The 54,000-nt window shown below is 56.3% G+C and overlaps 2 protein-coding genes across 2 annotated transcripts; both read right to left on the reverse strand.

The window, feature by feature from the left end:
- Positions 1 to 3,081: 3,081 nt before the first annotated feature.
- Positions 3,082 to 9,615, reverse strand: LOC142077458 (maestro heat-like repeat-containing protein family member 2B). Its single transcript, XM_075139437.1, has 10 exons — positions 9,607 to 9,615; positions 8,700 to 8,808; positions 7,672 to 7,769; positions 7,081 to 7,233; positions 5,504 to 5,649; positions 5,096 to 5,258; positions 4,610 to 4,803; positions 3,863 to 4,000; positions 3,549 to 3,660; positions 3,082 to 3,404 (listed from the first exon to the last, which is right to left on the reverse strand). Exons 1-10 carry the CDS (start codon positions 9,613 to 9,615, stop codon positions 3,315 to 3,317), a joined length of 1,212 nt encoding a protein of 403 aa, XP_074995538.1. The 3' UTR covers positions 3,082 to 3,314.
- A 1,344-nt stretch (positions 9,616 to 10,959) lies between these two features.
- Positions 10,960 to 20,796, reverse strand: LOC142077459 (maestro heat-like repeat-containing protein family member 2B). Its single transcript, XM_075139438.1, has 20 exons — positions 20,626 to 20,796; positions 19,907 to 20,072; positions 19,418 to 19,516; positions 18,731 to 18,882; positions 18,274 to 18,417; positions 17,619 to 17,711; positions 17,061 to 17,130; positions 16,836 to 16,949; positions 16,283 to 16,356; positions 15,822 to 15,941; positions 15,257 to 15,364; positions 14,903 to 15,062; positions 14,463 to 14,503; positions 14,024 to 14,165; positions 13,248 to 13,300; positions 12,738 to 12,845; positions 12,365 to 12,484; positions 12,047 to 12,169; positions 11,055 to 11,216; positions 10,960 to 10,995 (listed from the first exon to the last, which is right to left on the reverse strand). The coding sequence occupies exons 1-20, from the start codon at positions 20,794 to 20,796 to the stop codon at positions 10,960 to 10,962; spliced, it is 2,256 nt and encodes a 751-aa protein (XP_074995539.1).
- Between the last annotated feature and the right edge of the window lie 33,204 nt (positions 20,797 to 54,000).

Genomic DNA, 54,000 nt, shown 5'->3' on the forward strand with positions numbered 1-54,000 from the left:
CACTGGGACCCCCCACTCACTACACTCGCTGCACTGGGACCCCCCACTCCCTCCACTCGCTGCACTGGGAACCCCCACTCCCTCCACTCGCTGCACTGGGACCCCCACTCACTGCACTAGCTGCACTGGGACCCCCCACTCACTCCACTAGCTGCACTGGGACCCCCACTCACTCCACTCGCTGCACTGGGACCCCCCACTCACTCCATTAGCTGCACTGGGACCCCCCACTCACTCCACTCGCTGCACTGAGACCCCCCACTCACTCCACTGGCTGCACTGAGACCCCCCACTCACTCCACTGGCTGCACTGGAAGCCCCCACTCGCTCCACGCGCTGCACTGGGACCCCCCACTCACTCCATTAGCTGCACTGGGACCCCCCACTCACTCCACTCGCTGCACTGAGACCCCCCACTCACTCCACTGGCTGCACTGGGACCCCCCACTCACTCCACTGGCTGCACTGGGACCCCCCACTCACTCCACGCACTGCACTGGGACCCCCACTCACTCCACTCGCTGCACTGAGACCCCCCACTCACTCCACACGCTGCACTGGGACCCCCACTCACTCCACTCGCTGTACTGGGACCCCCCCCTCACTCCACTAGCTGCACTGGGACCCCCCACTCACTCCACTAGCTGCACTGGGACCCCCCACTCACTCCACGCGCTGCACTGGGACCCCCCACTCACTCCCCTAGCTGCACTGGGACCCCCCACTCACTCCACTCGCTGCACTGGGACCCCCACTCAGTCCAGTGGCTGCACTGGGACCCCCCACTCACTCCACTCGCTGCACTGGGACCCCCACTCAGTCCAGTGGCTGCACTGGGACCACCCACTCACTCCACTAGCTGCAGTGGGACCCCCCACTCCCTCCCCTAGCTGCACTGGGACCCCCCACTCACTCCACTACCTGCACTGGGACCCCCCACTCACTCCACTCGCTGCACTGGGACCCCCCACTCACTCCACTAGCTGCACTGGGACCCCCCACTCACTCCACTCGCTGCACTGGGACCCCCACTCAGTCCAGTGGCTGCACTGGGACCCCCCACTCACTCCACTGGCTGCACTGGGACCCCCCACTCACTCCACTAGCTGCACTGGGACCCCCCACTCACTCCACTGGCTGCACTGGGACCCCCCACTCACTCCACTCGCTGCACTGGGACCCCCACTCAGTCCAGTGGCTGCACTGGGACCCCCCACTCACTCCACTGGCTGCACTGGGACCCCCCACTCACTCCACTAGCTGCACTGGGACCCCCCACTCACTCCACTGGCTGCACTGGGACCCCCCCCTCACTCCACCGGCTGCACTGAGACCCCCCCCTCACTCCACTCGCTGCACTGGGACCCCCACTCACTCCACTAGCTGCACTGGGACCCCCCACTCACTCTACTTTCTGCACTGGGACCCCCCACTCACTCCACTCGCTGCACTGGGACCCCCCACTCACTCCACTCGCTGCACTGGGACCCCCACTCACTCTACTTTCTGCACTGGGACCCCCCACTCATTCCACTGGCTGCACTGGGACCCCCCCCTCACTCCACCGGCTGCACTGAGACCCCCCCCTCACTCCACTCGCTGCACTGGGACCCCCACTCACTCCACTAGCTGCACTGGGACCCCCCACTCACTCCACTCGCTGCACTGGGACCCCCCAGTCACTGCACTCGCTGCACAGGGACCCCCACTCAGTCCAGTGGCTGCACTGGGACCACCCACTCACTCCACTAGCTGCACTGGGACCCCCCACTCCCTCCCCTAGCTGCACTGGGACCCCCCACTCACTCCACTACCTGCACTGGGACCCCCCACTCACTCCACTCGCTGCACTGGGACCCCCCACTCACTCCACTGGCTGCACTGAGACCCCCCACTCACTCCACTCACTGCACTGGGACCCCCCACTCACTCCACTCGCTGCACTGGGACCCCCACTCAGTCCAGTGGCTGCACTGGGACCCCCCACTCACTCCACTGGCTGCACTGGGACCCCCCACTCACTCCACTAGCTGCACTGGGACCCCCCACTCACTCCACTGGCTGCACTGGAACCCCCCCCTCACTCCACCGGCTGCACTGAGACCCCCCCCTCACTCCACTCGCTGCACTGGGACCCCCACTCACTCCACTAGCTGCACTGGGACCCCCCACTCACTCCACTAGCTGCACTGGGACCCCCCACTCACTGCACTCGCTGCACTGGGACCCCCACTCACTCTACTTTCTGCACTGGGACCCCCCACTCACTCCACTCGCTGCACTGGGACCCCCCACTCACTCCACTCGCTGCACTGGGACCCCCACTCACTCTACTTTCTGCACTGGGACCCCCCACTCACTCCACTGGCTGCACTGGGACCCCCCCCTCACTCCACCGGCTGCACTGAGACCCCCCCCTCACTCCACTCGCTGCACTGGGACCCCCACTCACTCCACTAGCTGCACTGGGACCCCCCACTCACTCCACTCGCTGCACTGGGACCCCCCAGTCACTGCATTCGCTGCACAGGGACCCCCCACTCACTCCACTAGCTGCACTGGGACCCCCCACTCACTCCACTGGCTGCACTGGGACCCCCCACTCACTCCACTAGCTTCACTGGGACCCCCCACTCACTCCAGTAGCTGCACTGGGACCCACACCAGTAGCTGGCACCACAAATCAGGGGTGCGTGGTGCCTACACCCACTGGCTGGCTCCAGTAGCTGGCACCCAGTCCACCCACACCAGCCCCCCAGTAGCTGGCACCCAGTCCACCCACACCAGTCCCCCAGTAGCTGGCACCCAGTCCTCCCACACCAGCCCCCCAGTAGCTGGCACCCAGTCCACCCACACCAGCCCCCCAGTAGCTGGCACCCAGTCCACCCACACCAGCCCCCCAGTAGCTGGCACCCAGTCCACCCACAGCAGCCCCCCAGTAGCTGGCTCCCAGTCCTCCCACACCAGCCCCCCAGTAGCTGGCACCCAGTCCTCCCACACCAGCCCCCCAGTAGCTGGCACCCAGTCCTTTCAGTTCTCATACACCCAGGAGAGAGAGCGAGACTACGCAGAGAGATCGTTAACAAAAGATTTAATGAGAAGATCCAGGAAGACAGGGCAGACATCAGCTGTGTCCTGCTGCCAATCACTTGTCTCTGGAGAGACTCCGGTGTCACCAGGTCAACCCTCATCTGAAAGTCCTTCAACAAGGTCAGAGGGGACGAATCCACAGTTGCGGGGTTTCTTCCTGCTCCCTGTGTACTTCTGCCTGAGCCCTCTGCCAACAGCCGCCTTCCCCTCTTTCCTCTGGAGCATTAACTTCGTCTCCTCATGTTCCTTCTCCAGCTGTTGACTTCTGCTGCCGTTTCTTTCATGGCTTTCAGTTCGCGCTCCGCCCTTTCCAGCTGGGTTTGAAGACAGACGCTCGTTTGGATGGCAGAATCTCGCTCCTCTGCCACTCGTGCTAGTGAGTCTAGTGAGCTAGACGTCCCAAGCGGCAGCATCTCAGTAAAACCCCTCGAACCCCTCCTTCCCCACCCCCACCTTACCTCAGCAAAGAAAGCTGCAGCCGTCACCCGCAGCTTAACCGAGCAGGAATCCAGCCACGGCAAGAGGTTCTTCACCAGGCAGGGGGAGACGAGCCCAGCACGGAGCAGGACGCTGCGCAGGGGACACAAGTCAGGGACACACAGTTGGTTACCCAGGAAGGCCACAGGCCAGGTCTCCAAAATGCCCTTGCTCCGATGCAGACACTATTCTTTAGCTCAGGACGGCTTCCCAGGAACGCCGGAAGGGTCCCAGCAGCCTTTTCCCTGGGCACAGCTCCACAGGAGGCAGCCAGATGCATCCCTGCGGCTCTTACCCGCTCAGCAGACACACCCCCTCAGGGTGAGCCAGGGGGTCTTCCAGGCGAGCCCACACCGCCCGATTCAAGAGCAGCTGCATCCATTTCTGCGCCACGCATTTCCCTAGCACCAACTCTATAGCTGAAAGGAAAATCCTGGCAGAAGAAACAGAACACAACATAAACAAACACAAACAAAACAAATCCAAGTAACAACACCACCACAAACCCAAAGAAATCTCAAATCGCAGCACCTTAGGGAAGACTTATCTTTAGCAGAGCTAAATACCCCTGAAATGATGCTTCACAGCCTTCAAGGCTGCAGATAGCAACACTGGCGTTTTCGTCATGCCCCAAACCCGCTGAAGCAGAAGAAAACCCACGCCCCTAGACTGACTCCATGCTAGATGGCAACCAAGGCAACACCTAATACCTCTTCCCACCAGCATTTTGCAAAGAACGACACCAGTGCCCACGAGAGCCACTGCTCCCAGCGGGGGTCCACTGAGGGAGCGCAATGCTATTGTGCATGCAAGGGTATGCAGGAGGCAAGATGACAGCCGCCCGCAGTACGAGCTGCGTAAGACCTTCCCGCCCGGGAGCTGGAGTTTCTCCAGGAACGAACAGAAGTAAAACCAACCATGATGACCGGTTTCCGCATCTAGGAAGCAGGGCAGGTGAAGCACTCCCTCAGCCCCACAAAGCCACGTGCCTTGGCGAGGGGAAATGAAGCCAGCCCCTTCATCCGGCCCTTCGGCTCCTTACCTGCACGGCTTCTCCTCAAGCACCCAGCCCTCGAGGAACAGTTGTCTCCAGCTGCTCGTGGGGGACAGCAGCCTCTCCTCGCCCAGCGTTTCACTGGCCCACCTCAGGAGGCTGGGAAGGAGGTGGGGAAGCAGTTGCCTGAGCTCCTCCGTGCTCCCCAGGGAAAGCACCACCTCCGAGATGGCACGGGTGATCTGCAGAGAAACACGACCAAGAACCACCTGTTCAGGCAAGGCCGCTTCCCACCGCCTGGTTCCCCCACCTGCCTGGGGCGGGGGGTGACTGTCTGCAGTTGTCACTTCTGCGACAGCCTTGTGGCTCAGGAGCACAAAACCGTCCTGGCTCCCCACACTCCTTGAGGCCGGCCCAGCACAGCGCCCTGGGAGTCTCCACGGGCATCCGCAAAGGGCACCCGATTCCCTCGCGACAAAGCATGGGTTAGAAAGCAGATGAAAGCTGCAGAAACGTGTCTGCTGTTCCACGTACCGTCAGAGTCTCCAGAGCAGTCTGACGGTTGTGCTGCTCACAAGCGGAGGAGTCAGTTCCCCGGCGGTTGTTTCCTGCTCTGTTTAGTTTCTCCACTAAGCACCTCAGGACCTGAATCCCAAGGATGCTTCTCCCCAGGCTCCTCCACAGCTCCACCGTGTCACTGCAAGGGAACAGACGTTCACCCCCGAGCCCGTATCCCCGCAGCCCTGCACTGCCCTCAAACCTCCTCATCTGCAGCGGGGCTTACAACGCCCCACGCACAGCAGAGACACGAGCACGCAGTCTTGCAACGCTCAAGACTGTTCAGGCAGAAGAAAAAGACCTGCTTCTCAACTGGACCCCCCAGTACGAGCAAGCTGTGGGGTCTCTGTTCGACTGCGGTGGGGGCGTGGGCAGTGCACGTACCTGTCCATGAGCAGGCCTTTCTGGAGGAGACTGCTGATCACGGGCTCCCGGTGAAAGCGGGCAAGGAGAAACACCGCATGGAGCAGGAAGGGCCTGTGGGTGCTCTGCTGCATGTAGGCGCAAAGGGTGTTCAGGATTTTTGGCACCTGAATGGAAGAAGAGGAGAAAGAAGGGCTCGGTGCATCCTTTACCCCTCCTGCAGGTTCCACCCTGCCTGACCCTGGCTCACGGCTGGAGCCGAGTGTGCTCTTGGCAATTGTGTGCACGAACGCACGCACGCACACGCACACACGCACACGCACGCGGAGCCTCAGTCCCTGCATGTGCCTGGCCCAGCCGTATGAGCAGCTGCGCGCCCTGTGTGCACACAGAAAACACGGACACCTTTCACACCCAGCACTTTCACACCCAGCTCTCCCCACGTGTCTGTAGCGATGCAGGAGCAAGACCAAACACGCTCTTCGAGACCCTGAAGATGCCTTGCAGGGCCTGTGCAAGGGCACGTGACTCCTTCCAGAGGAACCCACTTCTCCGGGGACACTTTTCCTTGCCTCTACCCTCCTTTCCCAAAGCGCCAACCCCTTCCTCACACAGAGGGCCTTCCCTCGAAGCTACAAGCCGTGGCCACGATAAGGACAAGGAGGCAGCCAGGTCCCTCGGCCCGTGGGAGATCCCAGCTTCTCCCACGGCTGCCTACCTCTGGCCCCTGGTGCAGCCACAACCTGCTCTGCGCCTGGGGAAGCAGCAAGGGGTGACCCCGCAGCCCACGGATGCGGCGCTCCCGCGGCCCGGAGCGGCCATGGGCTCTGCAGGGACGGCACAGGGACGCCCTGCCCTGGCCCTAACAGCAGCAGCCTAACAGCTGGGTGAGCTTTAGCTCAGCCGGGTGCGATCCTGTGGGCTGCCACCCGTGGTTGCCATCACTGTGACCGACCTCTGCCAGCGGCGGACAGCCACGGGGTTGGTCTGGGCCGAGCGAGCTGCTGGTGGCCCTAGAGCCCAAGTGGAGCGCAGCAGAGCGCGAGCGGAGGAGAAGAGGAGCCTTGAAAGGGCAGGCAGAGCATGAGGCCAGAGGCTCCCAGGCTACAAACGGGCAGCAACTGGTGGCTAAAGGAAGGGCACCTCGCAGGCTGGGTAACACCACAGTCGGGGAAAGCAAGGAGAGCAATGAACAAGTATCCAACCTGTGGAAAACCTCGCGTGCCCAGCAAATCTCAGAGTAGAGGGAATTGGGGACCAGTGAAGAAAGAGCAGGGCGAAGCGGGTCCCAGGGCAGGGAGGACTGACAGTGACCCACGGAGGAAGGGGAGGAACGGCGAGGTTGGTGCCTGCCAGTGCCTTGTTCGTGGGAAGGACCTGGACCAACGCGAGACTTTGGACAAGAAGTGCCCATATCCTTGTCACCAGCTGGAGCAGAAGCCGGCAGCAGGTGCTAACGCATGACTCAGACCAGCAGTAGCCCCTCGGCTCGGCACACAGGCTGAGCATTTCTTGAGCCCATGCCAACTGCACACGGTGTAGTGCAACAGCCAACAGGAGAAAAGGCAAAGTCAAATGGAAAAAAAGGTCTCCTTTACCTCCTGGAGTATTTCCTTTCTGCATTCCACCAGGAAGACGAACACCCACTTCCACACTGCTCTTGCACGACTGGGTGTGACACGCAGCAAGCTGTCCAGGACGGCAGTCAGAAAGTCCGTAGCCTGTGCTGGAGGGATGCATTTGCAAACAGCCTGGAGAGAAGTCAGGAACAGGAGAGACCGCGTCACAGCTCTGCTCCAGCAATTCAGAAAGGAAAGGAAACTTGACGGGACTGTTAGTTTGGCAGTCAGGGAGGGGGCAATCACTTGTCCCTCCTGCTGTGCATGCAGTGGTGTTTACATCTGATGCAGCTAAGCGATTTGGAAGTGCCTCCCCCATGCTGTTTGCTCACCTACCAAATCTGTATTCTGACAAGAGCACTCACACACACACACGCGCACAAACGCACACACCATGGTATCTGCTCCAGCGTGCCTAAACGACAGCCTTGTCTCAAAGCCTCCTGCTACTTGCTAACAACAGCCGTCCTGGACAGCTTGCGTTGGAGACAGCGAGAGACTGGAGGGGAGCAGGGAGGCGTGCAGGAGCCCAGGAGCTGGGCCCCACCCTGCTGTTTTGGGGCCAGTTACCTTTCCTATTTTGGTACAGGTCTCCATCTGAGTCTTCGTGCCTGGGTTGTTCAGCTCCTCACAAAGGCACCTGCTCTCATCTGCCTTCACGGTCTTGTCTGGAACAAACACCAGGAGAAAAGAGGAGTCACGTCTACAGAAACCCAACCTCTGGCCCCAGATACCAGTAAAGGAGAACCCAAGTGGTGGCAGTGAAGGCCACAGGGAAAGCCGGGGCCCTCCGGAGCTCGGTGCAGCAGGACTTCCCGAGCCCGATAAATGGCTGACAAATGACGGGCTGGAAAGAGCCCTCTTCCTTCCTGAACCGTTTGCTGGGGCTTCAGGGTTTCAGCAGCCTCTGCTCCCAGCAGCTGCGTCCGCTATTCCCGCACAGGCCACCCTCATCTCTGGGAGGCAGGAAGCCTCCCCGTGACTTCCTCAGCACAGGCAGACCCTGCTGCCTGAAGAGGAGAGGGTTTGAACACAACCCTTTGCAGCACGCTCCGGGCCTGCAGCTCAGATCTCTCCTCCCTGCCCAGTTTGCTCTGGGCAGCGGATTGGTTTCCTCTCTTGTGCTCGGCAGGAGATGTCTTCCCTGGCAGGGATGAGTTCGGAGACTGCCTGGGTAGCTGCCCCTCTCTCCAGGCTCAAGGCAGGGAGCGAGGGAAAGGCACCCTCCGAAATGTCAGGGACCTCATCCAAGCGAGTTGTCTGACCACCCTCTATCTCTCTAACGTGGAGGGGGACAGACGTGGAGTGGAACAGCCCCCAGCATTGGTGACAACGCGCTGCTCTCAGACAGCAGTGGGGGATGGCCCTGACCACTCAGCCTCACACATGCCCCAGGGAGGTGGGACTCAGCGACCCTCTCCCAGGGATCCTTCCTGAGATGGCCAGGGAGGCAGAGGGTTAACAGGGTGGGGGCACAAAACCAGCCGAGCACGTTGCCTCCCCCCTCCCTCCCGGGGACCTGGGACCCCGCTGGCGCCAGGCCAGGAAGGGAAGGAGGATCAGGCTGAGCAAGGCTGGGAAGCGCCCGCGCTCCTCACCTTGCATTTGGAGAAGGTAGTCGAGGCAGACCCATGCCTCCTGGCGGTCGCTGCTCAGAGTCCCCAGCAGTCCCACCAGGCAGCCAAACTGCTTGCAAGGACGTCCTCTCTGCAGGGGAGAGCAGCAGGAAAAGGGTCGCAGGCAGCCACAGCACCCGCTCGCCTCTACTGCCCATCCTGCTCCCTGAGCAGCGACCAGGCAGAGGGGCAGGCAGAAGGGCTGCCCCATAATCCCAGGAGCCCCGAAACCCAGCACCCAGTTGGGCAGGGCTCCCTTCCGGGGCCATGAATGGTGGGAAGGGGGCACCAGGGCATGCGGCGGGTCCCTACTCACCATGAGCTCAGATCGCTCTTTGCAAGCTCCCAGCACATGGGCGCAAACCCGCAGGGCTCTCTCCTGCTTCCATTCTTCGGCTGAGGTGAGCCAGCCCTTCAGGACCTGAGGCAGGGTGCATCTCTCTCGCAACAGGTATCTTTCTCTCCCCGAGATCCCTCTCCCTCTCCCTCCTTCTCTGGCCCCTCCCGGCACGGCCCCCGGCCCTACCGAGCACTGGCCCTGCTGCCTCCGCCGCCTCACTCTCTCCAACCGCCTCTGCCCTGAGCCAGGTGTTGCTTCCCTGCCGGCGTCTCCCCACTCCAGCCTTCCCCCAGGCTGCTCTCGCCCAGCTCGGGGCTGGCTCCTGGCTTTCCCTCCGGCAGGGCCCACTTCTCTGCCTGTCCTGAGGCTGCAGTGGCTGGGTGCTCCTGTTCCCCAGCTCAGCCCCTGGCCCCAGCCAGAAGCACAGACTCGGAGCGAGCAGCCAAAGCCCCACTTTCCCACAGGAAAGGTATCCACCTGCTATTCACCCGCTAAGGCCTCGATTCTCTGCCCCCGCCACACTTTCCCTGTTGCCCCATGCCTACTCACATGGACCATGTCGTCAAAGCAGGCAGAGGTCTTCTCTGCCTCCAGAAGCGTTGCTATCAGACGGCCCAGGTCTTCCATGCCTCTCCTGTGCAGAAGCTGAAAGCAGGAAAGGAGAGATGCGGTTCTGCATCATGGGGGCTGCCAGGGTGCACGAGGTGGGATCCTGACCCAGAGGCGGGCAGGCACTGCCGGTGGGTACCTGCATGTTCACAGTTGCCCTCACTGTCTTCCTTCCCTTGTCCATCCGCTCCTTGGACGGATAGGACAAGACACTCTGGCAGCACACCGCCAGCAGGTTGCGATGTTCCTCCCTGCTCAGAGGTGGCCTCAGCTTGCTGGCCAGAGGACAAAGAAGAGAAAACAGAAAGGGCATTTACTAGCCCTCTCCAGAGTGGCTCAAACCACAGCTGGGTTCCTCCTAATCGAGGGCCCCAAATGCAACACCCCCAGCCCATGCCAGTGAGCACTGCCTTCAGCTCCAGCAATTCCTGCCTCCTCCCAGGCAGCGGCAACCCCCCACCCCCAGGTTAAGGAACCCCTGGGGCTCCCTTCCCTTTGGGAGACACCCGAAATGGGGAACACCCTCCCACTCCACAGCCCCAGCAGCTCCCGGCCCCGTGCTCGAGGCCACTGGGGCTGCCCCAACCAGCTGGGATGGGGCACACCGGGAGTCCCCAGCGCCCGGGGAACAGACCTCACCTCAACTCCTCCAGGACCTGAAACACTCCGTACACCACGGAGTCCCAGGGCTCCCCCTTTATCCAGTCCTGCAAGTCCCAGAGAGACAAGCGCAGAGTTGGCAGAGGGCAGGGACACGGGACAGGCCTCCCACCTCCCCCGGGGACAGGCTCTGCTGCCAGGCCTGGGCAGACACTGCCCTGTCACCCCCACAGATCCCCAAAGGCACCGCAGGGTTCCTCACCCTGCTCCCCAGCCACAGCCACCCAGCACCAGCACCCGTGGGCCCCACCCACGCGGGGGACAGCTCCAGGAGCTCGCATGAAGCTGCGAGACCGTCGTGCCTCTGGGGAAACCCGTCTGATGGCGCAGCCCAAAACTCCCCTGTGCAACTGCCCCGGCTACGGGCACTCACCAGCAGGGTCCACGTCGCCTCCTGCTTTAACGACAGCTCAAAGCTGCCGCAGTCGCCCACAGCCTGGATGGCACAGCTGACCTCGGTGATGCTCTGCACCAGGGCGAGCTTGAGCTGCAAGTTCTGAGGCCAGAGAGCCAGAGAGAGCAAAGCACCCCGTGAACTCTTTGGAGGGCTGAGAGGTGGAAGAGGAGCATGGGCAGGGGGAACCCATGGGCGGTTGGGTCTGGACATTGAGGACAACCCCTCCTTGGGGATCTTTAGAAAGAGACCGTCCATCTCGGGACACCCCAGCCCTGAGAGGCTGGAGCTGGGGCACCCAGGCATCCCTGCCCTGTGCGCCCCGTGCTCTTACCCTCTCTTGGGTTCTGAAGAGCTGCAGGATGTTGCCCACGATTTCTTTGTCCACGCGGGTGAGCAGCTGCTCCTTGGGGGCACGCAGCGCAATGCCGCTGTAGGTGCGCATGAGAGCAGCGCAAACAGCCTGGGCTCTCTCCATCTTCCGCTGCCGCTGTACCTGTGTCGACAGAGATGCCCCGAGACGTCAGCCCCAGGGCTCCTGCGGGCTCCTGTGGCAGGCCCTGCCCCCACCCTCACCAGCTCCTTGTTTCCCTGGGCACCTTCCAGCAGCTCCCCAAGCCGCTCCTCGAGCTGCGAGCTCCGGGGACGGGAGCTGTTTCCATCCCGCAGCTTGGGTTCTCACGTGGGGATGGGGAGGAGGTGCAGCCAGCATCGCACACGCTGCTGGCGGTTTTACCACTGATTTGAGAGGTCGGGGAGCTGTCTGGAACCTTTCTGTGGAAAGGTATCTGACATAGCCTGCCATGGTGCTGCTCAAAGTCGCGCAGCCTGCGCGGGTCAGCGGTGCAGAGGAGCCCAGCCTGCTCACCTCCCCAGGCCAGGCTGCACCGCTCTCTCTGCAGGGCCCGGCCCTGCCCAGAAAGGCTTCCCCACAGCCCCCGGGGGGGAGCAGAGCCAGCGAGACCTCACCAGGCTCCTGCTCCCGGCCCCCAGCTTTCAGGAAGGGGCAGAGTGTTGCACCGTGCCCACCCCACCTTGTCGCCAGCTCCTGCTGAAGTTAAGTCAGGAGCAACGTGGCTGCAAGCAAGCAACCGCTGCAGCTGCCCCGGCTGGGTGGCTCTCATCCACAAGGTGTCAAACCCTGTCCTTTCCAAAGACACCTCAGGGGCCCCAGTGCCAGGATGTCCCCTCTGACACACAGGCTTCACGTAACTCTTACAAGAGGGTTAATCTAAAGACGGCTGCCACGGTTTGGCTGCCGCAGGTGTAGCAGTGGAAATAAGGCCAAAAAAGGAAAGCCAGACAGCAAAACCCTGGATCCTTTACCTTCCGGCCCGTGGAAGTCTGACGGAACCAGGCTCTGGTGAAAGCGTCAGAGAACATAGTCGCCGCGTCCAAGACCAGGTGGAAGTGGTTCTCGGCAGCGTGGGACACAACAGAAATCATCCCCTGCAACCACAGAGAAACGGGGAGTCAGCTCCAGCCCAGGCACTCAGACGTGGCCAGCAACAACAGCCAGGCAGGACGTTGCAGAAAGGGGGAAACGGCAGCAAGGGGGAAATCAAGGAAGTCTGGAGCAGGGCCAGCAGCCCTCCCTCTCCCCAGGAACAGCAGGGGATGCCCAGGACGTGAGCGTCACTTCACCTGGGCCTCAGACAGCTCCACAGGGTTGGTCTCCTGGAGGAACCTCAGCACCTGCCCTTGGACGTGCCTGAGGTCCCGACAAGCTGCCAGCACCGTCCCAAGAGCCTTGTACAGGAAAAGCTGAAAGAGAAGAGGCCGAGCCCGAGATGCGGTCACAGCCCGACCTGTCAGGAGAGGGCTGGCCCCAGGCGGACCCGACTGCCCCTGGGAGCGGGCAAGGCCGGCCGTGGTGCCAGGCTGTAGCCAGTCGCTGGGGCAACCCCAAGCGAAGCTCCTTTTGGGGGAGCCTGAGGGAAGGGGAAGCAATGAAAACCGCCTGCGTGGGCAGAGCACCGGCGCCGGTCCCAGCCCCAGCGCAGGGCAGGAGACACACCTTCTCCCAGGAGCCGGGGGCAGAGCTGCCCAGCTGCTGGCTCAGCTCCCGGCTCAGGCCCACGGTCCAGGCCTTGTCCTCAATGGGCTCCAGCGACGCTCGCAGGAACTGGGGTGAACAGGAGAGGAAGCGAGTGTTGCCCTGCCCTCGGCCAGGCCCCTTTCCAGGAGCTGCTGGGAACGGCGGTCTCTTCCCCCGCCCCACCCAACCCTCTTTCACCAGCCTCCCTCTTCTCCTAACACCTCCGGCGAGACCCCCTGGCACGGCGGACGTAGAGGAGGCAGCAGCGCTAAGGTGCGTGCCACAGCGTTAGAGGGCATTAGCCATCAGCCGTGCAGACAGCAGCTCCTCTGAGCGGGCAGGCACCTACTCCGGGGGGATGTACGGGGTGCTCAGGAGGTGCCCCCACCTCCTGGTGCCTGCACAGGCAGCCCCGAGCTTCCTCCCACAACTTTGTCTGCTCCCTCTTCTCCCCCTTTATTTGTGAACCCCCCCGCAAGGATGCTGTACCTTAAGCACGCGGTGCTCCCACTCTGCAGAGTCCAGGGAGCTCTCGGTTCTTCCTAGAAAGCAAGAGGAAGCAAAAGCTCTCGCTGCTGTTTAACCTCACACCAAAGAAGAGCCCAGTGGTCTCCTCTGCAGTCAGACCTCCCAAAAGTCCCAGGCCATCAGCCTAGAAAAGGCCTACAAGCACCCACGCCAAAGCCCTCGCGAGGCCAAAGACACGGGAGGGATCCCAGGGGCATTTCTCAGAGCCACTGATTCAAGCTGGGGAAGGACGCACTGACCGCAGCTGATCCCCACCGCTTGACTGCAGCTCCCAGCACAACTCTGACCACTGAGTCACAGCACGCACCAGCAACACACATTTTCTCCTTAATGACCCACCGCATTCTGCCCGTTTGCAGCCCTTCCCCCTGGCTATTGCCAAGGACGGCTGCTGCAAACCTGGCCTGGCCTGGGGACTTGGTCCTCCAAAGCCAGGGGCTGCACCCGCTCCAGGAGCACCAGTCCTGTCCCTCCCCCAAACACCGTCCGGGCAGGACATGGGGGTGCCACCAAGGCCTGCCATCCAAGGGGACATCAACGGCCCCGTCCATCCCCTGGGCCGAATTGATGCCAGGGGACGGCTGCCCCAGCCTCAGTGCTGGCTCCCTGGAAGGGGAAAGGCAGCAGAGCAAGTGCTGGGCAACTGGGGACAATTCTTCCTCTCTCACGCTGGGAAGCTGCATTTTCCTGCCCCCCCTCCCTCCCCGCCAGCCCCTCCCTCCCCACTTGCTCTTTACCTTCCAGGTACTGCAGCACGAGGGGGATCTCGGTCGCCCACGCCGCCCCCAAGGCTCTGTGGATCCTGCCATGGAGCGCCTGCAGCAGCTGCAAGGCAGCGGCTGCGCGTTCGCTGCTCGCGTTAGGAGCCGCCGCCACCACCTAGGCAAGGGCAGGAGAGAAGGGTCGCTCCTGCTGCCAGAGCCACAGCTTCTCCCGGGAGGGACAGAGGGAGGGAGGGAGCTCGGTGCCACTCGGCCAGCAGCAGGCAGCCGATGGCTTCACCCGGGGAGCTGCCAGCCCCGAGAAAGGAGTGGGATCCCCGATAGGCTCGGGCAGGCTCGGGCATGCCGCCTCCTCCTCAGGGGCTCCCGGCGCTGGCCTCAGCAGCATCTCTGCCCTGGGCTCTCCCACCACCCCTGGCCAGAAAAGCCCTTTCCCCAGGGCCCCACTACTCACCAGCAGTCGAACAAACAGGACCTGGGGCGCCGGCAGCTGGGCTGCGGGGAGGAAGGAAGGCTGGGTGAGCCAACGAGCCCCCGCCATGCCCTGCCCTTTGCACCTCCGATGCCCCGCACAAGGCTGAGGGCTGAGGGCAGCTGTGCTGCCACAGCGCTGGCCCGGTGGGGCTCCCCAGGGCTGCCCAGCATGAGATGAAGGCAGCTCCAGCATGGCCAGGAATGAGCCCTGGCTCACCAGGAGAGTGCTGCGAGCAGGAGAGCTGTGCCCCTGCACCGGGCAAGGGGCAATGCAGGGCAGAGCCTCCCATATCCAGCAGCAGAGCCTGACTCTGCCCTTTGGTTTTCCTTTTGGCTCCTGCTCAGGTCTGGTGGGGCGCAGGGAGACATGGACTGGCCCGACGCCCGGCCAAACCCAGCAGCACTCACTGGGGCTCCTACCTCGCTCCTGGGAGTCCATGGCATCCGGCTCCTCCTCTTCTTCCTTGCACCCTGCTCTCTCCCGTCTCTCAACTAGGGCTCGGAGGCAGCGGGAGAGCGGGATCAGCATGCCACTGTACTGGGCTGGCACCACATACTGCAGCAGCCTCGGCCACAGGAGCTGCAGAGAAGAACCGGGCAATTCGCCACATTGGCATTTCCACTCAGCTCAAAGACAAAAAGCATGGTCTGCGTTTCCCTGAGCCTCGGGTGCTTCAGCACACGTAATGGAGAGGTTCAGGGCATGGGGGAGCATGAGGAAAAATGTCCTGAAGGCAAGAAGTAGCCACAGTAGCAGGGCAGAGGGCAACTCACTTTGGTCATCCCTCTCAGAGAGACATCCAGCGAGCCCAGGATGTCCATGCACAGGGCTCGAAGAGCTCCATCCTCCTGCGTTTCCCAGGCAAAAAGGCCTCCTGCCACCTGTAAGACAGAGTTGGCAAAACCCCCGTTACTCTCAGCTCCTGACCGACGAGGCTCAGGCACGACTCACCAGTGCTCCTGTGCCAGCCTCCCGGCAGCACTGACCTCCTGAAGGAGGACAAGGACAGTCGGACCCAGCTTGAGGACCAGGTCCCGGACCCTGGGAAGGACTGGGAAGCCTGGGAGCAGAGAGCGCCGCTGCCTGTCTGCACAGTACCCCAGGGCCCAAATGCTGCTGTCATGACACCAAAGCAGAGGTGAGGAACTTGCCCTTCAGCAGGGCTGTGCGCGGTGCCAAGGAACCCACAAGGAAGAGCCATTTGGAGGCCGCTCCAATGGCAGTGCCAGCGCTGATGGCCCTGCAGCGTGGAGCTCTCCATGGCCAAGGACACCTGCAGGAGCTCTCAGCACAGTCCAGGCACTGGTCAAAGCCCTGGGTGTCCTGCTCTGCCCTTACCAGTCTGCCCGAGGTCCGGCTGAACTCGATGAAGATGTGCCCCACCACATCCCATGCCCAGCAGCTCTGGGAGCCGGAGCTGAGCAGCTCCCTGATGAACTCCAGAACCGCCCTCCGCACCTGCCAGGGGAGAGTGCGGTTACGTTCCTCCTGTTCAAGGCCCAAAGGGAAGCTGCCTTTGCTTGGGGGCAGCCTTTGTGGCTCGTGGAGAGATGACAAGGGCACCGCAAAAGCTTTTGCTCCCGGCGTCAGGGCTGGGCTTTAGCACCAGGCTGGACAGGCACTTGCCCCACAGAGCACAGCGACCTCCCTGCTCCACTCTGCCAGCTCTCCCCGGGGAGGAGCCATCACCCACTGCCTGGGCAACGCGCCGGCGCTTCCCCAGGCACCCCAGCTCTGCCCCAGGGGAAAGGGTTTCTCTGCCTCTCCTGGCAGCACTGTCCCTTCCCAAACCAGCTCACCTGGGCACTCGGGTGGTTGCACACCGACTGCACGGCCTCCACCACCTGGGGCAGCTTCTCTCTCGTCTCAGGTGCTGGAAGAGATATGGAGAGGTGTGCGTTGAGGCAAAGCCCTGATGGCAGAAGGGATCCCTTGAAGCTTCCAAGTTTTTCGCACACCAACGGGACAGAAAAGTGGGGCCTGACTCTGACTTCACAGGAGGCAGTGGCGTAGCCACAGAGGCGCAGCTATTTTACAGGGACTGAAAGCCATGGTAATGTGGTAACACAGAGGATGACACAAACAGCATGGGTACAAGCAGCTCCTGTGCAAACCAGCCCACCCGCCCGCCCACCAGCCTGTCTGTGTTACTGAGCTTGGATCATCGTCCCTGGGGTGCCGCCATTTCTAACTGCCGGGGGAGAGCTCAATCCCTGTTGTGGGGTGTCAGCTCAGCTGGGGGACCTGCTCTTTGCAGCTCCTTTTGGGTGCAGGTGCACCACTTTCAGCCCGTTCCTGCTCTCAGCCCAGCAGCCCCAACCCCTGCCTCGTGTCCCTGGTCCGGGCACTGACCGTCAGAGTGGGCCAGCGCTCCCAGCAGGCCCAGGGCTGCCACGCGACCGGCCTCGCTCCCACTGCTCAGCTGGGAGCGCAGAAACACGACCGTCTCCGCGGGGCACATTCGTGCTGTGGGGAAGAAATCGCATTCTGCGTTAGCAGGCAGCTGCTCCTGACCACCAAGGACAGGGAGAGAGCTGCCACGGCACGGCGGGGCATCGCCCAGTCTCCTCTCCTTACCCTGCAGCACGATGCAGCGGGACAGCACTGCCCTATGGGCCGGGCCAGGCTCCTTGGTCGCATCGGAGAGCTGTGGGAACAAGGTGCGTTTTAGAGAAAGCTACATCAGCGTTGAGAGGGACTGAAAAGAAACGGTGCTCTCTGCTCCCCTCTCCCTGAGCTCTCTGGGCACGGGACCCACAGCCAAAACCCAGCCCACCCAACGATGGCCCTGGGCACACACAGAGGTTTGCAGCAGCCCAGGCTGCCCAGGAGCTGAGGCTGACAGTGTCAAAAGGCTGCCCTTAGGGTGCCAGCACGCCAGAGTCCTCCTGCGACTTGGCCGAGAGGGAAATTGCTGTGGGAACAGGGCTGCCCCTCGGGCCCGTTCCAAACAGCCCGGATCAGGCTTCCTGCAGCCTTTAGGTGGCACCTGGATCACAAATCCTGGTGTGCTCCTGGCCTGCAGGAAGGTCCCGGCGGAGGGACGCCCTGCCCTGCCCTGCCCTGCCCTGCCAGCTGGCAGGTCTTTCCCCTCCATGGCAATTAGGCTGGCAGCAGGGCGCAGGCTCCCCTTACCTGGCGATGCACAGCGGTGCTGATGGCAAGAGCCGTGCCCTGTGGGATTGGGGTCTGAACTCCCTCCAGCACGTCCAAGACATAACTTAGGCTCTACAAGAGAACGGGGGAGGAAGAAGAGGCTAAAGGCACCTAAAGGCACTTGGGAAAGGAAAATCCAGCACATCTGGGATAAGGGGAGTCCCTAACACCAGCTCCCAGGGAAAACCCTAAACCCTCCTGCATGGGACTCCTTGATTGCCCTCCCCTCAGAGCAACATCAGGAGGGTCTCCTTCCTCTGAACAGAGCCCGCGGTTGACAACTCAGTTTCCCGGCACTTCCCACTCATCAGACCTCGCCCCTCATGGACGGGGCTGGACACGGCCCTGGGCATTAGGGCAAAGCTCTTCCCGCACACAGAGCCCCAGGGAGGGGGCAATGCCTGCCTTCCTGAGAAGATGAGCCCCAGGGACTCTTGCCTCCCTCCTGCCCCGCCCCGCGTTTCTCTTTTCTTGCCCGAAGAGCCTGGGAAGCTTCAGGCCTCCTCTGCTCTCCCTGTTCTCCTCTAAGGGCTTCCCAGCTCCTCCTGGCACCCCACAGCTCCCCAGCTCCCCCTGGCACTCGCACAGACCCACCCCAGCAGCCATGCCAGGCCCTGCGCCTTGGTGACCTCACCTTGGTGACCCGGGAGGTGTCTCGGACCTCCTGATATTGGTGCAGGAGCCAGAAGACCTGCTCCCAGGCATGCTCTCGGTGCTGCTCCTCATGCAGAAGGACCTCCATCATGGCAGCCACTGCCCCGAGGACAGCCTGCTTGTCCTGAAGAGGGAAGGGAGAGGCGCTGCTTGGAGGGCCGAAGGTCTGCCTAGCGCTCAGCACCCCCTGGACACCAGTCTGCCCTTCCCACTGGGAGGGGTTTCCCTCTCCCTTCTGCCCTGCAGGAGAAGGGCTCACTCCAGAGGAGAGCGAGCGTTTCCCCAAGCTGGTACCCCAGCCCTCCCTGCAGAAAGGCCCCAGGACTCGGCTGTTTCCCGTCACGGAGACCCCTCCCCTCACCCCTCTGCTCGCACCCCACTGGGCACAGACGGAGATCTCTGCTGCAGCCCCAGGTGTGGAAAGCAGCACTTCTCACCTCTTCCTCCTTGCAGTCCAGCCAATTTGCCACCGCATAGCAGAAGACCGGGTAAATGGCTTCACAGATCTGTGCTACCCCCTTGCGAGGGAAGGGGCATTGCTCCTGGTTGCCAAAGTAGGTATTGACTCCTTTGGACCATTGCTCCAGAACTGCACCAGGAGAAAGGAAAAGGCAGCATGTGAGAGTCTGCAGCAGGGACGCCCTGCCCAAGCCCGCTTTGAGGACAGTCCCCGGCTTGGCAGGGCTCAGCCCAGGACCAGATCTGGATCTGAGGGCAATGTGTGCTCTTGAGGCGTCTGGATTCAAACACCTCGCTGTTTCTCTCCTCCTCCCCATCACACCTTCTCCTCCTCAATGGCCTGTTCCCCTCCAGCATTTCTCACTGCAGCCCCTCCCCTCCCCACCCCTTCCCTTCCCACACACACGCCCTTTCAGAGCAGGCATTTCAAGCCCAGAGGAAAGCAGGGGAACAGAAGCCGTGGGAAGGGACCCGGGAATTCCTCGCCGCGCGGAAACCTCCCGGGCTTCCCCCTCTCTTCTACACACTCACAGCAGTTTGGGATCATCGAGGCCTGACCTCACTGCGGGCTGACACCCACCACGTTCCCTCTGAGATCACATGGAGGCATCGACGGCCCCCACAGCCCCAGCCCCTGGGACCCCGGCCAAGGAGCCGACACTCACCGCTGCAGACGGCGCGCAGGATCTGGCCACTCCCCACCCGGCTCAGCACGGTGCGCAGGGCGAGCAGCGTCATTCCCACAAAGGGGATGCACCGCAGAGCTGCAGAGCAGGCAGGGACAGAGGGACCGAGAGGGTCAGTGAGAGACGTGGGAGACTGGGGTCCGTCCCTGGCAGGGCTGGGGCTGCTGGGCCATGCACGACATGCCAGAGGGCGTGGGGAGGGCTGCCCTCCCCAAGGGGGACACAGGAAGCCCTCTGGAGAAATGGGGAGGACAGTGGGGGGCAGAGACCCCACGGCTTTGTCTCCAACGGGTTCCCACCCTTCAGAAACTGGGATCGGGCTGGTAAGGCAGAGCTGCCAGCCGGCCCTGGCACGGAGCAAGGAGGCACAGCAACTCCATAGCCCCCCCGTTCAACACAGAGCACTTAGGGAGGGGGAGCATCCCCTCTCCCCATTAGCACAGACCCATACCCAAACCAGTACCGTACCATAGCTGCGGGCCATTTTGCCCACGGTGAGGAGCACAATCTCATCAGGGACCTTCCCCATGGCCTTCAGGTGGCTCTGGAGCTCGGACATGACGAAGTGGAAGTGGGAGCGGGCCAGCGCCACCAGGACGTCGCTAGCGGCCGTCTTCACATCACCTGTCACACCCTGCAAAAGCGTCACAGGTTAAACACTCCCAAGAAAAACGGTTGAGGCACTCGGACAGGCTGAATGACCCCGTCTCCTCTGCGAGACCCCTCGGGACAGCTGTGCTCGGGGCCGGGCAGCTGCCACCTCTTGTACCCTGGGGTAGGCGAGCAGCTCCCCGGCGAGACGAGGGAGGCTTTTCCCCGGCACAACCCTGTGCTGCTGGTCCCTCTCCATGGAGATGCCAGGAACAAACTGTCGCAGGCTCGACACCCCCCTGGGACCTCTCCGTGGGGCTGGTGGGTTCCCATGGCTCCTCCTCAAGGCAGGAGAAATAACCTTGAGCTTGAACCCAGCTCTCGTTCAGTTAGAAACAGCCCTGAGTCCGCTTCTCTGCAGAGCTCTCTGCGTCCCCTCTCCAAATTCCCTGTAATGACGAGTCCCCAGAGCCTCTCCCTTAGGACCTCCGCTGGGTCTGAATAACCGAGGAACATCTCTGCGCCACTCTCTATTTCCCCAAAAACCAGGGCCGGAGGCAGGCTGCTTTGGTGGCCTTGAAAGAGAACAAGCTCACCTGGGCTGCTCGCATGTCCCTGGACGCCTCCGCTATCAGGCGGTTCACGACACCGCTCGTCAAGCAGCCGTCGTCTCCCTGCAAGACGCTCTCCAGCTCCCGGTATGTCTCCACTCGGTCGCCCTGGGGACAGACCACGAAGGGGAGTGATGGGACTTGCTCTGCCCTCATTCCCAGGGAGCCACGAGAGAGACCTGCTGCCCCCCAAATCATCTGTGTGACACGGGCACGAGGTACGAGCTGCAGGCATCGGTCAGGACAGCCACGGGGAACAGCAAGATCTTCCGCGGCGCCTCTGACATCAGCAGAGAGCCAGACAGGGAGATCGACTCCGCCAGGGTAAAAGGCCACGCGGGAGCCTCGGAAGTCACTCCCGAGGACGGGAGACGGCGGAGGTCAGAGGGAAAGTGCCAGGCGAGGAAGGGTGTGACTGTTCACTCAACTCCTGCCTAGATTTTGGCTAACCCAGCTCATGCGAAGGCCTGATGTGTGCTGGGAGCAGTGCCATTAGGTCAAAGCAAGAGCCCCACGTAGGCAGGGCAGGTGGCCAGAAAGAGCTGCAGGGCCATGATGCAGCCATTATCACTGCAGATTGCTGTCTGCGGCAGCATCATCTTTTGTCTGGCAGTTTCCTCAGAAACCTTAGGATCCACTAACTTATGGAAATGGTAGAGACCAAACCTCCAAGCTGGAGGGTTTAAAACATCAGCTTACTCAGAAAACTTTTGAAGCGGATCCAACAGCAGCTGAACTGCTGAGGCTTTCGTGCTTCCCGGTGTGATACAGGGGACGCCCGCACCGTGACGGAGGAGGCAGGATGGGCCCTCCCCCCATCAGCTAGCTAACTAATTCTTTTTTTGCTCATAGGTGCACGATATTAAGAGCTACGGGTTGTAAGTTACGAAACCTTATGACTTGACTGGCAAAGAAGTGAATTCACGTCACAGACTAGTCTGGGCAAAAGGCGATTGAACCCCTGTTTGTCGTGTTTGTTTATTGTATTTCTTAATGAGCTCATGAAATAAAGTTTCAATTACAATTACAGAGTACGTTGTCCTGTAAATTTGAGAGATCCAAATGGACCGTGACAAAGGGGAAGGTGTGGGAACAAGACCAGGCCCTGAGGAGGGGAAGCCACGAGCACCCTGCACCTTGGGGCACAGGCAGGAGCCCCGGTGATGGGACAGTTCCCAAACCAAAGCTAAGGAGGGGCCTCGGGCACTTGGGCAAAGGCGCTGGGAGATGCTGGGATTTATGCCAGAGGCTTTGCCTTGCCCAGGAGAGTGCTGCGAGCTCCTGGGGAAAGGAGCGGGGAGCGGTGGCATTAGTCCAGCTTGAGCGGCAGGATCGGCGCTGGGGGACAAAGCGCCTGCAGGAGGGCAGAGGTGCCGTTCTGCCGCAGCACCCAGGGAAGCCAGCGGCATGGAGGGGAGCCCTCACCCCCCCGCCTCACCTCATTGTCTTGCAGCCGCTTTAGCAGAGAAGTCCCGACAGCCGCAAAGGTAGTGACGGCTGCAGGGACAGTCCCCGTTGCCCTGGCTCTGTCCTCAGAACGCGCGGGTCTGGACTGGGAACCCAGGCATGGGCAGAGAGCTGGAAGAAAAGAAATAAACGGTTTTGCTGGCTGCGGGGCTTCGCACCAGGGAGGGGTGAGGATCTCCCCAGCCTCCCCCAGCACTAACAGCCTGTGCTGGACTGCACTGGCAAGAGGGCAGTCAGTGGGATGAGGGGAGGGAGTCTTCCCCTCACTGCAGCAGTGGGAAGACCACTTTGGGGGACTGGGCCCATTCTGGGCTCCCCAGTGACAGAAGGGCAGCAACGCGCTGCAGCGAGTCCAGCGCGGGGGCCCTGAGCTGGGCAGGGGATGGACATGGGGCTCTGCGAGGAGAGGCCAGGGGGGCTGCGGCTGGGCAGCCCCAACAAGAGCCGGCCGGGCCAGGTTGTCTCTGAGCGGTCCCCAGCTGCCCCGCGGAGGGCAGGGAGAGGATGGAGCCAGAGCCCTCTCAGAGGTGCCTGGCAGCAGGATGAGAGGTGATGGGGACGCAGCCCCCAGCACCCGGCTGGGGTGGACACTGCCTCCAGCAGGCATCAGCCCCCAACCTCCCGCCAGCCCCTCACCTCTGAGCGCTCTCATCCTCCTCATGGCCGCAGGATCTCCCGGATCGATGCACTGCTCTCTCCGGGCAAAAACCGCGAGAAACTGGGGCAGCACCAGCCCCAGGAGCAAGATATAGAGCCCGGCCATTGTGACGCCCCTGTGGGGCGTGGCACCCCACAGAGGGCTACTGTGACACGGGGACACGGGGACACATGCTGGGGACACACCATGGGGCGGGGACTGGACATGGCAGCACCCTGGGGACCGCCACAGGCCCAGAAATGCAGGATTTCCCCATTCTCCATCTTGAATTTGCTCGTGGTCCTCAAACAGTTTTAGCAAAGACTTTCTCCAGACAGCCCTTCCCAGCTCTGTCCCCGATCCATGTCCCCCTCCAGGGACCCATCCCTGGAAACATCCAAGGTCAGGTGTGACGGGGCTCTGAGCAACCTGATCTAGTTGAAGATGTCCCTGCTCATTGCAGGGGACTGGACTAGGTGACCTTTAAAGGTCCCTTCCAACCCAAACTATTCTATGATTCTATGATTCTACAACGCGAGGCAACGTGGTCTCGAGGGGACTGACCTGGCCTTTGCCCTCTGCATTTTCTTGCCCTCGTTTTCTCCAAAGAGAAGGCTCCTGCCTGTGTCTGTGTGTGCCCACCCCTACGTCTCCTCCAAGAACATTTGCTCCCATTCTCCAGCCAGGACCGAGCTGGGCAGAAACTGGAGACCTCCAACCCTTCAGACCCAACTGCGTCACGAAAAGACAAAGGGGACTCATATTCAAATGAAATACCCTTTTGCTGTTTGCTGGACTGTGGATGAGCTTGGGAAAGCTGACCTTCCTAGAAGGTTTCTCAGCTCAAATCCAGATGATGAAAGGATGACCAGAACTCTGGTTCCTACTCTGCCATCTCTACCACAGTAGGAAATGCACACATAGCCAAGCCCTTCATGCTACTAGGCAGGCATAGGATTGCCTGTGGGTTCGGAAAGAAATTTCCATACGGTCCTCCGGTCTTTATGAAAGGCTGGATATGTGCTCATCTCTTGGTTTTTTGGGTGTGGGGCTGTTACCGCTTCAGTCAGGACGCAGGCGAATTGAGACAACTTTGTTATTTGGTCGTAGTTTTCCATGCTGGTTTGTCTGACTGCCTAAAGAATAAGGGAGGTGCTGCACCCTGCAAGAGAGGTTGGTCTGCAGATGACAGCTTTGGAGCTTGTGAGTAACAGGAGGAGAAACTGGCCCGTCATTTGATACTGTGTGGGCCACAGCTTGTCCGGTGTTTTCTGTGTTTAGACTGGCCTTTTAGGCAAGCTGTGGTTTGCCTTCGGGGCAGCACGATCCAGGTGACATTTCTGTGCAGCGTATTCAGCTTTTTGGAGATGGCCCCCGAGGGCACGTGAAACAACTGCTTCTTTGCAGGACTATTGGTTTAGAGTATTTTCATCAGTCTGTTTTGGTGTGTGCATCTGGGGAGAGCAGCAGTCTCTGTAACAGACCTTTCCCCCTACATGGAGAAACACCACCCCACGATCACAGCATGCGATACGTCACAACACCCACACCGTGCTGCGGATGCTAGCGGCTTTGGGCACAGACTGACCCTGATCAGGAGGGTGACCAGTGAACTTGGCACCGGATCCAAAAGGCATGCGATTCTCAGACTACACAAGGGGGTTTCTTGTCTTGCTGCAGGCTGCACGGAGCAGGTACAGGGCTTCTGACTGGCACCCCGGGCATCCCCAGCTCATTAACAGCTGCACCTTCTATTCCCTCCTTCACCCTTTTACCCTGACGCTCTGCTTCCGTGTCTTTTGTCTGGCAGTTTTTCCCTTTATTGTCTCACTAGTTTAACTTAACTAGGCCAACCAGTTTTCTCCTTTCATGGTCTGCCATCTCCAACAGTTTCTCACTTTGTCACACAGTTAGTTTAACCTCGAGCCAGGCTTGGTGAATGAGAGCTTCTATAAGCAATGAGACACCATCAAAAAAAAGTCTATCCTCCCCACTGCCCACCTTAGAAATCTCTAGAAATCTCTAACGGCACAAATAAGGAGCAGCTTAGGTGCTCTTCAACTCAGTCAACCTCGGTTGGGGCACCAATGAGATCCATATGTTTAGAGAAGACCTGTCTGAACGACACTTCAAGCTCAAGTGATATGTCCTGCACCTGGGGAGGAACAACCCCCTGCACCAATATATGCTGGGGGCCACCCGGCTGGAAAGCAGCTCGACAGAATAGGCCCTGAGGGACCTGGGGGACACCAGCAATGTGTCCTTCCTGCAAAACCGGTGAATGGGCTGCATTAGGTGAAGTCTTGCCAGCAGGTGGAGGGAGGTGATCCTTCCCCTCTCTCTCCTCAGCACTGGTGAGGCCACACCTGGCGCGCTGTGTCCAGTTCTGGGCTCCCCAGTACAAGAGACATGGACGTACTGGAGACAATCCAACGAAGGACCACGGAGGAGAAGGAGGAGACAAGAGGTGGAAGAAGAGCAATAAAAGGAGTAGTAACTTGAGGAACCAGTGGAAAAACAGTGGGAAAGCACAGAAGAAGGAAAAGGAGGCGGAAGAACAGAAGGAACAGGGGGAACGGGAAAAGAAGGCAAAAGAGGAGGAGGAGAAGGATAAAGAGGAAGATGAGGAGGAGACGGAAAAACAAAAGGAACAGGAAGAACGAGGTGAGAAGGAGGAGGAAAAAAGAGGAAGAGGAGAAGGAGGTAGAACAGAAGTACTAGGAAGAACAAGACAAGGAGGATGAAGAGGAAGAAGACCATGAGGAAGACAAGGAAAAAAAAGGCGGAGGAGTAAGAAGAACAGAAGGAGGAGAAGGAACACAAGGAGGAGGACAAAGAACAAGAGGGACAAAAAAAAGAGGAAGAGGAAGAACAAGAAGAGGAGGAGGAAAAAGGAGAGGAGGAGGAGCAGGCTGAACAAGAGGAGGAAGGAAAGGAACAGGAGGAGGAGTTGGAGGAAGAAAAAGGAGGAGGAGGAATAAAAAGACAAGGAGGAGGAGAAGGAGAAGTAAGAGCATGAGGAAGAAAAGAAGGTGGAGAATGAGGAAAAATAGGAGGAAGAGGAGGAAGAACAGGAAGAACAGAAGCAACGGGACAAGGCAGAGGAGCAGGAGGAAGAGGAAAAGAAAGAGATAGAGGAGAAAGAGGAAGGGAGGAGGAAGAATAGGGAGAACAGGAGGAGGAGGAACAGGAGGACAAGGAGAAAACTGAGGAGGAAGAGGAGGAAGAAGAACAGGAGAAGGAGGCAGAAGAACAGCAGGAACAGGTGGAGAAGGAGGAAGAACAGCAGGAGAATGTGGAAGAACAGGATGAAGTACCAAAGAAGGAAGAACAGGCAGAAGAGAGTGAGGAGGTGGAAAAGGAAAAACAGGAGGAAGAAGAAGAGGAAGACGACAGCAATAGAGAATTAATAGACTCATAGAATCATAGAATCATTTAGGTGGGAAAAGACCCTTAAGATCATCGAATCCCACCGTTAGTTAACACTGCCAAGTCCACCGCTAAACCATGTCCCAAAGCGCCACGTCTACACGTCTTTGAAACACCTCCAAGGATGGTGACTCAACCACTTCCTGTAGTGAGGGGCCCAAAACTGAACACAGTATTCGGGGTGCGGCCTCACCAGTGCCCAGTACAAGGGGTTATGACCCAGGTGCAGGACCCGGCACTTAGCCTTGTTGAACCTCATGCAATTGGCAAGGAGAAAGTGCAAGAGAAGGATGAGGAGAAACAAAAGGAAATGGATGAGGAGAAGTTGGAGGAAAAAGTGAAGGAGGAGGAGGAGGAGAAGGAGGAACACAGGAAGGAAGATGAGGAGAAGGAGGAGGAAAAAAACAGGACGAGGATGAAAAGGAACAGGACGAGGAGGAGGAGAAAGATGAGAAATGAGCAAGAGGAGGAAGAAGAGGAGGTAGGAGGAGGAGAAACAGGAAAAGGAACAGGAATAAGAAGAGGAAGAGGAGGAGGAGACAGAAATATATAAGGAAGAAATTTTTTATGATGAGGGTGGTGCAATACTGGCATAGGTTGCCCAGACAGGTGGTAGATGCCCCATCCCTGGAAACACTCAAGGTCACATTGGATGGGGCTCTGAGCAACCTGATCTTGTTGAAGAGGTCCCTGCTCACTGCAGGGGGTTGGACTAGGTGACCTTTAAAGGTCCCTTCCAACCCAAACCATTCTATGATTCTTTCAAAAAAAAGGAGGAGGGGGGACAGGAGGGTGAGGGGGAAGAGAAAGAAGAAGAGGAGGAGGAGGAATAGCAGGAAGAAAATTAGGAAGGAGAGGAGGAGGAGGAAGAACAGGAGGAAAAACAGGATGAGGAGGAGGAGAAAGAAAAAGAGGAATATGAGGTAGGAGAAGAGGAGGAGGAGGAGAAAGAGGGTGAAGAACAGGAGGAGGAGGAGAAGGAAGGAGAAGGAGGAGGAAGAGGAGGAAGTAGAAGAAGAGGAGAAGGTGGAAAAAGAACAGAAGGAACAGGAGGATGAGGATAAAGAACAGGGGGGTAAGCAGAACAGCAGAGTAACAGGAAGAGGAAGAAGAAAAACAGAAGGAAATAGGAGAAGGATGAGTTGGAGGAGGAGGAGAAGGAGGGATATAAGGAGAAGGCCTACGAAGAACAAGAAGAACACAAGGAGGATGAACATGCAGAGGATAAAACATACAGAGGCGGAGGAGAAGGACGAGGAGAAAGAGAAGGAGAAAGAGGAAGAGGAAAAAGAGGTGAAGGAAGAACTGGGTGAAGACAAAAAGGAGGAGAAATGAAAAGAACAGGAAGAGGAGGAAGAACCGAGGAAGAACAGGATGAAGAACACAAGAAAGAACAAGAAGAACTGGAAGAACAAGAGCAGGAGAACAGGAGGAGGAAGAGGAAGAACAGGAGGAGGCAGAAAAAGAGGTGGAAAAACAGGAGGCAGAGGAAGAACAGGAGGAGGAGGAGAAAGAACAGCGGGAGGAGGAGAAGGAAGAGCAGGAGGAGGGAGGAGGAGGAACAGGAGGAAGAACAGGAGGAAGAGGAACGGGAGGAGGAGGAGGAACAAGATGAAGAAGAACAGGAGAAGGAGGAGGAAGAACAGGAAGAGTAAGAGGAAGAAGAACAGAAGGAGGAAGAACAGGAGGAGGATGACCATGACAAAGAACCAGAGGACGAGGAGCAGGAGGAGGAAGAACAAGAGGAGGACGAACAAGAGGAGGAGGAGGAGGAAAGGAGGAGGAAGAGCAGAGAGGAGAAGGAAGAGGAACAGGAAGAGGAGGAGGAAACGCCTCCAAATTCACTCTAGAGTGTCAGCACATCAAAATTCGGGGGTGGAGCACCTGCTACATCTGTTTGTCCATGGGGGTTCACTAAATCCAAGCCTACTGGTGAAGCCATTACTCACATTAGTCGTTCCCCGTCGTGGCCATCACTCCTCTTGGGAACAGACGGGAAAGCTCTGGATGACAAAGGCTGTCAGGACACGCTCCAGAAACAGAAGACCAGTGCAAGAAGACCTCCATCACCTAATCACATAGAAAAAAGTCTAGCTCAATGAAATGATTCTTGAAAATGAAACACACAGAACAGCATCCGCCATCAAAACTCTTTCAGTGGCAGTTTTCACTGCTGCAGAGCTGCAGGCTGACGACCTTACCATCCTGTCACAGGATCCCAAAAGAAATAATAACCGGCAAACAGTAACTCTAGCCATAGCCCATATCTATCTAGCCTTTAGAGGTAGAATAGCTCAGCCTACAGCTCTGGAGGTATAGACACCATGTCCTGGGCCTATCTACTCGATGATCTGTCCACAAAGTCAAATCAAAATTACCTTTGAAAGAGGGTGGAACTGAGGGGGGCAAGAGGGGAGAAAGAAAGAAATTGCTGGAAAAAAGGGAAAGTGTAGGCACACAATTAAAAAAGAAAGGAGCCGACTTATCCCGAAGGCCAGCTCAGCCCAACTCACTTTTGCTGGTGAAAAGCTGTGCAGCTTGGAGGAAAAAAACCTGACTTTGGTTGTGGGATGCACACAAATGTCTGAGTTCAGATCTGAAACAGCAGAAAAACCTTGACAGGACTCCTTTTCACTGTCCTCATACCTGGGTGCATGCTGTGACTTCCTCGTTTCCTTGAAGTCCTCCCAGACTAACAGGGAAGTGGCCTCTGTCCAGCCCATGTGCCATGAAGAGAAACAGTTTTGACCATTAAGGGGGGTAGCAAATAACGACGTATGCAGAAGCAAAGGGGCAGCCGCACCTCGGCTTCGGAGATGCCCGAAGCTGCCCTGAGCCTGTGACGGCTGCACTCAACCCCTTCACCAGACCGGCGGTGGTTTGGTACAGGTCCGGAAGACGCAAAGGCCTGAGCTGTAGCCGGGCCGTGAACTCCTCTAGTTTCAATCTGTTCTCTGAGAAGCCACAAAGGAGCCGAGTGGAACGGTGAGCATCGATACGTATGAGCTTGCAACACCCATCACGAGACTGGCACATGAATAGCCATGAAATATGACAGCCTAAGCGAGCCTTCTTTGAGCTCTCCCTGCTAGGCAGCGTGGTTGCCTGGTGGTGATCTCCCCTTGAGCTGGGACACCTCTCAAGGTTGCTCCTTGAGGCAGAGAGACCTTTTACCAATGGCGGATCTTTGGTAAGCGACCGATATCGCGCACAATCTTGTAGTGTGGTAACTTTGATTTTGTCTTGGTAACTTTGATTGAATGCTGAATTGATGTTAATGAAACATTACGTTAATTTTGCATATATAATCCCTTAGACATAAACCGTTGACCAAGTCTGAGTCCAGTTTGGACTTAGCCGCACTCAAGCTCCACCAGGAGTTTGGAAAGCAAGGGGGTCCACTCTGAACCTCGTGACTCAACGGGACGGCCCTCCCCATCCTTTTGCGTCCTTGGTCTCGCTGTGAATCATTCCAACGCCAGTGTAACTCAATTTTCCTTTGTGTGTTTCTTCCAAGCAGTAATTAATAGAGTGAACCTTGCCATCGGACTTTGTCAAGTCACACTTTTACAGCATCATATTGAAACCACTCTTGCTAATACCTTTGTTGATGATTCTTTAAGCGATCTAAATCACTCATCCGCAACAGAGCCCCAGGAGCCCCTGGCGCCCCAGCATGTGCTTGGCCCTGAAGCCCTGGGGGGCCTGCCACTGCTGGGGAGCCCCGGGGACAGACACGAAGGACAGTGGTCAGCCCCCGCGGGGAGAGTGACGGGGGCTCTGTCCTTCCTTCTGGCCGCAGGAGGATGCCCTGGGCCATGCCAGGACAGGGCGCCTCTCCTCCTCAGCACCGGGGGAAGGCGAGGCCTGAGGAAGGCCCTGGGTGCTGGGCTCAGCACGGGCGGTGTGACCCGGGGCAGAGCCCCGTCTCCTGCCAGGTGCCGGCCTGGCCGATGCGAGCGGCTCCCGTCACGCAGCTCCTCCTGCCCAGGGCTGCGGCTGGCGCACAGCCACAGCCACGTTTTCAGCAAGACTTGCCGATCCACAGCAAACCCATGGCAGCTCCCCTCCTGGCGGCTCCCCTCCTGTCCTGTCCCCTGCCCTCCCCCCCTCCCTGGGCAGGCCCCGACCCCGTGAGCGGACCGAGGGACGGCAGAGCTGTGCACACACCTCGCGCTGCCCAGAGAGCCGCTCCGGGAGCCATGGCCCTTCCTGAGGGCCCTCTCTGCGCAGGCCCAGGGTCCCGGCTGGGGAGGAGCAGCTGCGGGGGGGGAGCGGGCGCAGGGCAGCTCTGTGAGGAGAGGCCCGGGCTGCCCCTGCCGCCCGGCAACAGCCACGCCATTGGCCACGGCTGAGCCAATCAGCGGAGCCGGAGGAGGCCTGTCAGTCACAGCTGGCCTGGGGCGGGGCCGGAGGGGGCAGAGGCCGAGGGGCCTGAGGAGAAATGGGTGAGAGACGGGGGGGGGGCAGCCGGGGCTGGGGGGCAGGGCCAGGGCCAGGGCCAGGCCAGGCCAGGCCAGGCCAGGCCAGGCCAGTCACCATGCCAGGACAACGGGTAGGAGAGCTGCAGGCGCTGGAGCAGGTATCTCCCAGCGAGGACAGGCCTGGGGGGAGGGAGCTGGAGACCTCACCACCCATGGGCCCCGCCTTGGCCCAGTTCAGCAGCCCTGGGCCCGAGTGCTCAGCCCCAGGGACAGCCCGACAGCCAGGGTCAGAGCGGTTCCCGCTGCTGCCCCGAGAGTCACCAGCCCAAGCCCTGACAGCTGGTGTTTCATGTCCGCAGGCCAGGGGAAGGTAGAGTGGCCTCCTCTCCGACGGGAGGCTCCAAGCTTTGGAGCAGGCATGCTCTGGTGGGACAGACCAGGTGCCTTTGCTGTCCCCAGGCCTTCCTGTGGGTCTCGTGCTCATGGACGACCCCATCTCTGTTGAGAGCCTTTCATAAATGGGGATTTCCAGACGTGGGAGGTGTTTCTCTGTCCTGGTAGAGCACGCACCAGGGCTTTGTTGTCAGAGAAGCAAGTGGGGAGCGCTCCTGGTAGGATGCAGATCCCTTGGCAGATGCTTATTCTCCTCTCTCGGCCCCAGGGTCTGGTACGTGCCTTCCCCCCCACCCAAACTGTGCTGCCGGCTCTTGGGAAATGAGGGTGCGGAGGGTGGATGGTTTTACCACAGCTGGGAGGTTCCAGTCAACCTGTCAGGGATTTTTTTCTTCCTGGTTCTTGCAGTAACAAGTTTTTTCTAAAAAAATACGTATGTTTTCCAAGGAAAGCTCTGATTGGTGTCTGTGTGGATTGTGTCTGTCCTCCGCCAGGCGCACAGTAGCTTTCAGAGGAGGAATGGGACCATTCCAGGGCAAAGTGAGCAATGGGGATCCCAAGCCTGTTTTGTTTAAGGCAGTCGGGTGCAAATGTGCACTTAGAGCTGTCTGCATTGCTTACCCTTTTGATTGCAGTGCTCCCCTCTAGTTCTCCCTAATACTCACTTCTACTCGGCTCCATCAGGTTTAAATTTCTGTAAATTGATGCTACACTTTGCACCTGTTTCTACCTGATTCTTCACAAATTTGAAAATTCCCTCTTCAGGTCTGTCTACTTTCTTCTTCCCCCTGTCCTGCAGAACCGTATTTGACTGCAGGGGCTGCGCAGAGTCTGTGTTTCCTCCCTGTGGTGAGGAAAATATGGACATGAAAAAGAAGTAGATACTGATTCTGAAAAGACCCCTTTCATAGGATCATACAATCATGGAATAGTTTGGGTTGGAAGGGACCTTTAAAGGTCATGTAGCCCAATCCCCCTGCCGTGGGCAGGGGCATCGTCAACTAGATCAGGTTGCTCAGAGCCCGGTCCAACCTGACCTTGAACTTGAATGCCCCCAGGGATGGGGCATCTACCACCTCTCTGGGCAACCTGTGCCAGGGTTTCACCACTTTGCAAGTTTCTTTGGGCTCATTTTCACATTCAGTTGCCTGTAGTGGGTTCTGACATGATGTGAGTTACTCTGGGTCTTAGCAATCCCTTGTTTGCATCCCTGTGCATCAGAAACTCTCTTTGGGCACTGCTTCTGTCAGACAAGTGACGGTAGCCCTTTCTGAAAAACAGCTCATGGGTGAGTTGGTTCCTAGGCCGTAACAGAAAGGCTTCGGTTTGCATCTCCAAGAATTCAGGAGCAAACCCTGCTGATGGAAACCCTCAGAAGAAAGGGAAGACTAGAGAGAGAAGAACAGATCGGTAGAGTTATGCTGCTTTACCCCAGAAGGTGTCACACCTCCTAGCACGGTGACTCTGGGTAAGGGTGCCCTCAGGGTGTTTTCTAATCTTTTCCAGTGCTCAGCACCGGAGAGCTGCCAGCCCCGGGGGAAGGGCGGCACCCCCCTTCTTTGTGCACCCCGGGCTTTTGTCACGCTGCATAACCTCCTGCGCAAACAGAAGTGGCTGATGGTGGACTTCTTGGAGGAGGCTGGTGTGGGCACGAGGAAGATCCCGGGAGCAGACTTCATTCAAGTCAGCAAAAGGGTATGTAGGGAGCAGGACAGGAGTGAACTGCTGCCACTGCCTATGTCCTTGCGTGCAGACCCATGGTGGTTCCAGTGGAGGAAGTGGTGGCGGTTCAGCAAGGGGCACTTTCTCTTGTCTTACCCTCGGAGGACGACTCCCACAGCCTGTGCAAAGCTGGAGGGGAAAGGGAGGGCAAGGATGCGAGCAGTGGGATGTCATCTAGAGCAGGTCGCGGGAGTGAGGGGTAACTGTTGCTTCACAGTCTCCAGAGAGACTCGCTGCTCAGTACTGTGGCTGCCCGGATCCTGCTGCAGACACTGAACTGGCACCACGCTTCCCAGTGTCGATACTTGACCTTTTCCCCACCGGTCTCATATATATGTTCCCATTGCGCTGCCTTCCAGCACGTATCTGTGTGCACTGCTCACCCTGAGCCTCACCTCCCACAGGGTACAGCACTACGGAGCTGTGAGGAGCACACTCAGGTCTCTGAGGCTTCGGCAGTGCAGGTGTTAACTGATACTCTAGTCCAAGCCAAAATAAGCCTTCTGGAAGCCCAGGGGGGCTGGGAAGTTTGGCACGTTAACAGCATCTGCAGAAAGCCCAGTAAAGTTGTTCATGCTTAAACCTCACCAGGTTTTCTTTGTGCTGTGCTTCCCTGCAGAACAACAACAAATCTCATCCCACCTACCTCTGGGGCAAGCCTTGCTGTATTGGTTGCCAGACCAAATTCCCATAAGAGACAAGGATCAGGAGGACGTGGTTGTCTTGTTGATTTCCTTGAAACGGGGAATTTTACAAGCAGTGGAGATCTGACTGAAGGTCAAAACCAGTGGCTGGAGATGAGGAAAGGACAATGCAGAGAGACCAGAACAGGTGAGAGGGGCACAGGGTGCTGGGAGAACGTCTCTGTTACCAGTCGTGGGTGCCAGAGTGCTGTTCCTGCTCTCTCCTCCCCGGTGCATTAATTTAATCTTTTTGTGTATATGCAGGGCCTTGGTAGTGCTACTGTGTGCGCACCATGTATGTGATTGGCAGGTTTCCTGCATATTTGTGGCTGATTTTCCTTATTTCTTTTAAACAGGAAAATCTTGCTATGTAGTCCCCAGGAACTTGAAGAAATGCAAAGAACTGATGAAGAAAGAGGTGCCAATCAAGGAGGGAGTGGAGGTTAGTTCTGGTTTTAAATTTTCTTGTCTGTGTTCTAGCCAAAAGCCTTGTCTTAAACAGTTGAAAGGAGCTGAACTATTGGGTATTTTTCATCCCTACACAATTCTGTGTTGCTACAGGCTTGACCAGCCATAGTCATGGACTCTGGGCCTGTCCTGTAGTGAGGTGAAAGCAGGTATTAAAAAAGAAAAAAAGCGTGCTTTTCCAAACTGTTTACAAGATCGAAAACAGCAGATGGCTGTGGGCAGGTGGGAATACACAGAAATGGGCAGTGTCACTCAGAATGAGGAACGGTGATGTGGGTACAGCCATAGTGTGACAGCGTTCGTGTCCCTGAGCAGCACAGCAAGGATGTTCAGGCGGCAAGGCCAGCTGCCAGGGGTGTGTGAACACCTCCTCCCGAGCATGGAGATGGCCATGGGAGAGGACAATGCTGTTCTTATTGCGTGTAGCAAGGGACAGTCGGTGGAAGCTGCTCTCAGCACATGGAATTAGGCGCTGTCGTCGTGGTACTCGGTGGGAAATAACATGAGGGAGGAGGCTAAGTCATGAAAGGCCGCATTAACTGTATGTGTGAAGTGACGGAAACAACTTCAGGGTGTTAAGGAGACTATTAGTTGTGATTAAGGCTGTGAGTCAGGTGATCCTTGTAGGAGCCTTCTGAGTGGGTGAGAATGGGGCAAGACCGCACGTAAGGACAGAAAAGGCTGTGGCAGTAGTTGAGCTGATCAGAACTCGAGTAGGAGATGATTTGGGCAATACCTGGCGAAGTCAGCGTCTTGTACATGTTGCGCAGACTGCGTAAGGCCTGACTGCTGGCGAGGAAAGGAGCGTGAAAGGAGTGTTGGAGGGCCAAGGAATGGGGATGGAAGTGATCACAGACTCATTTCTCGGTTTTCCATGGGCTGTCTGTACACCCCATGTAACTCCTCTTGCATTCAGAAAGAAGCGCCACCCTTTTGGTGAAGAGAGGGGGGGAAAAAAAAGGTAATCTGTGGCAGAGCTAGAACTTGGAGTGAGGTTACCATGCTTTGTCTTACCATTCTAGAGTATTAAAAAGATTTCCTGGAAACGCTTTCCCAAAATAGCAAGGCTATGACTTTCTGAAATAGCTGTTTTCCTAGGAGCTCTATCTGAGCTCAGCCAGCTGAGAGAGTCTTGCCTGCTGTTAGTCACTGAGGCTGATGATAGCTCTCCCAGCAGTTTTGGCAAGGTCAGACCAAGATCGATATTTACGCTTCTCTGTGCTGATTGTAATTTCTGGAACGTTTCTTGCATAAGTTGGTCTTCAGGTTTTGCAGGTTGTAGGTTTGGCAGGATCCATTGTGTCATTAACATGATAGTATTAACAAAACCTGGTGGGATGGGGTTGAGAATCAGAAGGGTAAAAGTGAGAAAGAAACTCGTGGGTTGAGATAAAAACAATTTAATAATGAAAAAGAAATTGTTTTAGAAAATTGTAAGGAAAAGGAAAAAAAAATCAACAGAGAGAGGAAAATAAAACCCAGGAAAAACAAGTGATGCAAATGAAAACAATTGCTCACCACCAACCATCTGATGCTCAGCCATTCCCTGAGCAGCGGCCCCCCTGCCACCCTCCCCCCCAGTTTTAATGCTGAGCACGACGCCATACGGTATGGGGTATCCCTTTGGTCAGTTGGGGTCAGCTGTCCCAGCTCTGTCCCCTCCCAACTTTCTGTGCACCTCCAACCTACTCGCTGGCGGGGCAGCGTGAGGAGCAGAAAAACCTTGGCTCTGAGTAAGCACTGCTCGGCAGTAACCACAACATCAGTGTGTTATCAACACTGTTTTCAGCACAAATCCCAAACATAGCCCCATACAAACTACTGTGAAGAAATTTAACTATCCCAGCCACAACTAGGACAGTAAGGCATTTTGGATTTCATAAAATTTGCAAGAGTGCTTGAACAGTTTAATGTTATGTTGAGGTACGGCAGTTCTAATGTCATCAGAAGAAAGTGAAGAGAAAGAAGGTGAAGACGGCAAAGATACTCAAAAGCGTTATAACCTTTGACAGCAGAGACATGTAATTTACAGTTTATATGAGCAGTTTTCCCTCAATGTATTGTTCTTTTCAAAGATTTATAGACTACGTTTTGCTAATTCCATATCAGAATTTAGTGATTTTAATGTAAAGCTGCCCACTGAAATGTAAAAAAAATGACCGACGTATCCTGGAAAGAAGCGTGATTACACAGACTGGATAGTTTTATTCTTGTAGTTTACAGTTCTCCTTAAAACGCAGGTGTGTGGTTTTGACTTGTGCTGTGCAGTGATTATAAAAAAACCCTCAAACATAAAAAACCACCCCTGAAACTTTGAAATTAGAGGTGGTGAGACAGATCACATTTTCTGCTGGGGGCCAGGCCAAAAAGTTCTCATGGTCTTGAGCAGCAGAGCAGGCAGCAAGGCTGGTTGCCAGGGGTGTGTGAACAGCTCTTCCCGAGTGTGGAGATGACTAAAGCCAACCATCTTGCGCACCTATAAAGGGTGGTCCTAAGTGAGGCCCTTTGAGCTCTCCTGGACCGCAGCGAGCTGCGCCCAGCATCTCCCTCCGAGATGAATGCTCCTCAGAGTTTGCAAACTCTCGAGTTTGCAGTATTCGGAGGATCGTCGCCGGCTGGCACAGGACCTGGGCTGCAATACTCCTTGAGGCTCAACCCTTCCCCCACTGAGAAATGCCAAGACATTTTAGGTGAGTATTTCACTGAACTCGAGGGGGAGTGTTAACAGATATATCTTTGTGTATTTATCCATCTTTGCATCCGCGTGTGTGTGTGTGTTGATGGAAGTATCTGCTAGCAAATATAGTCTGCTAAAATCTTATGATCTATCTTAAGATTGTAAATGAACCTTAGGCTGCTGCTGAACAGATATAATCCCTTAGACATATACCGTCGACCAAGTCTGGGACTAGGGGTGGATCTAGCTGGGTCTACTCTGAACCTCGTGACTCAGTGGGAGGGTCTTCCTTAACCTTTTCCTTCTCGGCCTCTGTATAAGTCATCCCAACTCAGTTCTGACACAATACACTGGCTTCGGCTGGGATAGAGGTAATTTTCTGGCTAATAGCCGGTATAGTGCTGTGTTTTGGATTTAGTATGAGAATAATGTTGGTAACACGCTGATGTTTTAGTTGTTGCTAAGGAGTGTTTACACTAGCCAAGGACATCTCAGTTTCCCGTGCTCTTTTCCTTTGTGTGCTTCATCTGCGTAGTAAGTGATAGAGCGAACCTTGCCATCGAACTCTGTTAAGTGGCGCGTTTATAAATTCCTATTAAAATCACTTTCTGCTAATACCGTCAACAGTGATTCTTTGAGCAGCCTCTAAACCACTCTTTCGTGACAGCAGGGGAGAGGACAATGCTGTTCTGTTGTGTGTAGCAGGGGACGCGCAGTGGAAGCTGCTCTAAGGGCCTGTAATTAGGAGCTGTCATTTTGGTACTCGGTGGGAAATAACATGAGGAAAGAGGCTGTCATGGGACTCTTAGTTGTGATTAAGTGAGTGAGACGATCCTTGTCAGAGCTTTCTGAGTGGGTCAGAACGGGGCAAGACTGCACGTAAGGGCAGAAGGGTTCCCTTTGTTGGCTCGGTCTCTAATTCTTACCCATAAGCTTTCAAGCTGCTCGTGGCTATTCTTGTTCTTCAGAGAGAGCTCTTCACAACCTGTCCGTTTCCTGACATAGAGGGACACCCCTCCGCCCCTCCTTCCTCGCCTGTCCCTTCTGAACAGCTGGTAGCCATCGACAGCAGCGCTCCAGCCGTGGGATTCGTCCCACCGCCTTTCGGTAGTGGCAGCTAGGTCGTAGCTTTCTAGCAGCACGGTGGCTTCCAACTCCTCTGGTTTGTTGCCCAGCTGCGTGCATTGGTGCAGAGGCACTTCAGCTGGGCTGTAGGCTGTGTCATCTTTTTAGAGGAACACACCTTGATTCCTTTGAGGTATTTCTCCGGTGCTTCCCTGTTGGCCTGTACTACCTAGGAACTGTGCCGCAAGTGACATCACAAGCACCCACAATAGTTGCGCTGGCAACTATTAAGTTACAAGTGACATCGTGTGAAACTGCAAAAACTAGATTCCCACGCCTGCCTAAACAGGAACTATGCCGTAAATGACATCACAAGCACAGGCACAGACCAGGTTCCTGTGCCTGCCCAATCAGGAACTGTGCCACAAGTGACATCACAAGCACCTGCACAAGACAGGTTCCCACGGCTGCCGTATGAGCTAGAAATCGACCTGTGACATTAAAACAGCAGGATAAGCCAGGTTCCCGTGTCAGCCATGTCACCTAGTCAGCCACCCGTGACGTCACAAGCACCCGCACAAGCCGGGTTCCCACGCCTGCTCAGTCAGGTACTAACCCAGCAGTGGCATAAACACCTGCACAAAAGCCAGGTGCTTGTGCCTGCCCAATCAGGAATTGTGCCAAAAGTGACATCAGAAGCACATTTTCTGCTTGTTCCGCTATCCTGCTTTCTCTTAAACTTGTTTGTACCACTATCATAAATTCCTTGCTTACTCTGGAGCTAAGACAATGTAAGATGCTTTTTTCGGGCCGGTCTTCTCCTGTCAGGCAGAGATATCCGTGTAGACATGCTCGGTCACAGAGGCAAAAGGACTAACGGGTGGGTGCGTGCTTAGTGATGGTTCTCCCTTATCAAAAGTGCTGTCAGTCACGTCAGGCAATAATGCTTTCAAGGGGTTTCAGATCGGTGGGACTTACAGAATAATTACGTGGTTATTACCGTGGTAGTCTGAGGGTATGAGAACAAAGATCTGGGGAGGAGAGGGTAATTTTATTTTTTACAACACAGTTTTTGTGGGTCAGTGACGACAATCATGGAGGCGGTGGCTGAGATTCTGTAATGGAGATTCTTTTGTTCTGGAACTGAAGCCCAAATCATCCTCTAACAGTCTTAGTCAGACTGCTGAATCTGGGAGCATACAGTTTCTTTTCTTAAACTGAAGATAATGCAGTTAGAGGAAGAGCCTGTTTGGAAGTTTTAGTGGTCTGGGGACAGAGGCCAGTTGGGGGCGGGGGCCCTCGGGGGTGGGGGCTGTTTCTGCCCCGTGCCCTTGGCCTGGAGCTCAGCTGGGAACGGGCTTTCCCAAATCCTGCTGGAAGGAGCCAGATGTGGGGGCTGTGCCCGAGCGGGGGGACAGGGAGCACCCCTGGACCAGCCTCAGGACCTGCGGCAAACCTGCCTTCAAATCAGCTCTTCCCAGCTGGACACTGCCCAGGAGCAGCTCGGAGCGTTGCTGTTCTCCTTCGGGAAGCACGGTACGCACCAAGCACACCCAGAGCTGCGCCTGTGCCAGGAGAAGACTTCAAGCACAGGCGGGCCGATGGTGACAGTTCCCACCGTCTGTCCAGCTCAGGAGAGTGCAGGGAAGGTGCACGGAGGGGACACCGACCGGTTGTCACTTCTCGTGCGGGAACAGGATTTAACAGCAGAAGGGAGGCAGGGTGAAAGGGCCTCTGAGGTCAGAAGTACGTCAGAGGGCGGGCGGAGTCACGGTGAGAGCAGAGGGAGAAGAGCAGGAGATGCAGGCGGCGCGGCTGGGACAACGCCTCCGAGGTGACATCGGCCACACAAACACCGCGACAGACAGAGGCACTGGAGGGGGTGGGGGGGTGAGAAGGTGCCCGGGTGCGAGGAGAGCAGGGGGAGACGGGAGACAGCGACGGAGGTGGAGGGGAAAAGCCCGGGGTGCTGGGAGTGAGGACGCTCCTGCTGGGCAGGTGCTTGTGATGTCCCTGGTGGCAGAGGAGCCGACAGGGCAGGAGCAGGCCCCGGGCGGGTGCAGCTGCTGGTGTCGTCATTAACTGCAGTTTTCACATCTTTTCAGAGAAGAGGCAGTCAGCTGCGAGTTCACAGCGCTGGCTGCTCTGCAGATCTTTTCTCTTCCCTGTCCCTGCCTCTCCCTTTCCCGGTCTCCTTCCCTTTTTCCCCTCTGTCCCGCTCCCTCGCCCTGCCTGTGTCGGTCTGTCCCTCTGTCCTTCCTCCCGCCCTCCTCTGCTCTCTCTGTCCCTCTGTCCTTCCTCCCGCCCTCCTCTGCTCTCTCTGTCCCTCTGTCCTTCCTCCCGCCCTCCTCTGCTCTCTCTGTCCCTCTGTCCTTCCTCCCGCCCTCCTCTGCTCTCTCTGTCCCTCTGTCCTTCCTCCCGCCCTCCTCTGCTCTCTCTGTCCCTCTGTCCTTCCTCCCGCCCTCCTCTGCTCTCTCTGTCCCTCTGTCCTTCCTCCCGCCCTCCTCTGCTCTCTCTGTCCCTCTGTCCTTCCTCCCGCCCTCCTCTGCTCTCTCTGTCCCTCTGTCCTTCCTCCCGCCCTCCTCTGCTCTCTCTGTCCCTCTGTCCTTCCTCCCGCCCTCCTCTGCTCTCTCTGTCCCTCTGTCCTTCCTCCCGCCCTCCTCTGCTCTCTCTGTCCCTCTGTCCTTCCTCACGCCCTCCTCTGCTCTCTCTGTCCCTCTGTCCTTCCTCACGCCCTCCTCTGCTCTCTCTGTCCCTGTGTCCTTCCTCCCGCCCTCCTCTGCTCTCTCTGTCCCTCTGTCCTTCCTCACGCCCTCCTCTGCTCTCTCTGTCCCTGTGTCCTTCCTCCCGCCCTCCTCTGCTCTCTCTGTCCCTCTGTCCTTCCTCACGCCCTCCTCTGCTCTCTCTGTCCCTCTGTCCTTCCTCACGCCCTCCTCTGCTCTCTCTGTCCCTCTGTCCTTCCTCACGCCCTCCTCTGCTCTCTCTGTCCCTCTGTCCTTCCTCCCGCCCTCCTCTGCTCTCTCTGTCCCTCTGTCCTTCCTCCCGCCCTCCTCTGCTCTCTCTGTCCCTCTGTCCTTCCTCACGCCCTCCTCTGCTCTCTCTGTCCCTCTGTCCTTCCTCACGCCCTCCTCTGCTCTCTCTGTCCCTCTGTCCTTCCTCCCGCCCTCCTCTGCTCTCTCTGTCCCTCTGTCCTTCCTCCCGCCCTCCTCTGCTCTCTCTGTCCCTCTGTCCCGCTGCTCATTACCACATTCCTGGCTGCCCCTGCCCCTTCCCCTCATCCCCTTCTCCCTGTCCCTGTGCCCGTTCCCACCAGGGGTTTCCTTTCTCCACTCCCTGTCCAGCCCCTCCCTTGTTCCCGCCGTCCCTCTGTCCTGCTCCCATCCCTCTGTCCGTCTCCCGTTTCTCTCGGGCCACCCCACCGCCCTGCCCCACCCCTCTCTGCCGCTCTCTCCCTCTCCCCTCCTCCTCCCGGCTCCACCGGGGCTCCGGGACCCCCGCAGCCCCGGAGGGGCGGCCATGGGGCCTGTGGGGGGCAGGGCCGGGCCGGGCGAGGACGACGGTGTCCTCGCAGGGTCAGACAGCAAGGCCGGCACACCCTGCGGCATGCCGGGAGCTGTAGTCCTGGGTCTGCCAGGTGGCCATGTTGGCTCCCAGGGCATGCCGGGAGCTGTAGTCCTGGGTCTGCCGGGTGGCCATGTTGGCTCCCAGGGCATGCCGGGAGCTGTAGTCCTGGGTCTGCCAGGTGGCCATGTTGGCTCCCAGGGCATGCCGGGAGCTGTAGTCCTGGGTCTGCCGGGTGGCCATGTTGGCTCCCAGGGCATGCCGGGAGCTGTAGTCCTGGGTCTGCCAGGTGGCCATGTTGGCTCCCAGGGCATGCCGGGAGCTGTAGTCCTGGGTCTGCCGGGTGGCCATGTTGGCTCCCAGGGCATGCCGGGAGCTGTAGTCCTGGGCCTGCCGGGTGGCCATGTTGGCTCCCAGGGCATGCCGGGAGCTGTAGTCCTGGGCCTGCCGGGTGGCCATGTTGGCTCCCAGGGCATGCCGGGAGCTGTAGTCCTGGGTCTGCCGGGTGGCCATGTTGGCTCCCAGGGCATGCCGGGAGCTGTAGTCCTGGGCCTGCCGGGTGGCCATGTTGGCTCCCAGGGCATGCCGGGAGCTGTAGTCCTGGGTCTGCCGGGTGGCCATGCTGGCTCCCAGGGCATGCCGGGAGCTGTAGTCCTGGGCCTGCCAGGTGGCCACGTTGGCTCCCAGGGCATGCCGGGAGCTGTAGTCCTGGGCCTGCTGGGTGGCCATGTTGGCTCCCAGGGCATGCTGGGAGCTGTAGTCCTGGGTCTGCCGGGTGGCCATGTTGGCTCCCAGGGCATGCCGGGAGCTGTAGTCCTGGGCCTGCCGGGTGGCCATGTTGGCTCCCAGGGCATGCCGGGAGCTGTAGTCCTGGGTCTGCCGGGTGGCCATGCTGGCTCCCAGGGCATGCCGGGAGCTGTAGTCCTGGGCCTGCCGGGTGGCCACGTTGGCTCCCAGGGCATGCCGGGAGCTGTAGTCCTGGGCCTGCCGGGTGGCCATGTTGGCTCCCAGGGCATGCCGGGAGCTGTAGTCCTGGGCCTGCCGGGTGGCCATGTTGGCTCCCAGGGCATGCCGGGAGCTGTAGTCCTGGGCCTGCCGGGTGGCCATGTTGGCTCCCAGGGCATGCCGGGAGCTGTAGTCCTGGGCCTGCCGGGTGGCCATGTTGGCTCCCAGGGCATGCCGGGAGCTGTAGTCCTGGGCCTGCCGGGTGGCCATGTTGGCTCCCAGGGCATGCCGGGAGCTGTAGTCCTGGGCCTGCCGGGTGGCCATGTTGGCTCCCAGGGCATGCCGGGAGCTGTAGTCCTGGGGCACAGGCTGCTGGTCAGCCATGTCGGTCTTGGGAACAGCAGGGATCAAGGGAGATGAAATGCCGTGGGGTGGCTCTGCCGGGGATGCTGAAATGCCCCGAGTGCTGCAGGGGGATTTCTGGTTTGCAGCAGCAAAGCTAATCACTAAAGGAGACCGATCCTCCGCGGGTGGCATCTTTGCTGGCTCTTCGTCACCCTGTCAGTGGCTTTTGGGGGCTTTGGCTGGTGGGACCCATAAGGCACGTTATGACAATTTCCCTCCCGAACTATTTAATCAACCAGTCTTTATAGTATGAAAGTGTATTAACTTTGTTTGTAGTTATGAGTTCACATGATGTGCTGTAATGTGATGAGGTAGTGGAGTTTTACTGAAGACTTTGGTATTTTCATGCTGAAGTAAAACAAACAAAAGGACAGCCCAGCCTTGGAAAGAAGAACTTTGCCTCTGGGAAGCTCAGGGCTGTCCATGAAGGATAAAGGACACCCCAGGTCAGCCAAGATAACGCCAGCATCCTAGCTGTCGCGAATGAGTGGTTTAGAGGCCGCTTAAAGAATCACCATCAAAGGTATTAGCAGAAAGTGATTTTAACAGAGATTTATGAAGGTGCGACCTAACAGAATTCGATGGCGAGGTTCACTCTATTACTTATTACATGGATGAAACATATAAAGGAAAATCGTCTAAGGGTTTATATCTCAGGGATTATATGTGTTTAGCAGCAGTCTAGGGTTCATTCACAGTTTAGCAGCGCTTAATCATCAACTAATAATTAACAAACTTTAGTAGCACTTAATCATTACTAATTTAATATTTACGAAATAAGTGTTAGTAGAGTCTACTATAATCACGACTTAATTACAGATTATGCTTACTATTAGTCCACACATACAGACAGGCAGAAATATAAAAAAAATATATATATATATGTACAGAAGGTATACCTGTTAGAAGTTCCCCTTGATTTCAGTGAAGAAATATTCACGTCGAACGTCTAGGCATTTCTTTCTCAACAGGCGAAGGGATGAGCTTCGAGGAGTGAAGGGGTTCAGCCCAGGTCCCGTCGTTGGCGACAGGCCTCCGAATATCTCAGACTCGAGAGGTCGCAAGCTCTGAGAGGCTCCCACTCTGAGGGAGATGCTGGGCGCAGCCGCTGCGGTCCAGGAGAGCAAAAAGGGCCTCACTTAGGACCACCCTTTATAGGTTCGCAAGATGCTTGGCTTTGGTCATCCGTAAATTTCCATCCTGGCCGCAGTCCCAGGTGGCAATTACTAAAAATTCTCAAGGTTTCGGTGTTGTTCTACCTGACACCTGGGCCAGGCAGTGGGAGGACGTTCCCAGCCTCAGCCGTGCAGAGTTTCTGATACAGTCAAGGAGCGCTCAACCGCCAGACTCAGAATTCCAAGACCGAGGTTTCACGGAAATTTCTGAGATCAACAAGCGGCCTAGGAGAGCGGGGGGAACGCACCACCACACGAGCCCATCTGACACGTCTTTGAAACCCCCCCAGCATCGTTTGGTGTCACAGATCAGTAACTCGAGCAAGACTGACTGCAGGGACTTCTGTATCAATAGGAAGCAGCAAGAACGCTGCAAAACTAGAGTTGCTTTGCAAAGTTTGACTCTGATTAGTAATCGGTAGTGTGGGTGCTAGTGATTAGTCAAGTCGTCTGGTCCCTGAAGGACTGAAGGGTATAAGAACCCTGTGTAAAGGCACATTTAGGGTGCCCCAGTTGGGCTGGAGCACGGCATGCGCATGAAAAAATATTTGCCCCTGTAATTCTATACTTTGCATCCAAGCCTCTCGCCTCGGTCAGCGCGGGCCAGTGCGAATTTTTCATCACATCGGCTCGGGGCTCACCTGTGGGCAGGGGGGTTTGTTGGATGAGGTCCAGGCAGCGACGGACGAGGCCGTAGAGGGGGTGGAGCGAGCTGGGCAGCCGGTGCAGCGTCAGCTCCGGGGTCTTGGCATGCGAGCCCTGGCCAGTGATGCCTGCTCGCCAGCCAGCTGCGAGCTGAGTTTTCTGCGCTCAGCCGGTCCCTGCCTGGCCCCCTGGGGCAGCTGCAGCTCCATCGCAGGGCTGGATGCAGCTCGCCGGCAGTGATGCTGTGCTGGGGCAGCGATGCAGATGCCAGTACTGGGGCGCTGATGCTGGTACTGGGGCAGTGATGGAGGCCTCCGTCCTCCCAGCGTTGATGATAATCAACGTGGTTTCTCCCACGGGCGCCCGCCACCCGGGGCGATGCCCCGTCTACCCATCCTCTCAGCCACCCGCGGGGTGGGCAGGGGCTGCATTAACCCTGCCACACCCCGTCCCGCTGCGCAAATGACTGCAAGCAGAGAGAGGCGCTGCAAAGTGAACACCCGTCTTTTAATGAATTAAGGAAGACAGGGGTCTGGGAGAGGGCTGGGGCTGGAGCAGCTGGGTGCAGGTCTCTGCCCCGGGCTCTCCTCTGCGCGTGGGTGCTACGGGGGATGGTGCTGGACTGGTGAGTTATGGGCAGTCGTACTCATTGGCTATCTCCATGTCGATCTCCCTCTGCCCAAAAAACTGCAACTGACCCGGTGACATCTGCAGGGCCACCCGCTCCCGCTCCTCCTGGGCCAGCTTCTTGATGCGCTCCTGCTTGGGCCGCTGCTCAGGTGTGATGGGCACCGACTCCTCCTGCTCCTCGAGATGGGTGGGCACAGCCATGAGGCCTCCCCAGGGCCTGAGGGATAGCACGGAGTCGGCGGGAGGGCACAGCAGCCGTGGCGGCATGCACAGCTGCTGCGGCAGCCCCTCCCGTGGGGTTTGGCCCCCCATGGGCGACAGGCGCAGCCAGCTGCGGCTACTTGGGTTTGGCAGCTGCCCCAGTGCTGCCTTGCTGCTCGATGCCGCCGCCGGTGCCGTCTCCTTCTTGCTGTCAGCCAGGGGCGTGGAGGCAGCCAGCTCCATGCTGGGTCTCAGGACTACCGGCAGGGGATTGGGGAGCCTCGGGGGCACGCTGGGGCCGGCCTGGGGCTCCGGGTCGGGCGGACCCATGGCGATCATTCCGCCAGCAATTGGTTCAGCCAGCCTTGCAAGGGTTTGATTTTTCATACCACAACTTCCCGTCTCAATGATTTCCTACCCTGCAGATTTCCTGTCTCAATGCTGATTTCCCACCCCCATGACGATTTCCCGTCCTAATGATGGTTTCCCATCCCAATGATGATTTCTCAGCCCCAGGATGGTTTCCTATCCCCACGATTTCCCATCCCAAGCGTGATTTTTGCGGGGAGGTGAATTTCCTGTCCAAGGGGAAGGGATGGGGCCGGCATCGGTGACCCTGCGATGCCAACGTGTGTGCTGCCCCTTCCTGCCCCGGTGGTGGGGTTGGGGGGGTTGGGGTGCTTTTGGGTTGTTTTTGTCCTCCCCCTCTCTGCCCTGGGGGGGGAAACTGCTGCTCCCAACTGTGGTGGAACCGGGGCTGGTACTGGTACTGTGCAGTCATGATGGGGACCTGTCACCTAAATCTGGCAACTGGCCCGTGCTGACTGAAGAGAGAAGCTGGGATGCAAAGTATAGCATGACAAGAGGAATTCTTGGGGGTCCCACGGCAATGTACGATTTAATCCATTTATCAGTGAGGCAGTGCATTTACTCACTTCGTTAATGTTGGAACAATTATTTTTGCTGAAGTTGGCACACTTTTCTACCCGGAAACCAGGCACGCCCACCAAACAGGTTCTGAAAGGCTCTGTTGCCGTAGCAAGAGACAAACAAAACGCAGATTGACCTGTTTTGTTTGCCCAGGTAGCCCACATATTTTCCCTAGGCTCTATGTGATGTATGGACATGGTCACGGGGACTACCATCACTATTACTAATGTTCCAATCACCAGGTTTCGTAGTTGTTTTGCTTTACTTTCCATGCGAACCGCTTTTGACATTTTTCTTTTGTTGCAACCCATTGGTTAAAGGGTACTTTCCAGATCTCTGGCACCAGGTTATGTCGTTTACACTCAACACCTAAAATAATAGGCAAGCAAGCTCTTTCAGCAGTTAATCTAGTCCACTGGTTACAGCTGATCTGATATGAAAGTGTGTTAGTTATCTCATGCCCAGTAATCAACAATATTTTAGTCAAATCAATTTCTTTTTGATAACAGTGATCACACCATCGATTAGCGTGATTAAGCCGAACCCACCATTTTTTCCCACATTGATAACATTCGCATAACACCCAGGGTTTACATCGGTGACAGTCTTCGCATCTGATTTTGCTTTTTTCTATTTCATAAGGAGAGTTCATAACAACGTGCAGTCTTGGTCGTTACAATTCCTTTGATACATCTTCCTCTTCTTGTGAGAGTGCAGGCTTCACCGCTCGGCTAGGCACCCATATTGGTCCCTTATCTGTGGAAACACACATGTATCCCCTCCCATTAAATATTACCGAAACTGGGCCCAGCCACATGCCAGTGACTGGGTCTCGATACATTACTTTTAGTTTTGGAAGCGTTGTATGAGAGTTAAACTTAAGGTTTTGGTGAAGTATTATAATCGATGGCTCTTCTCTGTCTCCCATCAGACACAAATAATTTAGAGTAAATAGGACTTTATGCAGTCTCATTTGCGGGTCCTTTTCTTCCTCCTTTTGCTTTGTTAGATAGTCCTTCAATACCTGATGCGTGCGTTCTACAAGGCTCTGCCCCGTCGGTGAGTGTGGGATGCCAGTAATATGCTTGACCCCCCATCTCATCAGAAAGGTTCTCAACTTCTGACTGGTGTAAGCAGGGCCATTGTCTGTTTTCAGTTGTTCTGGCACACCCAACACTGCGAAGCAAGCAAGGAGGTGCTTACACACATGATGAGCCTTCTCACCCGATAAAGCCGTGGCCCATATTACTTTAGAGAAGGTATCTATGGTGACACGTACGTATTTGAGCTGCCCAAATTCAGCAATGTGAGTGACGTCAGTCTGCCAGAGCTCTAAAGCCTTGAGACCTTTTGGATTAACGCCCAGCCCTATTCCAGGTCCATGATTTCCACACTTGGGACAGGCCTGTATGATAGAGCGAGCTTCGTTTTCTGATAACCCATATTGCCTTCTTAAACCCTTTGAGTTTTGATGAAATATTTCATGACCCTGCCTAGCTTGTAAAAATTTATCTACAGGTGGTACATGACACGCTGGACTGACAAGATTGTCCGCTATCTGATTGCCCCATCCTAAACCCAACTCCCATTGATGGCTACGGATATGAATGACACAACACGGAGCCGCTCGCTGGGAGATGGTCGATCTCAATTGAATAAATAGTTTCCCTAGCTGAGGATTATTTGTTTCCCTAATCAGCGCATCTTGAATTCTTGGTATAAGCCCAGCTACATATAGAGAATCGGTCACCACATTCAAAGGATGATCAAGCCAATTCCCTAATGCCCATACCACTGCCATTAATTCTAAAGTCTGTAAGGTATCTCCAGCTTGCCCTTGCAAAATCTTTTTGCACCATTGATCTGTTTCCCACCATACGCACGCAGCTTGTCTAGAACGTTTTCCCGCATCTGTGTATACCGTCAACCCTTCGAGTATCGGGCTATCAACCACTTTAGATTTTTCTAGCCACTGATTTCGTTTTAGAATCTGCCACAATTTCCCTTGAGGTTGCTGAGAATGCACCTTTCCGCTAAATCCTAACAGAGATTCTTGAAAGGCCAGCACGTGGCGTATCCACCACTCTAAATCTACAGCGTTAACAGGAATACTGATGTCTGCTGGTTCCTGTCCTGTCAGCTCTATAATTAGCGTTCTCCCTTTTCGGATTAATTCCCCTACGGCTTCAGGACGAGTTTGTATACTGCAACGTGGTTGTACCCGTAAGAAAACCCATTCCAAAATTTGAAAAAAGGAGGAATTTGGCAGGTTATCATTACTCGTGTTGTCAATGGCAGTCACGGAGTTCATTCCCTGTTGTCCCTTCGTCTCCCCCTTCTTGTTTTGCCATTGACATATAACGGCAAAAAGTGATTCTTCGGTGTTACAGATAAGCAAAGAAAGTGGCAGTTCAAGGATTCTTCTTGCAGTCCAGGCTATAGTAAGTTTGTTTATAATGTGCTGTAAGGCTACGTGATGTTTGTCCGTCATATGAATTTCAGCTGCAGGCTGAGTGCCACGCAATAATTCAATTAGTGGTTTAATGTCTGCATTGGTAATGCCAGCGCAGTTGCGAACCCATTGGATGTCGCCTAAGACCGTCTGCACATCAGCCAATGTTTTGAGTGGAGTTTTTAATGCCATTTTTTGTGGACGAATTTTTGCCTGTTCAATGATCCACCCTAGGTATTTCCAAGGTGGAGACCTCTGGATCTTTTCTGGTGCAATTACAAGTCCCTTGTCTGCTAGCATGGTTGTTAATTGTTGTATATGATGCACTTCAAAAGGAACTTGTTGACAGCACAAAATATCATCCATATAATGACAGATGATAGTTGCAGGCCATTTTTTTCTTATCGGTTGCACTGCCCAGGCGACATATAATTGACACAATGTAGGAGAGTTTTTCATCCCTTGTGGAAGTACCACCCACTCATACCGCTCTGCTGGTGCTGCTTTATTTATCGAGGGTATGGAAAAGGCAAATCTCTGAGTGTCCTGAGGGTGCAGTGGGATTGTGAAAAAGCAGTCCTTTAAATCAACTATAAGTATGTGCCAATTTTCAGGTAACATATTAGGTGATGGCATTCCAGGTTGTAAGGCTCCCATAGGCAACATTTGGTCATTTATTTTCCTCAAATCATGTAGTAAACGCCACTTCCCACTTTTCTTAGGGATGACAAAAATAGGAGTATTCCATGGACTGACAGATGGTTTGATATGTCCCTCTATAAGTTGTTCGGATACCAGTTGTTTAGTTATTTGCAATCGCTCTTTAGTCATGGGCCACTGGTCAACCCAAACAGGGTCATTGGAGATCCATGTTAACGGTGGGTTGGGCGATTGCTCCCCAGTGCCCATGACTAAAAATGCTTTGTAGTCAGCATTGCCCCGATCTGACTGAGAACATCACGTCCAATTAATGCCTCCAAATTTCCAGGGAGCGACAAAACATGGACCTTCAGTGTTGCCCTCTGGCCTTCCGGGAAACTCACTTGAACCGGTTTACTACTTATATATGAGGCTGAGTTCCCTCCCACTCCTGCAATTAATGCCTTTGGGGTTTCTATTTCCCACTGCAACGGCCAATTTGCTCGATTTATAATAGTTATGTCGGCACCAGTGTCTAACATTGCATTGATTCTTATTGAAAGGTTATCCTGAGTCAAAGTCACAGTTTTGAGTGGGCGATGGTCTAATTTTGTAGTGAAACATACAGCAGGTCCAGTAGAACCAAATCCTTTACACCCACGCTCTTCCCAATCTTGGTTTGATCGATTTAAAGGATTTTTAAAAGCTAATATCTGGGCTATCCGACTGCCCTTTGGGATGAAGAGAGGAGGACTAATTGTATAGGCCATAATATGAATTTGACCAGTATAGTCTGCATCAATGACTCCAGGAATTACGATCAATCCTTTTATTCCTGCAGAAGATCGACCTAAAAGGATTCCACCTATCCTATTACTATCAGCTACTAAAGGCCCTACCGCATTGCTAGGGATTTTGCACACTTCTGTATTGGTTAAAGTGAAATCTATTGTTGTTTCCAGGTCGACTCCCAAACTTCCTTTGGTGGCAGCCGAGTGTTTTAGTAAAAACCCTGATTGCTGCTGTTGTTCTGAGGGGGCATTTGTTTCTGCACGCGGCCTCTCCTCGCGCTCAATTTGAAGTTTCCCGAACAGACCTTAGTAGCATGGGTATTTTTTTGACACCTATCACACCATACGGGAGCACGACAATTTCGCTTGCTATGCCCCTGTTCCCCGCAACGATAGCAGATGCCTTTAAAGGGCTGAACTATTCCTGGAGAGTGTTTTCGCCTAACAACAGCTGCCAACGGTTGCACTACTTCTTTGACAGCACTTTGCAGCACAGCTGCCATCGACTCATTTTGTTGTTGAACTCCTGCTCTTTCCACCCGAGAAAGCATTTCTTCCACTCCTGCCCCTTTGGGCAGACTGGCTAGAATGGCCCTGGTAGTGTTATTGGCGTTATCAAAGGCCAAAATTCTAAACATTTGTTGTGTATTGTTCTCTCCCAAATCTGGGTGGTTCATTACTGCATCCCAAAGCCTATCGATAAAGTTGCTATACTTCTCAGTTGCACCTTGCGTCACCGAGCTGAAAGAAGGGCCTTCCGATCCTGGTAAGGAAAGAAACGCATCTAAAGCAAGCTTAGAAGATAACTGTAACATTGACAGGAAAAGTTAGTTGGACATTTATATCCGCATAACGTCCCCCACCAATGAGCATTTCTGCTGTGATCCCATATAATGGATCCCCTGGCTGCTGATGTTGGGCAGCAGCATTCACTGCCCTCTGAGACCATGACGATCCCCATAACAAAAACTGTGTAGGTGTCAACAGAAGCCTCATCAGACTTTGACAATCATGAGGACACATCAAATCAGCAGAAAAAATCCAAATAACAATTTGTCGCGAGGCTTCCGATTTAACACCATACTGCGATATAGTATTTTTGGCTTGTTGTAGAATCTTCCAATCATGCGGTTCCCATTTTCCTTGACCGTTGTACTGTACCACCGGAAAAGCCATGGGGCCAATGTCGGATACAACTCCCCACTGTCCATCCAAAATAGCATCCCGAACAACTCCACTCCATCGGCCGGGATGGGTAGCCGCGGTAGGTTCGGAGAAACAGGGTGGCAAGTTGTCTCTCGAACCGGCGGTTGACCAAGGTTCTCCTTTTTGCTGAGTCTGTGAAGTCAAGTCCTTTAGTTGTTGCACAACCTCTTTTAACAGCTGATTAATACTGTCTGTGGAATTTTTCTCTTTTCTGCTAGATGGTAGTGTGGCAGCACCGGAGGAATCATCGGAGAGTGGCAAGGAGGGCAGAGAGGAGGGGCGGTGGGAGGAGGGCGGCACGTTTCCCCGCCTGGAATCGGGGGGGTGGGTGGAGCTGGCCACTCCTCCCCCTTCATGCCCAGCGGTTGCTCTTCCGCGTTCGCCTCACACTGCTGCTGTTTTTTAGCCCCGGCAACTTCCAGCTGCTGTGGCGCAGATGATATTGTCGGGCAAGATGGCGAACATAGACTGTCGGGCGTTTTTAAGTCCCGCTCAACTCTATCGCGCAATTCGGCAACAGTCTTACAGGTGGACCCCGTCATACCCTTCACAGCAGGCAGCCCAAAAAATCGCGCGAAAGGTCCCGCCTTGGATTCCATGCTCTTAGACTGTTCCGGCATGGGGTCCGGAGCCAGCATCTGAACAGCCGCACACGCCACCTCCCGTTCAGCTTTCATAGCTCTTAAAGTGTCTAGTACGTCTCCCCACAAGTCTGACACAGACTTAATGTCCTTCTCCAATTTCTTATCACCTCCAGTAAGCTTCTGCCACATTAGTTCTCCCAGCTCCCGCCATTCAAGCACAGAAAACAACGTGTGAGTGTCTTTAAAATGTCCCAAACGTTGTCCTAACTTAATTAGCTTGATAAGCTGTTTCACCGTTGTCTCGATCCCTCTCTTAGAGAGTAGTCCTGCGAGCAACGCAGCTGCTGCCTCACTCTCCATGATGGCAGCGCACCCTCTGGGAGGCAGTTGGCCACTCTGCACCGATATCTATTCTATCTGTTTGAGCAATAGAATAGTACAACTCCCAGTCGCTGGTTTCCCACTCCCCTTCTCTCGCTGCGCTTACCGCAGTCTCGAAGAATTGTAGTCTCTGCTACCAGACCTCTGGGTTATGAGCCCAGCAGGTTTCCGCATCCTCTGCTACCAGATGTCGGAGTGACCCGGGGTCGGAATAGGAGCGCGTTCCCGGAGTAATGAGGAGTCCCAATGTGGGTATGGTCATTCTCCTTTATTTCAAGATATTGTGCTACTTTTATAAGCTAGCCACACTAACACGCGCATCTACGAATCCTCTATTGGTTTACAGTCAGCAAGCACACGAATCTTAACATACACAGATTGGTCAAAAGCAGGTGTCCACGCAAACGCTTCCTGCGCCTGCATTCCGTTACCTAATCTACTGATATTTACATTCCTCAGCCTGTTTTTTCCCTACTCTACTATCACTTCAGAGACTCTAAAACTACAATTGCTCTTTAGCAGCCTTCTACTATTACTAACAAATCCTCAGTGCTTGGGATGTTCATAGGATGATTTTTATTTAATAAAAATCCCTCCACAGCTGTCCACCTTGCCCGGTCTCTCAGAGGACCCTTCTGTTGTGGGGTTGTTGAGGGTTGAAGAACAACAGGTACCAATCGCTACCACAACAGTGCACCGGCGACAATACCGCACCAACCGAGACTCCCTGATCCCCATCCATGAGCTGATTCGTCGACCGGAGAGCCAAGGAGTGATCAGCAAGACTCGCTCACCCTTTAACAGTCCCATATGGCCAGTGCGAAAGTCCAATGGAGAGTGGAGACTAACAGTAGACTACCGTGGCCTGAACGAAGTCACGCCGCCACTGAGTGCTGCCGTGCCGGACATGCTAGAACTTCAATACGAACTGGAGTCGAAGGCAGCCAAGTGGTACGCCACAATTGACATTGCTAATGCCTTCTTCTCCATCCCTTTGGCGGCAGAGTGCAGGCCACAGTTTGCTTTCACTTGGAGGGGCGTCCAGTACACCTGGAACCGACTGCCCCAGGGGTGGAAACACAGCCCTACCATTTGCCATGGACTGATCCACACCGCACTGGAACAGGGTGAGGCTCCAGAACACCTGCAATACATTGATGACATCATCGTGTGGGGCAACACAGCAGAAGAAGTTTTCGAGAAAGGGGAGAGAATAATTCAAATCCTTCTGAAGGCCGGTTTTGCCATAAAACAAAGTAAGGTCAAGGGACCTGCACAGGAGATCCAGTTTTTAGGAATAAAATGGCAAGACGGACGTCGTCAGATCCCAACGGATGTGATCAACAAAATAACAGCCATGTCCCCACCAACTAGCAAAAGGGAAACACAAGCTTTCTTAGGCGTTGTGGGCTTTTGGAGAATGCATATTCCAGATTACAGCCTGATTGTAAGCCCCCTCTATCAAGTGACTCGGAAGAAGAACGATTGCAAATGGGGCCCTGAGCAACAACAAGCCTTTGAACAAATTAAACAGGAGATAGTTCATGCAGTAGCCCTTGGGCCAGACCAGGCAGGACAAGATGTGAAGAATGTGCTCTACACCGCAGCCGGGGAGAATGGTCCTACTTGGAGCCTCTGGCAGAAAGCACCAGGGGAGACGCGAGGTCGACCCTTAGGGTTCTGGAGTCGGGGATACAGAGGATCCGAGGCCCGCTACACTCCAACTGAGAAGGAGATATTGGCAGCATATGAAGGGGTTCGAGCTGCTCTGGAAGTGGTTGGTACTGAAGCACAGCTCCTCCTGGCACCCCGACTGCCAGTGCTGGGCTGGATGTTCAAAGGGAGGGTCC

Source organism: Calonectris borealis, unplaced genomic scaffold (assembly GCF_964195595.1).
Source record: "Calonectris borealis unplaced genomic scaffold, bCalBor7.hap1.2 HAP1_SCAFFOLD_259, whole genome shotgun sequence".
Classification (NCBI taxonomy): domain Eukaryota; kingdom Metazoa; phylum Chordata; class Aves; order Procellariiformes; family Procellariidae; genus Calonectris; species Calonectris borealis.

Coding starts and splice junctions, on each gene's coding strand:
- LOC142077458 (XM_075139437.1), bottom strand. Junction 7,234..7,671: donor CCTGTACCAAAATAGGAAAG/GTAACTGGCCCC, acceptor ACTTCTCTCCAG/GCTGTTTGCAAATGCATCCC. Junction 5,650..7,080: donor GAAAGGAAATACTCCAGGAG/GTAAAGGAGACC, acceptor TCTTCCATTCAG/GTGCCAAAAATCCTGAACAC.
- LOC142077459 (XM_075139438.1), bottom strand. CDS start 20,796: ATGAGGGCAGAGCAAGTCCCATCACTCCCCTTCGTGGTCTGTCCCCAG. Junction 18,418..18,730: donor TGGACTGCAAGGAGGAAGAG/GTGAGAAGTGCT, acceptor TTCCCTCTTCAG/GACAAGCAGGCTGTCCTCGG. Junction 12,846..13,247: donor GGGAGCACCGCGTGCTTAAG/GTACAGCATCCT, acceptor TGTTCACCCCAG/TTCCTGCGAGCGTCGCTGGA.